Below are 72,089 nucleotides of genomic sequence, written 5' to 3'. Positions count from 1 at the left end.
AAATGTTAAAAACATCTATTCATATGTTAAAAACAGCTGCTGGGTTGTGTATGAGATTTTTCACTCATTTTCTTATTTCTGCATGCCAGCAATCTGTTAATTTTTTTCAAATTAAAAATCTTTTTGGGTGAAATTAAAATTAATTTAATATATAATCTTAGAATTAAGCTTCACTTTAACAAAGCAGTACTTGCTGATAATACTTCCTATCTCTATCTATACTATTATATAAAGAGGCAGAGGGTTTTCGTTTGTTTGGGATAAACAAAAAAACTCCTTAATCACTTTCAACCAAATTTTTACCCACATTTCTCAGCATAACTGAGAAGGTTTTAAGATATGTTTTCAATCTCAAAAAAAAAATGAGTATATATCTGTAGTAGTGGAGATTATCCGGTTGAAGCACAATCTTTAATGAACTGTGAGTTATCACTGTGTGAGGTGAGTTTGAACTGAATGCATCATATCAGTCGACTGAAAGTATTACAAAAATAATGAGTAATATTAAATTTTGAACAATTTCTTTCTGTTTAACAATAATGACCTTCCCTTGGGGTATGCATGTGAGGCTAGAGTGGTGAGGTATACGAACACCTCATGGGAGGCTAGCCCAATCATTACTATGAACTATTAACAAACGGGATGCCCCTGGATCACTTTTTTGGAGGTGCTCTTATATCAGAAAACAATCATCCGATTTTGAAAATTCAAACTGGGAATATATATATAGTTTGTCTGTTTGCTCATGCATCATGTGAGAGGAAGCTGACTGATTACTTTCAAATTTCAGAATACATATGTGTTACCCCAGAGAAGGTTTTAAGCCATTAACCGAGGCCCTAGCTCCCTTGAACATTGAGATATTAAAAATATTCATTATTTCTTCACTCCCAAGACGGGTGAAGTTGTGAATTAAAGAAATTCATTAAGGAAAAGATAGATTTATTCTTCAACTTCATTACTGAATATTTCTGCCGCCATTGCAAAGAAATAAGTTATGAATTTTTCATTGTCAAAGGCGTGTGTACTTTAGTTACTATAGTTCCTATTACCTAGATCGTGGATACCGGTGTTCTTTGGTGGTTGGGTTTCAATTAACCACACATCTCAGGAACGGTCGAACTGAGAATGTACAAGACTACACTTCATTTACACTCATACATATATCCTCATTCATCCTCTGAAGAATTATCTAAACGGTAGTTACCGGAGGCTAAACAGGAAAAAGAAAGAAAGTTCCTATTACCTATATTTCATAATTTAGTTTCTTTTTCAGGGTTCTGTCCAACCTCATCATGTATGTTACAATATCCAATAATTATAAATACTTACATGACCTGGATAAAATTCCTCCTCTTCTTCTGCCTTTATAGTGTGTACATCATTAATTTTAAGATTAATCCGAGGTGGAATGTCATCATTTAATGAGATCTCAGATTTCTATAAAAATAAGTGAAAAAAACCTTACAAAAATGTTGAAATTAATAAATATTCAATAAAATATTTTTTTTATTCTGACAAACTTAAATATACCATTGTAAATTAAAAAAATATTAAAAAAAAGGTCTTTCAACCCATCAAAGACAGAAAAGAAGACACATATTATTTAACCCCTTCATAGTTTTTGATGAAATAACTCATCAAATAACTACCCTGATAAAAATTTCCTTGACGAAATAATTCGTCATCCACTTTTTTGCTGAAAAGTGCCACTGATGAATTATAAATTGACCCATTTAATTGTATTTGTTGATGGGTTACTGTAACATATGTGAGTCTAGTTCCATTTTTACTCTAATTTATTGCTGAAGCGGTAGTATCATATTGTTTCTCTATTCTATATGTCCTAACAATGTATATTCATTATTCGGGTTATTTTTTACAAATAAATTAGTTGACATTCTTTATGTCAAGCAGACTAATCTTTATGTCAAAGATTTCATTAAAAAAAAAAATAACTACCAAACCAGTTTTTGAGGTTTCACCTGTGGAAACAGACTGATAATTATGAGATGCTTTTGTTTGTAGCTGTATATATGCTATCAGGAATTACCTGAAAGCCACAGACTGAAAGTTATTACACAAACAATCTCCTTTTTACAACTCTTGGATTTGGAAAAGTGTTAGCCCAAAGAATCAAACTTTTATTGTATTCCCTCAATTTTATTGTGATGATAATAATACTAATAAATCTCCAAAAAATAAAATCGATTATTGACTATCTTGTTAAAAAATTCAGAGATGTATATACACCAGAAAAAATTTTAGCAGATGATGAAAGTTTACTGGAAAGGTAGGCTAAATTTCATTCACTTTATTAGAATAAAATGAGCACACTTTGATATTAAGACATTTCAGAGCCAGAAACTGGATATATGAAAATAAAATTTGATAGCATATATAGATGCAGGCACACAAGTTGTAAAAACTCCTAATCATGGCTACACCACTAATATTGTCATTACTCTTTTTGAAACTAGTAACCAACTAGTAAACAACAAAGCTACCCCACGAACATCCACTTAAATGAGAATGATATGTATGACATGTAAACAATGTGTAGTCTTGTACACTCAGGCGTAACATTCCTGTGACATGGTTTATTGAACCCCAACAATCAAAGTCTATAGGTATCCATGGTTTAGATTTTAATTGTCTATAAAAGCAACTAAATTTTACTAGGATTTGAACTTTACAACCTTTTGACTTCAAAAATCAGATGTTACAGCAGTGTTACTTAACTGCCTATTTGCAACTCAACAAATATTAGTAACAAAATATATATATATATATATATATATATCAACCTTTGTAAAACTGATTATAAAAGCAAATGTCTATGTAGTGTATATTTTGTACCATATTACTATCTCTTTTTTCTTACACTGTACATTGTATTTTCATTTTTCAAATTTCTTCTTAATTTAACTGAAACACATTTACTTTTTATTTTTTTTGCTTATTGTATTACCCATTAAATATAGAATCACACAACCTTTTTTAAATTACCCCTTTCAATTATCCAGATTTGGCCTTGAAATGTCCATCTGGATAATTGGTGTGCCACTGTATATAAAATCTAACACTTACCACTTCATTTTCAACTTTTAAATTTTCTGGTTTAACTAAGTTGAACTCTTCAATTTTTGGAGATCTTTTTTGATTATTCATAATTTCAAGCAGTTCCTCCTCTTTCACTTGTAGTGAATTTATTTTCTGTAATAAAAAACAATAAATAAATGCTACAAAGTAAATATGTTTATGATTTATTGTACAATTAATAAAAGTAAAATAAATTGTATATTAATTCGCTTATCATACACAAACAGCGCAGCAACAGTTAAATTATTATTATTATTATTATTAGGCGACTTTACTGTGCCAGGTTTTGTATGGAAAACCTATGAAATGTTTCTTTTGCTAAATGTTGTCATACAAACCTAAATATTAAAAATGCTGTTACTCACCATATAAATGGGTGTTGAAAACAACACTACCTTACAAGATGATGTTGTTTTTTACAAATTGTAAGCTTCTGCAATCAAATAATTTGTTAAACTGTTCGAGTAATTCTCATGATTTAGTTTTTCTAATCTTACTGACAGTAGCGTTAATATTGCTTACGGTGAAATTTTTTATCATGATAAATATAATTTATCACGATCATCAGAGATAATGTTACCTAAAATTTTGAAATCTAATTTTATTTCTCATAAATACTTAACAGATTATAAAAATATTCATCTTATAATAGTCAGAATTTACTAAATAAGAAAATATGATTACATTTTCTCATAAAAATTGATTGTAAACAATATTAATTTTTTTTATCGCAATATAAGCATGAAGCTAGTGCATGGAACATGGAAATGTCATTTTATAGTGTATGAAAAATGTCACACCTAAACAGGATTTGATATTGATCATGAATATAAATTTATTAATAAGAAGAGAGTTCCATAAGCTACAAAAACAATATAAATCTACTTTAATTAAAAATGAAATTCATAGTGTGTGATAAGGAGGGAAAAATAATGTTGACAACTAAATTCAGATTAGACTGTGTAGAATTAATATGGAAAGGAAAGAAAGCAGTGGTTCTAAATGCTGTCATATATATATATATATATATATATATATATATATATGTATACTTTTTATTCCCTTAATGTGTATGTTGCAATTTTTTCAAGTAGTTAACAATAAAATTACCCTACCATGGGCCAATTAGATGAGAATGATATGTAAACAATGTGTAATCTTGTACACTCAAATCTCTGCTACAGAGGAATTTTTTTTTATCAGTGTTTATTTTACTGGGGGTTTTTAACTGAATTTTTGCAATTCATTCAGGAAACACACACACGTGCACACACACATTAAGGAATTTATTAATCTCAATTATAAAAGTAAATTTCTACACATAGAAACTTTTTTTTTGTTTTTGCACCATATTTCTTTTTTGTTACATTGTACAAATTTACATATATTCCAAATATCTTTCTGGGTCAATCCATTTAATGTGACCCAAGAATTGACACCAATTCCACCAAAAAAAATTGAAAATCACTTGTTTTCCACATGTCTCAGGACCTTAAAATTAAAAGTTTTTTTTTTTATTTAAGCAGTTTATTTGTAGCAGCCATTTTTGTTATGGTACACACCTATTTTTGTGATTGCAAGGGTTTATGAAAACAATCGTAACTAAAAAACTGTAAGTCCGGAAAGAATGAACCAAAAAGCAATATATTCATATTTTTTCAAGGTGAAAGAATGGTCTAGCGGTTTATTTACCTATCTCTCTTCTTTCTACGAGAAAATTGGCGATAAATTTGATCTTGAAAAACAGGGAAATTTTATTTTGGTAATTTTTTTTATGAGGCGAGGATGCCAAACACAGTTTGAATTATTTTTTTACATGTAGGTATGGTTAGTAGTTTTACCATAAATAATATGAATAGTGATATAATATTTAACCCTAAATATTTATGAATTTTTGGAAACTAATCTTTTTACATGATTTAAGTTTTGGCTTCAAATAATTTACACCACTTGTAGTGTTTTTGTAAATGTTTATGGAAAATAAAATAGTTTCTTGTGTACTGTACTAATAAAAAAATTATAACCTCTCAAAAATCATGAAAAACTTGTTACAAGCAATACAATTTTGACTTAATAAAAGGGATTTCTTGTCTTCTTGGCGATTTAATATCTTTATGCTTAATACTATAGTTGAAATAGACTTGTTTGAACCATTCAATTGCAGTGCACATCTTATAACAGGCGCTTGAATTCATTTCCAGTCATCAGGAAAATTCATGCTGCAACATGCTCATTTATGCATGTTGCATCATTTAGCTTTGCAGTTACAGACTGGTGTGTCTGACATTAGTCAGTGACCTGTTCACATCTTTACCAAGTGTCACATATTTTATCCTATTTTTGAAAGCGTTTATTAAATAAATAAGTTTTCATCATTATATTACCAAATTTTAAAATTATTTAAATTTTTACATTATTTTTCAAGTAAAACAATGGAAGAACAATGTCCCATAGGAATTTATGTGAATGAAGAGTGTCAAAACATTGTACTGGTACAGTGCTAAAAGAACTCATTAAAATTTGTGAATTTACTGATGAAGACAAATCAACTTATTTTTTTACATGTTAATTCAGATGTCACTAGTGTTTGTAAATATCATGAAAATGTTTTTGTCAACATTCAGTCACCTGCATTGACAGTTCTGTTGCAACCCTTTGAGAACTCATAAAAAATACCAGTTAAGAAAACCTTGACAAATAACATTAGAGCAAGCTCTAAAAGAACACATTTTTCCAAATTTAAATTTAGTACCTGGTAAGTATTTTTCTGTTAACTGTTTCAAAAGTATTTTTTCTCAGCAGAACAAAGATCTACACGAATGTAAAAACCAAGAGCAATATATTGCCCCACATCACAAAATTGAACGATTGGATGTTGGTTGTAGCATTTTGGGTGTATCACTTCCATAAAAATTAATTAAAAATTAAGGTATTAGAAGCTACCATAAATATGTTCTTGTGTCAGAAGGCATTGTAAGATGTTACTTTACTTCAGACTCCAAGGACTAAGAACATCATCTGCTGTCAAGTATTGCACCACTTTCACTTAGGGAAAAAGACTCTATTACTTGTGTGTATGACTATCAATGGTGGATAGAAGTGGTAGATATTAGCCTTGAAAATGATGATCTGCAGGTTCATTTTTCCAAGAGACATATTAGAAGACATATCACAGCTGTTGCTTAACCACACTAAACAATAAAGTTTCATTGCTACAAAAACAGGCTATTTCATTGAAGAATAATTAAAATTTTGCTACAATTTATTTTTTTTATTAACTAAGCCCTTCAATCAATCTTTAATATCTTAATGCATTTTATAATGATTTTCGTTGTGACATTGTGTAGTTAATATCAAATTACTTATAAAAAAACCTGCTGCGTGTGAATTTTATAATAAATTGTTGTCTTGGATACATCCATTTCGTACAAACAGAATTCCTTATGTTAAAATTGATAATTTTATCTCTAAGCCTATTTGTGTTAGATATGGATTAAGACAAGGCATGCATTTGGGTTCCCAAATTTTCATTGCATTTATAAGTTACTGTTTATTCATAATCTATTCGCATTTTTTTAATTTTTTGCAGATGATATATGAAATTGTTTAAGCCGATTACAAATCTACTTGATATTCAATTACTTCCAATCAAATTGAACTGTGAGGAAAAATAGTGTTTGTGCTAACTTTAAAAAAATTAATTTCATATTCAATTTGGAAGGTTTGAAAATGTTGATATAATTATGCAGCTGAATAATATAAAATAATACTGCAATACAAAAGGTATCTTCTATTAAACACTTAGCTGTATGTTTTGATAGCAAGTTATCCTTCAATGAATAAACTGGTAATACTGTAAGTCACTAAAAACGATAAATTTTATTAACATTCTCTACAAATTTTAGGTCATGCATTTATGAAGTACTAAATTAAAATTAATAAACTCTGTTGTATGGTGACCTTTTGCTGACTTGCAATTAAAATTACCTGAAATACCACATAGAATTTTTTTTACATGTGCTGCATATAAAATCAGTGATTCTATGCACATTACCAATCATAATTTTATTCATATTTTTAATTTGTTAAAAATACCAAGAATTAAGTAATTTCTGATCAGGACAGATTAAATATTTGCTACTAAAATTTTTAGTAATTATTTTGACTAACCTAATTTATTGCAGTTTTTAAACTTTCATACTAACTACATTGATTGGTATAATTTTCAAAATGTTCATGGTTCAATCAACTCACATAGATTATCTATTACTATGCCACCTATACTATGTAAAGTACACTTAATACCTTAACCTTATCAAGAGCTATTCTAACTTATGAATTATAATTTTTTTATGAAATTAGGTTGGTTTTTTTAATATTATTTTGTATTCACGGGTTTCCTGCATGTCTATATCAATTAAATAAATAAATACAATTTAAAATTTAACATATTTACCAAAATTTAACGTACTTACCAAATAGCAATTGTACAGTCTTTGATTTAGGGTAAAAAAAGAAAATTAGGCCACAACAGCAAAGGCAATTGCAAAATTCCAGCAAGTACTTTGAAAGATTATTAAACTACAACGAAGCAAAGGTAACAATTCAATTCCAAAATCTAGCAACTTGAATTGAAAAATCCAAACTAAATAATTAAATCAAAACAGACAAAATGAGCTAGAAATTTTATAACAAGGTAGCAAGGAATAATTTTACTGCAGCAAATTACAGAAACAATCATGAAAACAACCAAGAAAAATCTGAGAACTTGCTAGAAGAGATATGGAAATCTGAAAAATCCCTCAAGATTGAAAAAATGCATTAATACATCGACTATACAAATAAGCAGATGAAACACAACTAAATAAAGACAAAAGTATTTCCTTCTTACCTCCGACAAACAAAAATATTTACCTTTCAAAATATTGCTGAATTAATCAAATACTTAACAACTAGGAGAATACAGAGAAGGATTCAGAAAAGTAAGATCATGTACAGAACAAATCTCAAACCTTAAAACAATAATAAGGAGAAAAATGACAAGGCATAAAAACTAAGCAAATGTCTTCGTAGATTTCAAAAAGGCATACAACTCAATCAATAGCACTTCCTTATTTAATATGCTAGAAGAATTTGGTATGGATCCCAACACAATTAACATTACTAAATAGATTCCTCCAAACACCTCTCATAAACACTTTTCTTATAATTACCTATCGATAGTTCTTTATATTTTATAGTAGCTTGAATGAGGTTATATTTGATATTGATTCATTTATGTTGGCAATAATAAATAATTACTCTGAAGATAAATTTTTAAATAAATTAAATTAAAACAAAAATTATTTATCTGCATCCTGTTCAGAGATCACCTTGCTATTTCTTATTTAAGAACTAGAAATAAAGATCTCCCAGTTATAAGATTTGAACACTCACTATAACACTTGGCTGCTGTGACTAAAAATATACAAATAAGTTACTTATTTAATAAATATATTTAATTACAGTTTACTACAAAACATCACGAGTTGGAAGCTGCCATTATGGATTTAATGGAGGAACCCCCCACTAAAAAGATATTAATAAATCCCATTATAAGCTGAACCACCAGCCCACACTCTTGTTATCTAAAAACTTTTTCTAATTTGTACGCCCCATTTTAGAATACTTATTTGTTTCAACATGCCCACTATAATAAAGGTTACCAAAAAAAGGGAAAAATACCAACTTAGCATTAATGATAAAGCAGAATTCAAAAAACAATGCAAGCTGGTTTAAATATATAAATGTCAATAAGCACAGGTTCACTGAAGTTCTTTTTATTATATGTCCGTAAAATAGGTTCATAATATTGGTTTGTAAATCTTTGTTTACACACATCTTTGTTCTACATCATGCCATACATTTCAAATTATATGTCTGTGTGTGTATATATATATATTTTATAGTAAATTTTAAATTTAATAATACATTATAATTACTTTAACTAAAGTGAGGTGACCAACCCCTCAAGTCTCCTAGCATCAATAAGGATATGATAGCACTCACATTTAGTGATCATGGATTTATTCAATCAATGTATAATCACTTCTAACTACAAGTTACCTAATAAAAATTAAAAGTTAATAAACAATAGGAAGAATTAATGTTCAAGTACTATTAATAATTATGTACTAAAAATCTATTCTTTCTTTAGACAGAAATTTCTTAACGGTAGCTAGTTGCATCATTGCCTTAGAAGTAAGGTTGGGAGTAAAACAAATCTGGCAACTCATCCTGCCAAGTTCGAGGAAGTTGGCACAATAGATAAACGTAACTGTAATGGTTATTTACCTATTCTACTGAGAAGGCTAGTGGCGTCTCGGATAAAACTGGTTTGTAACAAGAACAGCATTAAAGATTGGGGCATTAAAATATGATATATGTGTAATCATTTCTGAAGGACTGTGAAATTGAAGTTCAGTTTGTGTTTTCATGGGGTAAATGAAATTTAGTCTCACACTTTAAATGTGATTATACAAGTTGCTGAACTTTCTTTTTGAGGAAAACGATTTTACAACGAACTAAAATGAATTTACATGACTGGTTAAAGCTCACGCTACCAATTATCAATATAAAAAAACTCAAACTTAAATTCTATTGATTTATATTAGAATAGCATAACATTACTTACTCAGTCAGATAAACAAAGTAACCACCATCAAGTACACAATAATAAAATTAGAGCATCTACAACATATCTTCCTAACAAAGCTTTCCCACAATTTTATCAGTGATGCCAACACATGCAAATGTATATTTTAATACCTACGATATCTCGATATAATCTTAGAAAAAAAATATATATACATACGTATAATATTGCACATTATACTTATTAAATAATTTCTCATTCACGGAAAAGTTAAGTGGTTTAATGTAAAAATAAAAAATGTAAAGAAATTTTCATAAAATTCTTAGAACCGATTGTAATTTATTAAAAAAAAATATATATTAAGCCGGCATTTAATAATAATAATAAAGTTTTCATATACTTGTTTGGAGTTGTTAATTGATCCCAGACTTCTTGAAAACCTAAACATATTTGTACGCACAACGATGACAAAATACAGAATGCATCACCCAAAATCCGAAGTGAAATGTCTGTATATCTCTTAAAGAAGATGATAGAGGCCGCCTCGACCTAAAATCACTTTGTAACAGACACATTGCTTCAATGAAGTGACATTTTCTCTCCAGATCTGAAACATCATCATTGTACAAAGCTGTAGTTGCATCTGACAAGGGTTACTCCCCTCTAAATCTGAATGGTGACAATTTCTACTCCAGTATCATTACAACTAGGGATAGGATCCACGCATGGAAATCTAAAGCACTCCACGGTAGATTTGTCCTTTCCCTCGAAAATGCTGATAAGGACGCATTTACGCGTTGTCTGAGGGACGGATTTCTATTTAGAGAAACTGAAGGTTTTGTACATTCAATCCAGGATAAGGTCGTTGCGACGAACAATTACAAGAAGTTCATAGAAAATCAGGACATCAGTGATGAGTGCCGGATGTGTCACCAATTATCGGAGACAATTGATCATTTGATAACTGAGTGCGCCAGTCTGGCTGACAAGGAAATCTGCATCACCACGATCTTACATTAAACAATGTTCATCAGGCGTTGGCGTTAAAATTAGACTCGTAGATGACAGGTAGCAGTGTCCTTTTTATGAATATAAGGCCTTTGCTGGAAAATGAGCACTATAGACTGTGTTAGATCTCTCGGTAAATACTGATAAAATTATTGCTTCGAAGAGGCCAGACATGGATCTCAAAAACATTAAAGAAAAGACTGCTCTTCTCATTGATGTCACTCATTTATCTGATCACAATATTAATAAGGCTGAGCAGATAAAATAACGAAGTACAACCCTCTGGCAATAGGGTATAAGGAAATTTACAGACTGAACTCAGTAAAGTCATTCCCTGGATCCTAAACTTAAAATTTCAAAAGATCGGTAATTCTAGAGAAGTGTAGGATTGTACAGACTGTGTTAAATGTACCACATCACTAAATGAGGTATGCCTCAATGGCCTCTCGTACTGGAGTTCCGGATGTGAAATATCTCTCAGATGAAAAGATAATAATAATGTTTTCGTTATTTATAAAAGTAATCCAAAAATGTAGTAGTTGAACATGTTATTAATTATTTGTATTATAGCTTTTTTTCCATGACTGTCGAAGATGATATTAATTTAAAATCTCATAGTTCCGTAACAAAACCGAACCAAACTTATTATCTTTTTTTTCTATAAAAAACGTACTTCCGACATATTATAAGAATTTAGTTGTCGTTTTTTTGTGTAGGCTCTTATCATCTAAACTCCCTCCCCCACAAATAACTCTTGAAGACCGGACCTGTCAGAAAGTGGTCGGCAAGGAACACAGTGGAACCCACGGGTACCGATAGAACTCATACATCCCCGTCAGGCCTCTCCCTACTCTTTTTCATTTTATCCTCCGGAACCATCGTAAGGTATTACTTCAGAGTATGTATATGAATGTAGTCTTGTACAGTCTCAGGTAGACCGTTTCTGATATGTGTGGTTAATTGAAACCCAACTACCAAACAACAATGGTATCCATGATCTATTGTTCAAATTCATATAAAAGTAACTGCCTTTCCTAGGATTTGAACTTGGATTCATCCACTTGACACACACTAAGATCACGTGCTCAACATCATCAAGGGTGTCACAATAGAAACACAAATCTTACTTGCTGCCCTTGTGAGCAGATACAACCTGAAGCAGAGATGACCGAACAGGAACTGAGTAAGGAAATAGTTTACCTTGCAGCTGTTTCACACTGGTGTCAGATGACATTATTAAGCGGTTTATTTTTTAAATCGGTATAAACATATTTTAGAATATGTTCAAAATAAATATCAACTGATATAAACTTTTTTAATTCAAGTAGATATCTATAATTTGTTTGTTCATGATAATGTATAAATGAGGTGAATGAATGTTTGTAAATGTCTTGAAGGAGAGAAGCTCAACAGCAAATGTTAACAAATATTTATTTCATTCTTCTCTTACAAGGATTTATTCTTAAAAATATTGAATTTTGAAAAAGGTCGGTAGAATGTAAGTGGCAAAAATGGTTTAAAAGGTTAATTGTCGGAACATTTGGACGATTGTTGGGTTTTGATTAAAAAATTGAGATTTCTTCTGTTACTCTAAGTATGAGGAGAGTTACGTACATTGTTATTTGTAATGGACCAAGCTAAATCTCTGAGCTGGGAAAATTTTAAACGTAAATAATTACATTGGATTTTATTAATATTCCCAGTAATCGGCTGCCATTTAAGTCCTGATTGGATTAGGGATGGATTTGTAAATAATAATCTTTGAACTAGGGACTTTGAAGAACCCTTTTACATAGATTTTGTTTATCTTTTCTGGTTTCTTTTAGTCATTCATTACACCATCATTCTGTACCTTTATCTTTGAATCTGTCTTCTCCAAGGTATTTCATGGGTTTTAACTTGATGCCCGCTGAGCATGTAGTTATTACAATTACATGGTCATCCAGAAAGAAACCAAACATTTGATATTCCATATCATCATATTTGCCTATTCATTATTTAACCAGTGGTGGTGTGTCATTACAAACAAATAAAATATTATTTTTAAAGAATCCTACTTGGTTTTTTAGAAATAAAACTTTGTTTGTCATGTCACTCTGTTTTGATTCCGTCAGCAAATATGTCTATAATGAAATTGTACATTTTTTCTTGTATAAAAAAAAACTACTAACATTTACATATCAGCTACACTAATATTTATAAAAATTAACACTAACTATAACAATATATATATGTGTTTACTTTAAATAATGGGTAACGGGTTTTTTTATGTACATTATTCATGTTGTTAATAAATATTTAACCGTAAATTAAGTTTTACCGTAACCGCTGATGAGTTTATTTGATAAAAACAAAGTATTCCAAGAGTTAATTAATGTCCGACTGTTTGAGGTTACAATAATATAATTATAAAATATTAAAAAAAATTCTTGGGAAGTTTAATGATTTCATTTTTTCATCTTTGGATTAATTTTTAATAAAATATTTAAAATAGAATCCTTTAATAAAGTCATTGTTTTAAAATTAAGAAAAATAATATTCTCTGTTTCATGTGTTCACTGAACGTTTTTTCTCTTACTCTGATTCTTTTCTTTTAGTTATCAATTTGAGAAAGAACAGTAAGAAAAATCTCTTCTTTTCATATGGAAGATTCTGAATTCAAATCCCAGTTATTTTTCATATGACGGGCTAAGAAATGCTACTATGCCAGAGGAGGTAACTTAAATAGTGCAGGAGGTGCGAAGCTACATAGTGAGTGCCTCAGAGCACAAGGCGACTGCAGAGGTTGTTAAGGGGTGGTGTCCACCCAGGCATCTTTCATGCTAGAGGGATACGTAATGAAGCCAGGCGTCTGTGTAGGGCAGATATTAATCGGGCTAAGAGAGCTATGTGGGCTGACCAGCACTGTGAGGTTGATGTTGACATGTGGGGGAGCAGCTACAAGATAGTAATGAAGAAGTTTGGTCGTTCCCTCCTCGTTCTGCCATGAGTCTGGTGGATTGTTTGGAAAAACTATTCCCAAAGGCTGTTGAGTGCCTTGGCAGGAAATCGCTCTGGAAGGTTCAGTGCCTCTCTTTAACCGGCATGAAGTAACAGCTGCCGCCATGCGGGTTAGGCACAGGAAGAGTCCTGGACTAGAAGGCATCACCATTTAGTCCATCTAGAAGTACCGAGTGATGCAGTGCAGGACCTGGTCAATGTAGTCCCGCAAAAGCTACAAGATGCTGCTAACTACTGCTTACACATGACTTTGTGCCAGATGCTTGGAAAGTTGCTTGGTTGGTGCTATTGGAAAAGGGTAGGAATCAGGAAGTTAATGTCACTGGCTACCGTCCTTTGTGCCTACCGAGTATACTTGATAAGCTATTCGAGCGCCTTCTTGTGGGTAGATTGACGACCGAGTTGCATGCTAGGGTAGGTAGTATGGTTTTCGCAAAGGTATGTTCACAGTGCATTCTCTCAACCGAGTAACGAAGCTGGTCGATGAGGCTGCTGCTGGATCCTGGCGTATCAGGATGATTCCGGTTGTTGAAAACGCTTGCCTGCCCTGGCGAGTGACTCATGATGAAGTGGGGAGACCTGGTTAAAGTGCGTACTCCAGCGGATCATAAATCTGTACCTGTCCTGTAGGTATGTAGCCGCCAACTCTGAAGTAATGCAAATTACCCATGAGTTGCAGGGTGATGTGTCGCACAGGGCTCGGTTCTCGGTCTTCTGCTATGGAACGTCGCATATGATGTTGTGTTGAGAATCGGGTATCCGGAAGGGGTCACGGTTGTAGGTTTTGCAGATGACCTGGCCGTGGCAGAATATTATTTACATTTATAGAAATGTACAGCATAGTACTGTATTTCCAAAAAAAGTGTTTCTATTATTTTTACACCAAAGTTATTTTACTAGTTTTTTTTTTTTTACATATGAAAAATGTAAAAATTAGAAATGAAATAAAATTAATTATTAAACCAAATTAAATGTACTTGATTAATTTTATTTTAACTTAATGGCTAACAGAAGTGTTAGTTCTCTGTTTACTATATTTATTTCAATGTTGTGCAGTGTAATTTGTCAGTCATTTGTGACATTTATTTATTTTTTTAAGCGGTTTGCAGTACAGCTCAAGCTCTTTACCACACCCTGACCCCCATAGGGGAAGACCCCCTCCGCCTTGTGATAATCCCAGTCCCTCCCCACATATCCCCCTCCGTTCCTAGTCCTTATGGGTTTTACCATTTCACCAGAGGTCATCTTTTAGACCCTCTTAAACAGCTAACACTTCACAGTCATCAGTCTGGCCTCTGTCAGGAAGCCAACAACGCAAATGCCTCTGCAGACACTTCCATCATTGTATTTACACAACTTACCATTGCTTTCTTCAAACCATGATCCACCTACCATAACTTAGAACTCTCAAACAAATAAATCGATTTGCAGAAGTGTGATCCCCATGCCTTCCTCTAACACTGAAGGTTTCACACAAAAATTCTTCCCTTATCTAACTTCAATTAGAATGTGCACTCAGATCATTACTTGGTTGAGTCTTTAGACACCATAAGTACTACTCTCACACCAATTACGTTTTGTGTTATAAAACAAAATGTTGATCGCAAAAATAATTCTGTCTTGCAATTCAATTTACTCAAAGTCTTCTTGTTTACTCAAAAAACAAGAAACAGATTCACAAATTTAATAAGCTTCTAATGAAAACTTACCCTATTTTTCTCTGCTCTGGTCTGCTTTCAGAAGCAGGGTAATGCCTACACCCTCCCATATTGCAGCTTCATCACACATTTATCCAAAGATCCATTCTCATCCTAACAGCAAATATCTAAGCTTACTGGGACGTCATGCCAAAACACCTACCTTGGTAGGTAGTAAGCACCCAGGCAGGCCCCTAGCTACACAGGTTGCTATTCTATAATAGCATCAGACACCCTCAGCCATCCTCCGCAGGGCTAAGAATCTAAGGAAGCCAGCAACTATGTTCCACTACCTTTTGGTCTTCCAATTTAGTTGCAGATCAAAAACAAAATTGATTCTCGCAAGCTTTTTACTGCTTTAGTATGTTCAGCTTTGTACCAGGAGCAAACTATAAAACACATCATCAATGGTCCTACACTCCAGAAACAAGTTGAAGTAATAACAAAATCTGTTAACCAGTTTTGTGAAGCACCATGTCCAGTAGGAGATTGTGTAATATGCTGATTGGGGGAAATCCACCTAACAACCTGAATACTTTTAAAAAAATCCTAAGCCATCTGAAAAAAAATGTTTTCAAAAAACCTTACATCTGGGTTGAATGAATACTGCACGTGTAAACACCTCACATGTTTAACATATACAGTGGTGTTTCACATGCATGAATAATGTAAAATATTAGACAATTTATAATGTTTAAATAAACATCTGAACCAGGGATTAAATAAACATTTGAATAAAATAAAATCCCTTCCGCATGCTGGAAGGCAGAGGTAGATTTCATCAGTGTTAAAAAAAGATTTCCACCTTAAAGTTAAGAAAAACTTCAAATTTACTCAATATGACGATAGTTGCATGTGAAAAAAGTTTCACATGTTTAGCATATACCATGCCCCATCTTTTTACAACTTCAGGAGCATTTCGGTCATCCCTTGTCGTAAGGGTAGGTCATATCAAAAATTCTTAAAGAACAGAAGTTTTAGGTAATGTTTAGAGCACTAATTTAAACAGATTGCCTACTGTGCCTAGGGACAGTCGATTGCCGACTGTGCCTAGGAAGGGTATAAATTTTTATCTTCAAAACTACATTTTTACACACCCTGGGCCAATGGTTGGCGAAATCAAAAAACTTTACTTATATAAGTTTTAGGCCCTTATCCATAGAGTAGTAACAACTATAAATGAATTCTATATTTTTCTTAATAATTAAGTTATAGTGATATTTTGTTATTTCGAAAATGAACCCCCTTTTCTGATTTTGAACATTAATGAACTTAACTGAGATTTTGTGTCAAGTTATTTTTAAGGAACAATTTGAAAGTGATATATATATATAAAATTTAGAGCTGATGGTGGTTTTGGGGTCTGGGGGGACGTGAAACGCGAAGACGTGTAGAAATTTTCCAGAAATTGAATCATTGTACCCTTTAGAATCACTAACTTTATTATGAAATCTACCTAAATCATGTAAAAAAATTAAGAAGTCAGGTATGAAATTTTTTATATGCTATATTTTCCATTGGGCTAATGACCTTAGCAGTTACTGCCAGTAAAACTAAAAAAAAGTCAGTTATATTTAACAATGATTAATTAATAACTGAACAACGATCAATTTATTTCAAATTTAATTTTATTAGCATTTCATGTAGAAGTATATTACTTTAAGTTTTGCTACATCATAACGCTTACATAAAAAGATTTAAGTTAATATTTATTTTATTTAGCTAATATTTTTTTTTTAATATAAAATAAACAACAACAGCTCAACTTATCAAGAGAGATTAGATAGAAGAAAAATAATTTATTGACTATATTAAGAAAAGTAAGAGATTAAATAAGGTAAACAGGGAAGGAAAAAGGTTCACATCTAAATGTATATAGTGAGCTTCACTATATCACTAGTACAAGAGAAAAAATAACTATATAATAAAACCGTTAAACACAAGGAGAAAAAATTTTACAGTAAAAAACAAAAACAATCCATTAAGTTTTAAAAAACAATAAAGACAACACCGAAGAGCTCTATTATATACAATCTAATACGACTTAAACGATATACACTATTAAACCGAAGAGGAACTTTTAACTAGTAAAGTTGTACGAAAATCTAACAGAGTAAAATTTAATTAAAAAGGGTACACAAAAGAACAAAAAAGAAGACAACACCAAAGAGTTCTTTTATAAAAATCCTAGTAGGATTTAAACAAGAACCTAGGAGGTTCTACACAAGGAGGAACTTTTAAGTAAAAAACTCTTTGGAAAAAACCACAAGCTAAAGAAAGCTCGTTAAGTGTAAAAAAAAGAAGAGGAAAAAATTACTACAAATTAAAAAAAGTTTAAGGTAATTTAAGTAAAAGAAAACAGACAGGAATAGTAGGACCATAATAATTATGGTGGGGTGGGGGGTTGGATATCACCCTGATTATATTCTTTGGAAATTTGTAAAACTGAACTTTTATGTAAAATATAATTTAAGACAATATAACTGATATATATTTTTTAATTACTATGTATAACATTTTTTTTATAACTGTAAATAAATACACTTTTTGGATAAATTTACAAAATTGATGTATTTTTTTATTTTTAATATTACATTAAGTAAAATTATATATTTTGGCAGTAAAAGTGTAGTTTGTAATAACCTAGTATTAAAAGTGTTTTTATAAATCGATTAATGTTGTTTTATGAAAATGGGGAAAATGACAAAATTACATAAGTTAAATTAAAAATGATTTGAGTTATTTAGAAATAACGAAAATATATCTATGTTTTTATTAGGTTTCAGTTAGAAATCATGGTATTACACAAGTCTGTCTTTCATCCAGAAGGTTTTGAGTTCAAATCAAGGTTAGGTTAGCATTTTTCATATGCTATAACATCCATATCTGACTAAAACTAAGTAGTTAGTTGCTAAAATAAATAATTTATACTATTTAAATTAAATTATTTACAAATAAACGTGTAACATTTTAATTGGGCTGTTTTTTTTGTATTTAATTATACTTCATTATTAATTTTAACTTTTTATTACAACAAAACAGAAGAGGAATAAAAATCCTAATAAAATTAAATGGAAAGTTAAAATACTTGACTCTTATCTTTACACAGCTTTTGGCATGTTGTACCTAACTTAAATACAATTCATATGTTGGTCTTCTAAAGAGTTCCATAGCAATTTTTGAGGTACATTGACAAAAGCTTTCTTCAAGTCAGTAAATTATATCGATACATTAAAAGTATGAATAAAAATAGAACAATGAACAAATTTGCGGACTATTTTGAAAAACAGAAAATGAAAACAAAGTTAAGAGAGAGACATGAAAGAGAAAAATATCAAAATTGAAGATGTAGAAAATAAATGATTGTAGACAGATATGGTGCAAGCACTTTGAAAGAATAAATGTATTATTTAATTAATATTTCAATTATTGGACACTGATAGTTTTCAAGAAAACTGTTAATATCTCATTATTCTACTGTAAAATGAACCGATTAGCAACTGAGTGTATTTCTGTGTATTACTCACGTGTACAGATTTGGAATCATAATATGGGAATGATCTATAACAGCAGCCACTTTTGCTGAAAAAAATGTAATTAACAAATCAACAGTTTTGTAAAAAAAACCACAAAACTCTAACTCTCATATTTTATGTTGATGTATTAAACTGTACAGATTTTAAAATCCAAATACTTTATTGGTATTTTATTACAATACAAGAGCTGAAAGTTTTCTCCTTGCCAACTGCTGGGTCAAGTATATTAGTCATTGTATTGTACTAGTTCGTTGTGTTTGTATTTTATATTCAAATACGTCATTTTATTAATAATTTGATGATATCATCTGTTAGATGGTACAACAAACAAGGCTCACCTGTACCACCTCAGGCAGGTAACAATTCAGTTGACAACATTAATTACTTTCTAGTAAACTGTTAATCCAAATATATTTCAATGTACCACTAAATTCTATCTGTCCATATATATAATACGAGAGAGATGTACAACAACTTTGGCTGAAAAAAGGTATGTAACATCCATTTTTGAAAAAAGTCTATTCTCACTTTTTTTGATATCTTTGATTGTACATTATATTAACTGCTAATATTTTACTATTTTATGAATTTGTTTCATTACTGAACATTAATAATTTCCCAGCAATTGTAATTTCATTATTATTCTATTAAAATACAAAACGTTTTATTAGGCACTGAAAAAAGAAAGATGTGTTTCTCTTGTCTCATCTTTTTAAAAATAATTAATAGAATACTGAAAAAAAGAATAGATTTCTGCAGAAAGAAAAACAAAATAAATTAATTAGACTGAACAGATTAAAACGGTTCTCCAAGACGTAGGTATTGTTGAAACTTTTTTAAAACAAGATCTGTTTAGAAAGTTAATTTTCAATCACGGGATGGAAAATATAAAAAGGAGATGGTCTGGAAAGAAATAGACTGGAGAAAATGAATTTAAACAAAAAAAAAAATGCTGCAAAAATTATCTTTAACATTGTCCATATATGACTATGATTATAACAATGACATACCATTACATGTACAAAAATGAGATTTTTATAAATGAAACAACCTCAAAATAATCTACTTTTTGATGTGAGGCCAGCGCATTTAAACCCCCATGGCTGGGACACTAAAAAATTTAAACGTAAAAGTTAAGACTATGCAGATTCACAATGTAGATCAGACAAAGAGGGTAGCTTTAATTTAGTTTTAATTATCTAACTGGTATAGGATAAATGCATCTGGTCATAATATAATACAACCAACTGTTCTTACGAAAAGGAATCATGTACATTTTAAATAAAAAAGCAATCTGTTTTTTGTAGAACTTTATTTGATTAAAAAAATAAATAACTTCGAATGTACATATGAAAATTAATCAAAAACATAATTTTTAAATAATAAGAGTTTATAAATATAGTTTAATCCACTTAAATATTTAAGTGGAAGATTAAGTTTTCATTTCACATACATATTGTAAAATCAGACTATATAATTCTGAAATCTTTTAATTTATGAACAAAATATTATTTCTTAACATCACATAATAATCGCAATTTATATATTATAAACATTTATAAAACTGAAATATAATAAACTAATTTTTTTATTACAATAAAATACTCTATTTCATAAAGAAATTTATTTTATAAAAAATTGAATACATATAAAATTAAATAAAAAATATTATTTTGCGATAGTAAAATTTTAGTCAATAATTTTGAAAAACTGTTGAATTGCTAAAAAATCCAGAAAAAAGCTCAACTGTTTGTAACCAGTAACTAAACTAGAAAACTCAAGTCCCCTGAATAAACAAGAAATAAAGAATAATCTGATCTCTAAAAAATAATAAAGCATCGGGGTGAGGACCCAATAACTTTGTAATTTTTAAAATTATGATTATTAGCTAATTAATCATTGATCTATTACAGAAAATATTTGGAAGACAAAAAAAATCCTGCCAGAATGGCCACTCTGCCCCAATTCATCCTTGACACAAAAGAGGAGACAAAATTTAAAGTGGAATGTCTCTCCTTTCAGTAACATTTAAAATCTTATAAAACTTGTAGAGAATACAAAGAAGAGAAGAGCACATCAATAAACAAATTGGGAAATATATCAGGGTGGGTTAGAAAGGGAAGATGCTGTGTGGAAAAAATAAATAGTAAAGAAGAGATTTTTTTGTCTTTACAAAAGATCGGGCAAGATTCAAATAGAAATGCTAAATGTAATTGCTGAAATATATTTCTTAAAATATATATCAAAAAATTTCTTAAAGAATGTATCGGAATATGCCAGTAGCAACAAAGTATGATCTAATCTTAAAGATTCTTAATTTTTTTAGGTGTTAAAAAAATGTAATTTTTTTTACATTTACTGATAGTATATATTTTGAAAAATAATTTGGTAAATTTACAAGCATAAATTCAAAATAATTGCAAATTTATACACATTTAAGTCATTGTTGTCATCTAGTCATTTTTAACCCGAGAGGTATATTTTTGTTGGCTATGTTGCAATGACAGTTGCTACTTCCCTGATTTCATTGTCCACTCTATTCAAGGGTGTTTCAAGGCCAGCTATAGTGCCATGTACAATGAAAACTTATTAGTTTATTTTTTACGAGAGTTGACAAACAAACCGATGATAGTAGCAATGTTACTTTTTTTTTGGTAATAAAATCGTCATTGTATTTTTTACATTTTTAACAAATTATGAGTTTACTGAGTATAAGTACCTCTTGTGAATGTAGTAAAAGCTTGAATGAAAATGAAATTGAAGATATCTTAATGAACTGATGATCTGTAGGACCGTGAATCTATACTTAGTGAATATGATAGCGATAGTGAATGTGACATAGAAAGTCCTGACAATGTATGTGAAATTAAAAACAAAAACGCGATGAGTGTATCCGATGAATTGATGAAGAGGAAATTAGACGAAAATCTGTCTATGAAAAAAATTGTTATAAATGGAGTACTGAACTAATGTTATTAGGACTCATCTTTCTCAAATAAAAGAAACTACTAAAAACTTGAATCACTATTAATTCAATTTATTATTGGGAATTACTGTTTTAATTAGAACATAAAATTACTAAATTATCACTAAAACTACTGCTCCGCAACTTCCTTTGTTAATCACACTGATAATATTGAATTAAAAGCTTTAATGGACTACTGTATTTATTTGGTATATTTAATTCTAGTAAAGAAGATGTGAGGAATCTGCCGAAAGTGATGGAACTGGAAGTGTTATAATCAGGGAAACCATGTCCCTTCAGCGGTTTGTATTTCTGTTAGTTTTAACGGCACTAAAGTACACTCCAGTACACGAGATGATGACAAAACTGCTCATATTTTCAAATTATTTAAAATGTTCCTCTCAACTGCCAGTTCAATTATTTTCCCTCCAAGTATCTAATTGTAGACAAGATGCTTATCAGTTTTCAGGATCTATGCACCTTTTAAATGTTCATGAAAAATAAGCCCTGAAAATATGGACACATATTTAAGGAAATCATTTGCCTTAACTCAGATGAGACGACGACTTGAAGAATCCAGACTTCCAACATCGCTGACTTTAATATTAGAAATGTATTAAAAATTAAAAAAGGAAAAATCGAACCTGAATTGCTACAGAAAAAACACAGGCGATGTCATATGTGCCCATCAATCAATGACAACAAACATCTCAACGTCTGTAGTGAGTCTGAAACCATGTATGTAAGTACAAATAACATCATAAGAAATAGTTGAAATTAGTTATGAATATTAAGATGTCGCTTTAAACTAGAAAGACAATAAAAATCCTTTTCGCAGAAGTTACAAAACTAATTTTTCGCTTTTGTATGAATATTAAGATGTAATTTTAAACTGCTTTTGCGATTAAATGACTTTTGACAAAAGTTACAAATATAATTCTTCTCTTTTGTATGAATATTAAGATGTTTTTTTAAATTGCTTTTGGAATAAAATGACTTTTGACAAAAGTTACAAATATAACTCTTCTCTTTTGTATGAATATTAAGATGTATTTTTAAACTGGTTTTGTGATTAAATGACTTTTGACATAAGTTACAAATATAATTATTCTCTTTTGTATGAATATTAAGATGTAATTTTAAACTGCTTTTCTGATTAAATGACTTTTGACAAAAGTTACAAATATAGTTCTTCTCTTTTGTATGAATATTAAGATGTAATTTTAAACTGCCTTTCTGATTAAGTGACTTTTGACAAAAGTTACAAATATAATTCTTCTCTTTTGTATGAATATTAAGATGTTTTTTTAAATTGCTTTTGGAATTAAATGACTTTTGACAAAAGTTACAAATATAATTCTTCTCTTTTGTATGAATATTAAGATGTATTTCTAAATTGCTTTTGTGAATAAATGACTTTTGACAAAAGTTACAAATATAATTCTTCTCTTTTGTATGAATATTAAGATGTAATTTTAAACTGCCTTTCTGATTAAATGACTTTTGACAAAAGTTACAAATATAATTCTTCTCTTTTGTATGAATATTAAGATGTTTTTTTAAATTGCTTTTGGAATTAAATGACTTTTGACAAAAGTTACAAATATAATTATTCTCTTTTGAATGAATATTAAGATGAATTTTTAAACTGTCTTTGCGATTAAATGACTTTTGACAAAAGTTACAAATATAATTCTTCTCTTTTGTATGAATATTAAGATGTAATTTATACTGCTTTTCTGATTAAATGACTTTTGACAAAAGTTACAAATATAATTCTTCTCTTTTGTATGAATGTTAAGATGTTGCTTTAAATTAAAATTACAAGTAAAAACATTATGACAGATTTTGCAAACATAATAAGTTTTCTCTTTCGTATGAACGTTTAAATGTGATTTTAATTCAGAACTTTGATTAAAAGTCTTCTGACAAATGGTACAAACATAATTCTTCTCTTCGTTATGCTTAATATGTTGTGTTTTTAAATTATTTTCTGAAATAACAGACTTTTGACAAAAAGACTTTTGACCTCTAACTTTTTTGCTTGAAATTTCATTAAAAGTTGTAACAAAAGAAAGTTTGAGATTTGGACGACTTAAAATAAAAAAATTGAAGGTGTAGGTCTAATAATGAAGCTGATGCTCTTAAACACCTGACAGGAGTTAGATTAATTTTCAGGCATCTGAAGAGCAACAAAAGGTGCATACACTGAAGTAGACAAATTTACATTAAAACATTGCGAGAGTAGATGTTTATTTAAAAAAAAGTTGCCAAGTTATGTTAACTGGTTCTCTTAATTTTAAGCTGTACTTTTAGACTGGACACTCTGTAGATTATAGTAAAACGTCATATTCTTCTGTACCAATATATGGTATTTTTATAATAAAAAACCAACATCAACAACCCAAGTAAAGAATTACAAAGTAAATGAAATAACATTTTATTTTTTATTCCAAAAGCCTTTTTGCGGGATCCTGCGTATCAGTTTTATATAATACAATTAAATAAAATTACATATCAAACATAATAAAAAATTAAAACTACAATCATATATAAAAAACATATGAAGTCAGTTAAATAAAATAACTACTTCTACAATAAATAACAACTTAAGTTTAAAAAAAATAGTAAATAAAATAAATTTATGCAATGTAACCTGGAAAGCCAATTTACATTACTGAGTGGATTTTAATCACGCTATTTATAAAAATTATGATTATTTCTTTTTTTTATATAAAAATGTGCTGCCATCTGTTGCTGCCTTTATAATTGTCATCTTCATATTCTGTCTGAAAGTTGATCAAGTTGGAATCTTTTGTATTTATATGTTTAAAATTTCTGAAAAATGTCCAAACTTTACCTAGTATTATTTAAATTAAATTTCTTGATATTTTCACTACATTGAAATTTTAATATTACATTATTTTAATTTTTTATTATGTTTGATATGTAATTTTATTTAATTATATTATATACAACTGATGATGCAGGATCCTGTAAAGGTGCTTTTGGAATAAAAAATAAGGTAAGTGTCATTTCATTTACTTTATAATTCTGTACTTGGGTTGTTCAAGTTGAATTTTTTATTAAAAAAATACAACATATATATATATATATATATATATGATCAAACTGGAAAACATGATTTATAATGTATAATTTTATAATAAACAAAATAAAAATATATAATTTTTTTAATTCTTCTAAATTCGTGTCCTCTTATAACAATATATTAAAAACATTTAAAAAACTTGTAAATAAATCTGATGAAGTGGTGCGCCTGCAAGAAACACTTATATATATATATCTTTCCACACAGGGCAAGAAACTTAAAAACCAAACTGAGAGAGCTTAACTACAGGTATTTGAGTGTTACCTTTTACACTGCTCCTATTAGCACTATTATTTGAGGTGTATATTACTGCTCTAATCTATTATTGTCTGTTGTAAACTATTCATGCTTCAGTGCATTAATTTTCGAGAACAGTGGTTTTCCTTGTCAACACGATTTGTCTAGTGCAATTCTGACTAGACGATTTGTCTAGTTGCAAGTCCTACACTATCAATAACTGAAGACAAATGTTCATAATAAAAAACTGAAGTCATTGACAACAGTTTGCATCAGGTGACTCTCAATATGATTACTTTAGCATTGATGCATCAGCTGTGCAGGGTGATCACTTCGGATATCTTTTGTCAAAATATGGTAGATATGTTAAGTCTTCCTAATGTAATCACAAAATTAGATTTTATATTATTTTCTTTTCATTTACAGATTTTATGTCACAACCATGTTTAGTCTTACCAGGTCCACTTTAAACTGCCTACCTGATAAATATTGAAACATGAACACTGAATACAATTAACAACAAATCACCCAAAGCTTACTAAAATGTCAACTCCATCAACAGGTTAAAATTCACATATTTCAGTCATCAATGAATTTCAAAAACACACTTTGCTCTCGCACATTGATCATTTATCATTCACAAACATCTCAATAAATCGATATTAATTAAAATGAACCAAATACAATTACAAACATTTTGTTAAAAACGAACACATTGAAATATATACATAGTAATGAAATTAAGAAGAGACAAATCATGTTTGTTACAATAGCCAAAAGCTAATACTTACACGACATGGATAAAATACCATCCCATCTTTTGTCTTCACTGTGTGAAAATCTTTTATTCGAAGTTCATTGCTTTTCATATTAAGATTAACCAGTGGTGAAACATCATTCAATAAGATCTCAGTTCCTTTAAAAAAAAGATAAAGAAATCATATTACAAACTAATTAATTTCCAATAAATGTTTTTTTTAATTTTATTCTGACTGGAACTTAGTAATAATACCACTTATATACAAATCAGATATCCTAAAAATAAATATTTTTGGTAGTAAATACCATTAAAATCTATCTTGCTAAAAATTTTAGAAAAATCCAATTATGACAAAATTAGGCCAAAAAAGAACAAAACTGATTTAATTTTATTTTTATATGAATTTACTATTAATACAATATTACAATTGTTATATATATATATATTATACACTTTATTTTCTCAAAGTGTATGTTGCAAAAAATAACAAAATAGCAAACACATTAATCACAAATTTAAATCTGAGAAAATTAATTTTATAAGTCAATTTAAAACAAATATGGCGGTTGTTCAGGAAGGTTTTGAAGAATTTTTTTTTAACTTTCAACTTAATTCTCTTGCAATTTGTTTCATTTACCCAGATTTTCCAACTTTTTTTATATTATCAGTATGATGTGATTTGTCCAGCTCTGCGAAATAAGCAGTTCTCTCACCTTTGCATCATTAGAAATAAATCTTTGTCCAATGAGCCATTTTTTCAGATTTGGGAGAAGGTAATAATTAATTGAAACCAAGTCAGGTGAATACAGCACATGCTTCCAGATGACTTTGTCAAAGTGTGGATTATCATTGAGTTTTGCAACTACTATCAGAGATATGTGTACCCGCACATTATTGTGGTAAAAGAACAGTATCTTTTTGGCCAATGTGGCAGTACATATCAATCAGTCTAATAAAACATCAGAACTGTAATGATCCTCGTACTTGAAAGTTCATGTATTACTAAAGAATAAACCAAAACATGGTAAAAAAATGCAATGAAGTCAAATTAAAACATCAACATTAAGTGCTTACATAAAGTTTCACTCACATAACTACTCTACAAAATTCACTTTGAAAGGGCGAGTAAAACTAACTTACTGCTTCATTTTTGATTTTATGATCTTCTAATTTAATTAGGTTGGTCCCTTCACTCACAAGAGGATCTGTCACTTCATCAATATTATCACACCCATTATTGATCGGCTCCTCTTTCACTTGCAAAGATTCACTTTCCTGAAACACAAAATCAATAATTTAATGTTATACTTCAATGGCTGATGATCTTTCCATGACACAAAAAAAAGCAATAAATAAATCAATTTATACTTACACAAACAGGTGTAATATCATCTTCAATAGGGTGATGTGGTAAAATCAACAATAAAGTTTCCTTTGTGGTATCATCTTCAGTTTCTAGTTTGATACTGTTAGAGGGGAATGCTTCATACACGTAGATATTCTTTACAGGTACATCCATTATCTTCAAAAATAAAAACAATCTAAGTTAAAATTGAAGTATTTATAATAAAATCAACAAAGTCGCTGAAAACTGTAAAACATTTCATATATTGAAATTTTTATTTATATTTATTTGTGTGTAACTTTTTGTTTACCTGAATATTTAAGAACTGAATTATAGTGTATATATATATAAAATATTGTCAAGTGAATGATTAATGTGAGACCTGACATTAGACACATCACTAATAAAAACGGCACTAGTCATTCTCAAGAATGAAAGAGAAGAAGAGGTTTTGCAATATTTCACACAACAAATATACACCAGTGTTACATAAACATGATATTACCACTGAAATAAAGGTGATAATCAGCCACACACAAGCAGCTCAATTATTTATACCACAGAAATTTATGTACAATGGACATCAAAACTATCAGAGAACATTACCATGACTGTGCCCAGACGTACTTTAGTTGCTTCACATGAAACAAAATCAAACCTAGGGCAGACAGTTTAAAGCAACCAACTAATGGTCTTGTAAACAGAAAATTATAAATTATATATGACTCCATTCACTAAAAACATTAAAACGCTGGAGCTACAATTTTAATAATTTTTTTTTAAACTTTACAGTCCAGTACACTCTTCTTCAATTCAGAGAAGCCCCTTATTGAACAAAATGTTGAAATTCATCAAAGTCACTCCCAAAAATTGTAGGCTCTCTGTAGGAGATGATCCTCTCATACTCTGAGAATGAGTATATTTCCCTGTCGTATATTCCCGATACAGAATAAAAATTGCACCTACAAGATGTGTTGTTATTATGGAAACCATATAAGAAAGGAATCACGATATTATTGTTGTGAATGTGATGTTAGTATTTGTCCTGCCCCTTGTTTTAGAAATTTCCACACTAAGAAGGAAAACATTTTCATATTTCAAAACATTAAAATTCATTTAAAAAAAAAAATTTATTACTAGTATTAAACTGAAATATAGTAATAACTCTGTGAACAGGCAAACATGAATCTAAGTTATTATTCTGTGATCTTGAACTCTGAATGCATAAATTTATAAATATGTATGAACTATTTCTATAATTTAATAGTTTTCACAGTTAGATGAGAAAAGTATACATAGAAGATTCACAACATGTAAACAAATTTCACCATGCCTCAATGAGATAATGTTACGTATCAGACTACACTTTGTTTAGTTTGGTAGAGACTCAGATCATCCATTCCTGAGACATATGGTTAATTAAACCCCAACCACCAGAGTACACAGGTATTCACTGTTAAATTAATAAATCTTATAAAAGCAACTGACTTTTACTAGGATTTGAACCTGAGAACTTTCGACTTTGAAAATCAGCTGTTAAAACAACTTTTTTGTGATGAGTTAAACACTAGATCAGCCTGGTGGGCTAAATATATATATTATTATTATCTTTTATGACCGCATAGGATCATTTTAGTCAGTCTGTTATGCATGTCTCTTTGATGGGACTGTTTGGGCCTTGTGGTCCTCCCATTACTTTTTCATACATTTCAATCTTTGTGCCCTTTCTAGTGTTGAAAATGTTTGTGTTGTGAGGTTTTATCTTATAAGAGTTTTTGTTCATGAGTTTCTCATTTAATTTTATCGTACCTGTGGCGTCTACTGATGTAATGCCAATTTCCTTCAGATCCTATCTTATTTCTCCGAATCATCTGCATCCTGCCTTTGTATTTTCCGAGTCGAGATTGTACTGCATTAGCAGTTTCCGAAGTCTTGAATACTGCATCCTCATGATTATGTCGAAAGAATCCTAATCTCTTATGCATATCAGTAATGGGTTCTAACTCTTTGTACATGATTCTGTTTGGCACACCCCCACCACTGCCCATCTTTATGATACATTTTGTCCATGCAAGTTCTTCCAATTTTGGGATAAACAAAAAAACTCCTTAATCACTTTCAACCAAATTTTTACCCACATTTCTCAGCATAACTGAGAAGGTTTTCAGATATGTTTCCAATCTCAAAAAAAAGAGTATATATCTGTAGTAGTGGAGATTTTCCGGTTGAAGCACAATCTTTAATGAACTGTGAGTCATCACTGTGTGAGGTGAGGTTGAACTGAATGCATCATATCAGTCGACTGAAAATATTACAAAAATAATGAGTAATATTAAATTTTGAACAATTTCTTTCTGTTTAACAATAATGACCTTCCCTTGGGATATGCATGTGAGGCTAGAGTGGTGAGGTATACGAACACCTCATGGGAGGCTAGCCCAATCATTACTATGAACTATTAACAAACGGGATGCCCCTGGACCACTTTTTTGGAGGTGCTCTTATATCAGAAAACAATCATCCGATTTTGAAAATTCAAACTGGGAATATATATATAGTTTGTCTGTTTGCTCATGCATCATGTGAGAGGAAGCTGACTGATTACTTTCAAATTTCAGAATACATATGTGTTACCCCAGAGAAGGTTTTAAGCCATTAACCGAGGCCCTAGCTCCCTTGAACATTGAGATATTAAAAATATTCATTATTTCTTCACTCCCAAGACGGGTGAAGTTGTGAATTAAAGAAATTCATTAAGGAAAAGATAGATTTATTCTTCTACTTCATTACTGAATATTTCTGCCGCCATTGCAAAGAAATATGTTATGAATTTTTCATTGTCAAAGGCGTGTGTACTTTAGTTACTATAGTTCCTATTACCTATATTTCATAATTTAGTTCCTTTTTCAGGGTTCTGTCCAACCTCATCATGTATGTTACAATATCCAATAATTATAAATACTTACATGACCTGGATAAAATTCCTCCTCTTCTTCTGCCTTTATAGTGTGTACATCATTAATTTTAAGATTAAACCGAGGTGGAATGTCATCATTTAATGAGATCTCAAATTTCTATAAAAATAAGATGAAAAAAACCTTACAAAAATGTTGAAATTAATTAATATTCAATAAAATATCTTTTTTTATTCTGACAAATTTAAATATACCATTGTAAATTAAAAAAATAGGTCTTTCAACCCATCAAAGACAGAAAAGAAGACACAAATTATTTAACCCCTTCATAGTTTTTGATGAAATAACTCATCAAATAACTACCCTGATAAAAATTTCCTTGACAAAATAATTCGTTATCCACTTTTTTGCTGAAAAGTGCCACTGATGAATTATAAATTGACCCATTTAATTGTGTTTGTTGATGGGTTACTGTAACATATGCGAGTCTAGTTCCATTTTTACTCTAATTTATTGCTGAAGCGGTAGTATCATATTGTTTCTCTATTCTATATGTCCTAACAATGTATATTCATTATTCGGGTTATTTTTTACAAATAAATTAGTTGACATTCATTATGTCAAGCAGACTAATCTTTATGTCAAAGATTTCATTAAAAAAAAAAATAACTACCAAACCAGTTTTTGAGGTTTCACCTGTGGAAACAGACTGATAATTATGAGATGCTTTTGTTTGTAGCTGTATATATGCTATCAGGAATTACCTGAAAGCCACAGACTGAAAGTTATTACACAAACAATCTCCTTTTTACAACTCTTGGATTTGGAAAAGTGTTAGCCCAAAGAATCAAACTTTTATTGTATTCCCTCAATTTTACTCATGATGATAATACTAATAAATCTCCAAAAAATAAAATCGATTATTGACTATCTTGTTAAAAAATTCAGAGATGTATATACACCAGAAAAAATTTAGCAGATGATGAAAGTTTACTGGAAAGGTAGGCTAAATTTCATTCACTTTATTAGAATAAAAAGAGCACACTTTGATATTAAGACATTTCAGAGCCAGAAACTGGATATATATAAATAAAATTTGATAGCATATGTAGGTGCAGGCACACAAATTGTAAAAACTCCTAATCATGAGTACACCACTAATATTGTCATTACTCTTTTTGAAACTAGTAACCAACTAGTGAACAATAAAGCTACCCCACCATCGTCCATTTAAATGAGGATGGTATTTATGACATATAAACTATGTGTAGTCTTGTACACTCAGGCGTACCATTCCTGTGACATATGGTTTAAATAGGAATTTTTACAATTCCTATAATCAATCTTTATTATACTGGGTTATTTAACTGCCTATTTGCAATTCATTTAGTAAAAACATAATAATTACATATATATATATATGTATATATATATTTTTACAGACATTTGTAAAACTGATTATAAAAGCAAATGTCTATATACTGAATTTTTTGCAACATTTTACTATCTCTTTTTTCTTACACCGTACATTTTATTTTCATTTTCCAAATTTCTTCTTAATTTAACTGAAACACATTACTTTTTATTTTTTTTACTTATTGTATTACCCATTAAATATAGAATTATATGTGCAATATATACCACAACCTTTTTTAAATTACCATTTTCAATTATCCAGATTTGGCCTTGCAATGTCCATCTGGATAATTGGTGTACCACTGTATACAAAATCGACCACTTACCACTTCATTTTCAACTTTTAATGAAAAATTAAATTTTCAGATTTAACTGAGATGGTCTCTTCAACCATAACAAATCTTTTCTGACTGTCACTATTCATAATCTCAAGCCTTCTCTTCCAGGTGTACGAAATTTATTTTCTGTAATAAATAAATGCTACAGAGTAAATATGTTTATGATTTATTGTACAATTTATAAAAGTAAAATAAATTGTATATGTAATTCACTTACCATAAACAAACAGCACAGCCACAGTTAAATTATTATAATTATAATACAGTAATATTGTTGAATGTCATCTACCAAAACTACAAGCAGTTCTCTAGTGAAATTATTATCGCAATTATTAATAACAAAAAATTCCATAAGCTTCAAAAACGTAATCTATTTATTATTAAGAATTATTTAGAAAGAAATTGTATGCAATACTGTTAGTCAAAGATTTTTTTTTAAATTTGCTAATAAAAATGACAACAGCAGATCTTATCCATCTTGTACGCTTTTTGAAGTGAGTATGCTAATAAGGGCGCCAATATTATATAACCTTTTCGCTTAAAAATGTGAAAGTGTCTATATTAACGATTTTTCCTTAACTAAAATTACATTTAACTGTAACGATTCCTGCATTGTTTTAACTGAGAATGATACTGAAAAGGCCATTTGAGTTAATGATAACTCTTTTGTAGGCCCAGAATATAATCATCCTCTTTTAGTGAAGAAACGCTCTGTCTTTTTGTATAGTTTTTAACTTAGCTCTTCAATCGTTCTTTCATATCTTCAATCATTTTGTACTGATTTTTGTTGTGCCATTGGTGTAGTTAATATCAAATTACTTATTAAAAAACCTGCTGCGTATGAACTTTATAATAAATTGTTGTCTTGGATCCATCCATTTCGTACAAACAGAATTCCTTATGTTAAAATTGATAATTTTATCTCTAAGCCTATGTATGTTAGATATGGATTAAGACAAGGCATGCATTTGGGTTCCCAAATTTTCATTGTATTTATAAATTACTGTTTATTCATAGGCTATTCTCATTTTTTTAATTTTTTGCAGATGATATATGAAATTGTTTAAGCCGATTACAAATCTACTTGATATTCAATTACTTACAATCAACTTGAATTGTGAGCAAAAATAGTATTTCTGCTAACTTTAAAAAAATTAATTTCATATTCAATTTGGAAGGTTTGAAAATGTTGATATAATTGTGCAGCTGAATAATATAAAATAATACTGCAATACAAAAGGGATCTTCTATTAAAGACTTAGCTGTATGTTTTGGTAGCAAGTTATCCTTCAATGAATAAACTGGTAATACTGTAAGTCACTAAAAATGATAAATTTTATTAAGAGATTCTCTACAAATTTTAATTAAAATTTTAGGTCATGCATTTATGAAGTACTAAATTAAAATTAATAAACTCTGTTGTATGGTGACCTTTTGCTGACTTGCAATTAAAATTACCTGAAATACCACATAGAATCTTTCTTACATGTGCTGCATATAAAATCAGTGATTCTATGCACATTACCAATCATAACTTTATTCATATTTTTAATTTGCTAAAAATACCAAGAATTGAGTGATTTCAGATCAGGACAGATTAAATATTTGCTACTAAAATTTTTAGTAATTATTTTGACTAACCTAATTTATTGTTTTTTTAACTTTCATATTAACTACATTGATTGGTATAATTTTCAAAATGTTCATTGTTCAATCAACTCACATAGATTATCTATTACTATGCCACCTATAGTATGTAAAGTACAATTAATACCTTAACCTTATCAAGAGCTATTCTAACTTATGAATTATAATTTTTTTATGAAATTAGGTTGGTTTTTTTAATATTATTTTGTATTCACGGGTTTCATGCATGTCTATATCAATTAAATAAATAAATACAATTTAAAATTTAACATATTTACCAAAATTTAACGTACTTACCAAATAGCAATTGTACAGTCTTTGATTTAGGGTAAAAATAGAAAAGTAGGCCACAACAGCAAAGACAATTCCAAAATTCCAGCAAGTACTTTAAAAGATCATTAAACTACCAAGAAGCTAAGGTAACAATTCAATTCAAAATCTAGCAACTTGAACTGAAAAATCCAAACAAAATAATTAAATCAAGATATGCAAAATCAGCCAGAAATTAAATAACAAGGTAGCAAGGGTTAATTTTACTGCAGCAAATTACAGAAACAATCATGAAAACAACAGATGAAACAGAATGAAATAACGACAAAGGCATTTCCTTCTTACCTTTGACAAACAAAATATTATATATATTTATCCCCAACCAAAAACTATACAAAAAGGTAATAATAAATTCCATTACAAGCTGAACCACCAGCCCACACTCTTGTTATCTAAAAACTTTTTCCAATTTGTATGCCCCATTTTAGAAATACACATTTTTTTTCAACATGCCCACAATAATAAAGGTTACCAAAAATAGGGAAAAATACTAACATTATTCAGATTAAGCAGAATTCAAAAAACAATGCAAGCTTTTTTAAACATATAGATGTCAATAAGCACAGGTTCACTGAAGTTCTTTTTATTATATGTCAGTGAAATAGATTGATAATATTGGTTTGTAAATCTTTGTTTACACACATCTTTGTTCTACATTTCAAATTATGTGTGTGTGTATATATAAGGCCAACCTTTGTAGACGCGTTAACCACTAGACCAGACCGGTGGGTTAAAATTAGAACAATTTACATGACTGGTTAAAGTTCACACCAATAATTGATCAATACAAAGTCCTTTGGTACCACCAAAGGATGAAGTTTGAAGCATAGGGAGATGATATGTACGATTGCTATCAATCTATGAACTTTGAAAGGATTATGCTTTAAAATACTGCAGAATTTTTCATACTGGTACAGTAGTACTGGACAAAATCTGTGTCTTTCTATAGCAATAAGAGAAATCTTTATAATCTTATATACTGTCATATGAGAGTATGTTAACTGTCATATGACAGTATATGAGATTATTAAGTATACATAGGCTTATCATATTTTTTTTGGGTCCAACCCAGGACATATTTTTGAAATTACTTAAAAGTTTTAACAGTTTACTGAAACATTAAACTATTTTTATTCAGTTGTATTTTTCATTAGACATGACTTTTTTCAAAAATGGTTTGTTTGTTTGTTTTAATTACATCATAAAATTCATAACAAGAAAATTCTAAATTAATTTTAACATTTAGCAGATGTTTAACAGTAGATACTGAAAGTCTACCCCTTTCTGCAGACCAAACATTCCCCGTAATTGAAAAACTCTCTCAACTGGAGCAGATGTCCCAGGCAAAGACATCACAAACTCACCATTTTAGAAATGTTGTAACATGAAATATCAGTCTTTTGAAACACCTTAAAAATTGCTTTCCACTTCTCTTCAGTAGTATCTGGTACTTTTTCAGAACTTGAACCACAACCTACCCTTTGGTCTTGAATTACCTGGTTCAACAATGTAAGTTCATCAAATAGATCATCAATAGTTACAAAATTTTTTATAATTCCATTAACAACCTGTGCACTCTTCTAAATCAGACTAAGCAATTTCAGTTCGTAAATTTATCCACTGAAAACTTATTAACTTTATCAAAACTGGCTTTCCACAACTCTAGGCATTGGATATCAGAATTATAAAAATTGTCTAAGGTTGGGAAGAATTTTTGTTCGTGAACATCATTTTCTTTTAGAGTTCATAGCAATTCTTTGGCAGAAGATAGTATAAATCTGTGGGTTTTTCTTTCCTGAAGTTGACAAATCAATTCAGAATATGTGTGAAATGCTTCTGTTGCTGTGATAGAATTAGCTTTTAATTTCAGAAATACATTATTAAATGATTGTAGAGTACCATATAAAAATTTCAAAAGCAGTTCACTTTCTAGATTTCCAAAAATCAAATAATAATTTTGGCATTTGTGACAAGATAAGTATGATTTTAGGCCATCAAAAATGGAAAGAATTCTTTCTATTGCAGGTAACAAACTAAGGAACCTTGCACTGCTATGAGATAGTACTTTTTGTAATCCGTTTCCAAAAAATTACAGAATTCTTGTTTTATGTGAAAATATATGTGTAAATATAAGTTATAGTGCATATATGTGAAAATATTTATAAATTTTTATAACAATAACTCTACGTCCAGGAGTGTTTGTATTGAATTGTGTACAATGTGGGCTGAATAACCAATTCCTAAAATAGGTCTATCTAAATCAACTTTTCTGAACACATTTTCTTCACATTCCTTCTCCTCACACCACCAAAATTACTATTAGTGTTATCAGCAGTATAACAAATCAACCTTTCTCCAAGTTTGTATTTTTTCAATCACAGCAAAAGATTCAGAGTCAAAATTTGGGCAGTTTCACTTGACACTTCATCAAAATTTAAAAGTTTAACTTGATTCCCTCCTCCAGACTGAAATATCTTACAAAATTGGAACAAATTTTACTTCACTTCTGTTTGTGCTATCCATCATTACTGTTACATAATTAATGAATTTCCAAAGAACTCAACATATTATCAAATAAATGGCGAAACAATAATTGCCTCGGTTTTGGTTCTAGCAGATGAAAATTTTGAGTCGTATAACTTTTTAACCGGTTTAGATGTGCTGTCTGATGTTTTGAAACAGAGTTTCTGTCTAGCAGTGTGGTATGAAAATGTAGCTTCTTTAACAGCACACTAGATCACTGTTATTGTTATTCCCATTTTTGGCTTTAAAAAAATCTCATGTTTGCTGAAGCAGTACCATTAATAGCACTCCTATGATTAGCTGTTTTCACATGGTCTTCAATATCACCCTTTCCTTTATGTGCAACAGAAAATTCTCCAGTACATAGTGTGCAATAAACACGTTCATTGTTACTGTCATTACACAATTTCAAAAATTTGTATTCCTGTTGCAGGTTAACATCATTAAATACACATTTTCTTTTGCCCATTGCTAAACGGTAAGACAAAAAACGAATAGAGATAAAATGATCAAACACATGTAGACAAGTAATTACATACATGATTGCCCCTGTTGTGTTGTCAAATGACTAAGTAAAAAGTTGTGGCGAGACCAGTAGCCACACCTCCGTCAAAACTGATGCCAGCATTTGCTCCAAGGTCGGCTGAGAGATGCATGGCCTGTTTAAAAACACGATGTCGAACATATAGGTCTAAAATGAAAAAAATTCTTCTTAGTCATAAAATTCTCAAACCCTGGGCATTTTTGCAACCCTGATAGCACCAAAAAAAACCAGCACTGTTCGGGCTAATCCCGGATGTAAATCATCATGTATGTACTAACCAGTAGTTAGTTAAAATTAAAACTTGTGAAAAAAGTACATTTTTTTAAAAATAATTTAATTAAGTAAATTATCTGTCTACTTAAATTAACAGCACTTAACCTGTTTCTATACTTGCTTTACTATTTCACTGAATGAACAGCAAGGCAAAAAGAAGAAACAGTTAAATTAAGAATTCTGCAGTCAGTATTTAGCTGTGTACCAAAAAAAATCAAAGTAACTTACAAAATGTCATTAGTAAAAGTGAATACATAGGAAAACTTGGATAGTGGATAAAGGTTTATATCGGTTTGATTGAAAAAGGCCAACTCCATAAATGTTTATAATTCACAAGGTTCTGTTATAAAATCTAATGATTTAGCACAAATAATGAACAATTTACTGGAGTAGGCATATGGTTAACTAGATGGAATGATCTGTATGATATAGTTTTTAGAAAAGTGGAAAAAACAAGACTAACAGTAATTCAGTAAATTAATAAGCAGGAAACATCTGGAAAACTACTGCAAACAGGATAATATGTAAAATATTAACAAAATCGATTTTCTAACAAGTAGTGTCAAATTAGTACATAATTTAAAAATCTGTAGCTTTGATCAGTAAAAAAAGTTAAGCCAAATTTATAGTTACTTAAGTAAAAATATGTTTGTTTAAATAGACACCATCGGTGGCTTGTAAAATTAAAAGTCTAGATATTTTAAAATGTAAAAAAAAATTTACCTGTTTGCTTTATGAGCAATTAAAATTGAAAGATGACGGTCAGTAGTTGAAAATTACTTGCATGATTGGAATCCAAGAAGACAGTTCCATTCAGAGAAGAGAAAAATTGCTTTAATTGTGGAAATTGCATAATGCATCCAAATTTACCTTGGGAGAACATTACTTTTATGTTCTTACAGCTGAATACTTTGTGTATCATACAGCCATTTGATCAAGGTATTATTATTATTGTTATTAAAGCATTCAATGCTTACTGTCGATCTGATTTATGGAAAAACTATTAACATGATCAGTAGTGAAGAAACATTTGCTGATATTGCAAAGAGGATGACAATAAAAACTTGGAGCAAAGTTTCCAGAAGATAAGTTGTAAATTGTTTTAAGAGACTGAAAATCTGCTTCACAAGATAATGGAACAACCAGTCAAATGTAAGACAAACAGTTACTTAGCCTGAAATGTATATCTATTTTTATAAACATGACAAAAATGTTATTAATGATTATAACATTGGAGAAATTGGCAGTGGTTTACCTGTTGCTGAATTCATGAATGATGTAAGCACATGATGATTTTTTGATAATACAAATTACACAAGCAGAAGCAATGCAATGATGCAGAGGAAGAGCTAGACAGAGATTCGATAAGTAAAAAGAAGGTCTGGAAACTCTTAAAGTTTATAAAAAGAGCTTTGGAAGAATTGAAGGAGGAAAAAGAACACAGGCATTTGAATAGCTTAAAAACATTTTGAAATAAAATGTAAGAAAAAATAACAAATTTTGTAGCTTCCAAAAAAAAAAAAAAATGATTCACTTGAATAAAAAGCATTGCTGCTTGTAAGTACTTGGCTTATGTTATGCCATGATGTAAACAATAGCCTGGTTTGTCAATAAAACTATTGCTGACTTGATTTTTTGTTGGTACAGTCACTGCTTATTATGATCAATATGTGAAGTCCTGACATAATCATGATAACTGGAGATTTTAACTAATTCTAATGATTTAAATTTGAGTTAATAAGTGCAAAATTGAGAAAAATATAACACATTTTATTTATATAGATGTTAAAAAATACAAAAAAACTATTTTGAATAATGTAGTGAAATTTTAAAAAAATACAGAATTATTTAGTAAAAACTAACCATAACTAATAATAGCTGACTTGAATGATAATCATAAAACCCTTAATATGAACCTGCAACAATAAACAAGAGTCTTTTCTTCTTTTTCCTGTTTAGCCTTTGGTAATTACCTTTCAGATAATACTTCAGAGGATGAATGAAGATATGTATGAGTGTAAATGAAGTGTAGTCTTATACAGTCTCAGTTTGACCATTCCTGAAATGTGTGGTTAATTGAAATCCAACCACCAAAGAACACCAGTATCCACGATCTAGTATTCAAATCCGTGTCAAAATAACTGCCTTTAATAGGACTTGAATAATGCCACCATTACAACAAATCGATCTGTGTGATTTGGAATAAAATGTATTGAGTGTAAGAATTCAAGACATGTGATTTGGTGCCTTCATTTTCTGTACTGATAACTGGTAAGTTAATTTATGTAGTCATCTGTCAAATTTAAAGGTGTTTTTATATACTCTTATATTTAAAAGCCACTGTTCTCAGAAATTTCTTGGGAAGAAATAAAAAAAGTTACATTAAAAAGTGTTATATTTTATTCCCCAGATGTGTTAAGTTTTATATCTGAGATGTGAAACATCTGTTAAAAGTCTGTTAATTTTAAACACGCGTTTGGAGATGTTGGTGCGATTATGAACAGATTTTTTTTGAGTGACTGAAAAGTTACTGATTTTTAGTGGAAATATGTAATAAACTCAAAATTTAATCATTTTTTACAAACTTGAGAGTTTATGCTGTTTTTAAACGACTCAGAAGGAATGGGGATGAATAGTTTGAAAATTTACGTAGTGTAATCCTTTTTAATGAAAATTACTTAGCCTGAAATGTATATCTATTTTTATAAACATGACAAAAATGTTATTAATGATTATAAAGTTTTAAACAGATTATTTTTGCAATTTTACTATTTTAATGAATATTGTTTTTTTTTGTACCTCATTCAATTATGTCATTGTCATTGTCCATTCAAAATGGATACATATAAATAAAATATAAATATGGATATATATTTATAAGTGACAAATGAAGAGGTATTGCGGCAAATAGATGAAGAAAGAAGCATTTGGAAAAATATAGTTAAAAGAAGAGACAGACTTAATAGGCCACATACTAAGGCATCCTGGAATAGTCGCTTTAATATTGGAAGGACAGGTAGAAGGAAAAAAATTGTGTAGGCAGGCCACGTTTGGAATATGTAAAACAAATTGTTAGGGATGTAGGATGTAGAGGGTATACTGAAATGAAACGACCAGCATTAGATAGGGAATCTTGGAGAGCTGCATCAAACCAGTCAAATGACTGAAGACAAAAAAATATATATATATTGATTTATTATTAATTATTAACCTCTGATTGTAAAAAAGGTTTTACAATAAATAATAATTCAATAATAATAAAAAAATATATGAAAAATATCGGAAGTTATTAATGAAACAGGATTTTATGTACTTTTCATTAAAAAAAAAATATGTAAGTAATTTAATAGGCGTACAAGGAAGTCATGTGATGCCCATATCAGATTTTTTTTTAAATGACGGAAGTTCTTGGCCCTGGCATTTTGGCAAGCCTTAAGACTGATTGCCACAAGTCTTTAACGTTTAATTATGGAAAAGCTTTTTTGTTGCCTGTGAAAGCAGTATCAATAATGAACAAAGAAATTTTACAGTGGCGATCTGGAATTAGCTTTAATGAAGATGCTGATACGTTCCTATCATAAAGCTGATTTACGGATGAAGTTTGAATTCCTACTTTAGGACTGCTGTAATCCATTTGAAAAAGTGTTGTACAAAGCCAGAAAATGATTGTGGCCTATTTATATTGATTCTGCTGACCAATTAAAAGCTCTAACAAATTATGACCTTCAAGCCAGGTCAAAAGTTATGCCCATGATGTTTGCAAGAATTGGCTCAAAAAGAAATTCAGCCAAAGCGTGATCAACCAGAATCAGAATCTAGTGATGTGGAAATGCTAGAAGCTTCTGGAAGAATGGATACCTCACAGTCACCACTTGGAATCTCTCCTTTGAAGCTGAAAAAGTCAGAAAAGGAATTCAAAAGGCTACCTGAAGCAGAATTTAAGAAGAGCGCAAGATGCTTTTGCTATTATTGTAGCAGTTGCTGCTGCTGTTGGTTTGATTGTTAATAATAAGCATTGTCAAGGATGTAACGATCTGGTTATTCTGATTGAAGAGCTCAATGCCAAACTTTTGATCTCAGCTTGCCCACAAGCTGAGATAATGTCAATATTTTGACATTGGCACCTATTAGCTGGAGTATGGGGAAAACAGCTGATAAATTCTAGGTTTCAATGTGAATGGTGAAGCAGGCCAGGAAGCTAAAATCTGAAGTTGGTATTTTGGCGACACCAGAAAAAAAATGGAGGAAAAAAATTGAAGGATCATATTAGACGACAAGTCCTCAAATTTTTTTGAAGATGATGAATTTTCCTGAATCTGTCCAGGAAAGAAAGATTTTGTTTCAGTTAGGAATGGTGAAAAAATCCACAGCAGAAATGTCTTCTTCTGTGCAATTTAAAAGAGATGTTCATCGCTTACTGCATACATTATGGCTATGAAATTGGCTTCTTAAAATTTTGTGAACTTAGGCCAAAGTGATGCATTACAGTTAGTGCTGCTGGCACACATTCAGTTTGTGTTTGTACCATTCATCAAAAGCTCATGATAGCTGCAATATTCAAGGATGACTACAAGGTATTAGTTGAGAAAACTTTGTGCAGCTTAGAATCTAAGGATTGCATGCTATAATATTGTTAACAGTGTCCTGGAAAAACTGGACTGGATGATGAATCCTATTTATTAGATGAACTTAAAGATTATGACTTTGAGGAACTAATAGAACATAAGCAGTGGATTCATACAGTTAAAACACATTGGAGAAGCAACAGTCGACAATGGAAAATTTTATTAAGGAGATTTTCTTAAAGGTTTTTTTTGCTTGATTAGCCACCATTTTCTTTGTAAACATCAAAGTTCATATTTAAAACAACTGAAGAAAAATTTAAATGATAATCATACCATTATCCTGATTGATTTTGCTGAGAACTATTTGTTTGTTGTGCAAGATGCTGTACAGGGATTTCATTGGGAAAACAGCCAAGCTACACTGCATCCATTCATGGTTTATTACATTAAAAATGAGCTTCAAAATCTTCGCATTTGCATGGTCAGTGATTGTCTGTGCCATGATATCATTGCTGTTCATGTATTTTTGATTGAACTGATCAAATACTTGAAGGCAGTGACTTAAATAAAGCATATACGCTACTTTAGTAATGGTTCAGCTGCTCAATAAAAGAATTTTATCAATTTGTGCCACTCTGAAGAAGACTTTGGGATAACAGCTGAGTGGATCATTTTTGGTACTAGCCACGGAAAATCACCTTGTGATGGAATTGGTGGTACTACAAAACAATTAACAGTATGTGCTAGTCTTCAACGACCTATAGAAAACCAGATATTGACACAGAGACTTATTTGAATTTTATAAAGAAAATATACAAGAGAAGAAGTTGAGAGAATCCGATTTGAACAGGAAAGCCGGTTTAGTAGTGGTCACACAATTGCTGGAACAAGAAAGAACCATCAGTTATGCCAGTTAACAAGCTAAAATCCAACTCGGCAGAGCCTCAAGTGATACTTCGGTATTTGAAACTGATAAACCTACTTAAGGCTTATCACTTAACAGCTTGCAAGCAGGCCAATATGTGGCTTGCATGTATGACAGTACTTGGTGGATTGGAAATATATGTGATACATCTTTTGAAGTACATGATGCTCTCATTAGTTTTATGCACCCTCATGGTGCAGTTCATTCTTATCATTGGGCTCCTAAAAAGGACACTTGCTGGATTCCAGAACAGTACATTTTTTCTACTCTTGAAGTACCATCAATGACACCATCAGGGCAACAATATATATATATATATATATATATATATATATATCTCCAGAATACATCTGTCTATGATTGAGAAACAATTTAAGCTGAAGTGGAATTAAAAGTACTGTGCTCAAAAATTTCTGACTACAGATATTTTTATTTTATTTGAAAGCTACTATGTTCTATAATATTGTAATACTTTATTGCACTCTGTTATAACTACTGCGACTATATATTTCATTTTGTTTGTGATTTTAGTATTTTTGTGCATTTGTAATAAGTATTTTTTTTAAATGTGCATGCCGTAGCAGATACAATTAGTTGAAACTGTCTCCTTAGCATTCAATTGGAGGCAAGGTACAGCTAATACAGTTAACAACTTTGTATTAACAGGCAGAAAAACAGATATTAATTAATAAAAAATTACTTTATACCTGACAGTATTCATTTAATCCATAAACATTGTGGGAAACCTGTTCCTTGTGTGATAGATAATTATCTTTCAACTTTTTTTTCTGCCACTTATAAGGTGTGGGTCAAAAAACAAACTACATTGCTTTTTTAGTTTAAAAGTTGCTCTTTCCAACTATTATAAAACAAAATTTAAGAAGGTGTGTATATCTGAGATATAAGTTTTCAAAGGTAGGTAAAAAATCAAGCTAAAACATTTTTGACCAAATTTGATGATGAATATTTCATAAAAGACATAAATCTCCAGTTGTTTTGAAACTTTAGGATGTTACACACAGTTATGCATTTTTTCAGGTTACAAAGTCTTGTTTCGATTAGTACTAGATAAGGAATTATATAAGCTTAAACTTTGACTTACAAAATGTTACAACATTTTAGCTGAGTTTCAGCTGCTACATCTCAAAACCAGGTGCCAAAAGAAACTTGTGAATAACATATTTGAATTCAGCATAAAATGCAAACGTATTAAAACTCAAACCTATAGCTGTATTGTTGCCTTCAAAATTATAAGACAAAGTTAGAATTTTTTGCATGTATGTGCAAACTACCAGTAAGAAGTACCCTTTTTTCAATAAATCACAGAAAATCAGCAATAGCAGATAAAGAGCTATAATTTAGTAAAATTGCATTTAAGACCACAGCAAATGTCTTCGCAAAAATTGATGAAGCTTGGACCTCTGGTCCATTTGTCATGGAATGACCCAGTTTGCAAAATATGTTTTATTAACTAAAATATGAAAGTATCCCATTGTAAACAAAATGACACTTCAATTGTTCTATGAACAATTTTAAAACAGCTGAGTTACATTAGAAATTATTAGTGATTTTTAATGTTTACTGAAAAACAATCTACTCCGAACAAATAATTTTGTACAGCTATAGTCTCCTCAACTCTACTTTTTTTTACATTAAGTACTAGTTTGCATAAATGCTATAATATTATACCTCAAAAATGTTATTTTTTAAAATAATATATATTCAGATATATACATATGTATTCAGATTTGTTGGAAGAAAGTTGAGGACCTCATTTTCTGTGGAATGTTTATTCAACTTGTAAATGAATAAGTTTTATTTTAAAGAAAATCCAGTAGTTGATTAAAAGTTATTCACATCAGTTCATGTAGTATTCATTTACATATAGATTTTTTTATTGCTTTTGTTGAAATTAATCAAAACAATTGCACACCTCTGATTTTCTGTACAGCTTTTTTTTAGATTATAATATTATTCATACCTCCTTTAGTGTATTTAATACTTTATTAATCATATTTCTTTTAATTATATTAGGGATTGCAAATAAAATTTTGTTTAATATGTGAATATATTTCTTTTTTATGGTTTAGAGAGTTCATTTTTGTTCTGTTTCGTTTATGTTAACATAAAACTTGTAATATTTTTACATTAATCAGTAATATATTAGTGTTTTTATAACTATTTATGTTAATTTAATATTACATTAAACCAGTTTCTTCTATATTTAGTTTCATAAAATAAATCTGATGCATGTATGAAATCAAAAAAGTACAATCATTTTCTGTGTAACATTGGTTAATAACCATGTAGAATACATTCTTCTCGGTCAGTGTAGTTTTTGAACAAGTAGATTGCAATTAGGAAAAAATAAACAAAAAAGTTAAATTTTTATTTAATTATCTGTGGCCATGAAGACAGTAAAGTACTGTTATAATTAAGCTGCTGAACACAAGGGAAATTAATTAACGCTGGCTTAGGCAGCAAACAATCTGCAGCATAAATGGAAAAAAGAAGGTAGCTTATTGGTGGTAACCTTATAGTTCAGCAGAAATGAATTTCAAAATCAATGTTATAAAAGTTTTGTTTTATTTTTATATCATGTTTTCTTTATCATTAGATAAATTGAGTTTTTTTGTATATAACGTAGTATAAATATAATTAAATAATAATCATTATTTGATGTACATCTTCTTTTTTTTTACAGACAGGGAGTTGGGCAAGCAACTGGAAAACTGGCTGAATGCTGCGGAACTGACACATGGCCCAGCTCGTGCAATTATTGCCCCGTGAGTTGTGTAGCTGTAGTTATCTGGACTGTTTAACTGGCTAGTAAGAAGGATTAGGTTTCTTGGTGTAAAAAAAATGAATTTACTAAACATTGCGAAAAAAGAGGGACAAACAGTGCTTTACCGTGGTTAAAATTCATGTAAAAAAGGTATTTATAGGTGAATGGTATGCTGTAGTTCTTTATTTTTCATCATCTTAGTCCTTGCCATGATTTTAATATTTCTTTTATAGTTAAAGATTGACAATATTTGAAGGTGTGCAATTTCTCATGTGTTGTTTTATACAGCCATGCTTTTTTTTATTCCTATTATATTAATAATAAAAAAATTATGTTAAATTGTAAAACCAATAAAATTTCATGTTTATAAATCTTGGAATGCTTGTTCTTTACTTCATTGAATAAAGTAAAGGAAGTATTATAATTGCGAAAAATTTCAGTTTTCAGATTTCAACGGATATATCCATTTTGAATATCCCTGAATCCATTTTGACTAGTTTCGGCATGACAAACAAAATTTGGATTTTGGAATTTTTCTTAACTGCAGTAGTAAGCCCTCATTGAGAGCATTTTAATGATATATCATCATAAGTGTACTTATTTTCATTGGTTCCAGAGTTATAGTCAAATAAAATTTTAATTGATGAAATATTTGGATCTTACAAGGGGAAGCACATCGGTTCAAATCTGACTTTATTTCCTTCTTTTTTTTATATAACTTTTATTTTTTTAATTTAAATTTATTGATTTATTAATAATTATTAACCTCTGATTGTAAAAAAAAAAAACTTTTACAGTAAATAATAATTCACTAATAAGTCATTAGTAAAATAAAATTTTAATGTACTTTTCATTTTAAAAAAATGTGTTTATGTAATTTAATAGGCGTACAAACAAGTTATGTGGTGTACATCAGATTTTTTTACTTATTGAAGTTATTTTTAGTTCTTATTTCATAGAATAATTTGAAACACTGAATGATTTCTAAGAAAGCTGAAAAAGATCCAACACAGATTTTATATCTAAATATTTTTTCTGATGCTCTGAATATTTCTTCGGATTTTATATTGTAATAGTTTTTCTGATGCTCTGAATATTTCTTCTTCCATCTTGTTTATAGGTTTAGTTTTGATATTTTATATTTAATTTAGATTTCTTGTTATTTTTGTAGAATTGGTTTTCTTTATGGTTGGAATTTAGGGAATTGAATGAAATTTTTCATTCTCATTTCTTCTCATATATACAGATTTTTATATATTAATTTCTGATTGTTACACCCAAGCTACTTTTTTATGTTCATTTGAAGTACAAGTCCCGCTTTTAGGATAGTAAAACTAATAAGTAAATCAAATTTTTATTCCATTTATTTGATAATGAGATTTTAGCAAAGTAAAATTTCTTATTAGATGAAAACCATTAAAAAATTAAATTTTTGTTTTGTATTTCTACTAATTGTTATCTAAAATACATTAGTATAAACTGAATATAAATTTATTTTTCTGATTTAATTCTTATGCAATTTCCAGTAGTTTTATTTGGAAGAGCAAGTAATGATTTTAAAAATTAGCTTCAATATTAATTTTCATTAATATTAAATAATTTAAAAAAATATAAAGAAATGTTAAAAAAAGAATTCTAATTGAGATATACTTCTTATAGTAGCACTAAGTAAATGAATTTAACTAATCCTTTGTTTTAAAGTGCTGTTTATATAGTGTTGCAGTAATTAACAATGTATGAAAAGGCTTGTCTGCAAAGGAGTTTTTTTTTTTTGTATAACAGAGTTCTCTGTTGTACTATTATTTGTTATATTGTAAATATGGTTTTTGTTATAATTAAAGATTTTATTAGTTAGATGATTATTAAAACAGCAAATAGTCTTACAATTTCATTTAGAAGAATCTCATTTTAATATATGTATGGTCTAGGTTACATATCATTTTCCAGTTGTTATGTTATAACAATAATTTCTGTTTAGTATTTAATTCTTTTTACCATTCATGGAGTATATGATTCAGTAACGGATATTTTTAATGCTACTATTTATAATACCATCTGATACATATTCCTGGGGTTGCAAAGATAATGAATTCTTTTTACAGAATTAGTCATTTTCTTTATGATTTTTGACCGTATGACATTTCATAGTGACAGATTCAGGGTGATATTATGGCAATCCTAAAACTGTATAACATTTAAATTGAAAAATTTAATGTATTTTTATTTGTTTCTGTTTTTGGTTCTTATGCTATATTTTGTCCCGGTCCTATATTTCTGGTCTCAATCATTTTGCATTTCTACTTTTATTTAACTGGAATTTGGAGCCAGCATATCAAGCAAGTTATGCTAAAAAGCATTGTCGAACAACACATCATTAAAGTTAGATACTAATGCAAAAATGTACATAATTAATAACAAAGGCTCAAAGAAAAATTTTACATATAATCAAGAAACTGAATGTTCACAAAATATAACCTATTTATAATGACTTGAAATGACTACAAAATTACTTTAAATAATGAAAAGGATGTCTGTGATTAAGGTTATTAAAAATTTCAATTAATGCATCTGGGCAATTTAGTTAAGTCATTATTTGATTATATTATGCTTGTATGAATTCATGGAATAATTTTTTTTTAAGATTACAGATGTGAGGGTTGTCCAGTAATTAAAATAGACATATATCTTTAGAAAAATTATTTATTCAATGAAAGTAACGCATGTTTTCAACATCATCAGCTAAATTTGGACACTTGTCCCATCTTTTTTTATTCTAATTTTAAAGTATTGAACATCCTTGTGTCTTGAGTCATTCGTGTTTTGCTGTCTTTGTAGTTGATTGTTGCCAAACTTATTACTTCATGAAAATGCTTTGAGAGAACCATACAAAAAAAATATCTGATAGTCCCAAGATAGGAATGTAAGGTAGATGTGTCCTCTATCTCTCGACTCAATCTTTGAGTAGCTTCCCATATCTTTTGAACAGTAAGTGAGTGAGTCTTATAATTCGGAAGAATTTTATCTTTTTAGAGAGATGTAGGACTTTCCTCCTTACTGCAGGTTTTACTTTATTTTCTAGCATTTCAATAGTTCTCACTGTTGATGTATGTTATTACAAATAATCACAATAAATTGGGCCTTTATAGTCCCAAAGCACCATTAGCATCATTTACTGGCTGATGGATGCATAGGTTTGAAATATTTTTCTTGGCAAGCAAATTTTGATGTTTTCATTACATATTCTGACATTTGGATTCTGGCTCAAAATTATGAATCCAAGTTTCATCACGAGTTACATGATTTAAAAAAAGTATTTCCTTTTGCTAAAAATCATTTAAGATTCTTACAAGTATGAATTTGGGTGTCTGTAATTTTAATTTGTTTTGGAACCCATCTTGAACATATTTTGCAGTAATTTAGCTTATCATGGATAATGGAAAGATCAGTGCTGTGATACTTGCACTATAAATATCAGCAATTTTCCAAATTATTATGCGTCTGTCCTCATGAATAAATCATTAATGAAATTTTGCAAAGCGTCCGTCAAACCTTCCACAGGTCTTCTGCTGTGATGAAAATTGTAATGGCAGTTTAAAGTGTTTAATCCACTTATAAAAATCTGGATGGTTAATACACTTTTTACTATACTGGTTTAACATCTGTGAGTAAATTTCAGCTGATTTTACAACTTCAAAAAATAAAAATCTTAATGCGGCATGCTGTTCTTCCTCATTACAAATTTCAAGCAGACCCTACATTTTGAAATAAGCTAAACTATTTTTAATAATGAGAATTCTTTTTAACAGCTGATATTTTAAATCAGTCTCATAGTTGCCAACTTTAACATCAGACAGTTTCAATTTATTTTATTAAATTTTTTTTTTCTGTTTTTGCCTTTTGTCTCTTTAATTATAGAACAAACTTTGTACTGTTGATAAAATATAATTTTTTATGCGTAAAAGTCATTTCATTCCCTTAACAAAACTCCTTTGTATGAAAATTAAAGTTAAACCTCAAAAACCAGTAATGGGCTGTTTGTAATCGTTGATCAAATTGAATCACTTAAGACTTAACATTGGTTATTAATATAATTTAAAATTTTCCTTCTAGGCTAGGCCTTTTTTTGTGAGGTAAACATCAAAATTTACCATTGTTTTATGAGATATTTACCTTCTTAGGGAGTAATACCTTTTTTAGAGAGAATAATTTCATATTAAATCATCACTTATAAATTAATAATGACAACTAATGGTATCCCTTCTTTCAGGGGATATTAAATGATGAAATTTCTTTTGTAAGCCGTAAAGTATTTGAGGTGCTTATTTAATTTACTATGTAAGTCTTTGTAGGTTTTATATATAGAGAAACAAGTAATAAGAGATTAATATTTTTGTAACTTTACAAATATATTGTTTGTCATACAGTTTGAATGTAGCTTAAAAAAATTAATCTCATGAATAAAATTAGAGAATTCTTAATTTTTCATCAAATAGAATATCTAGTTCTCTATGTTGGTAGTAATAATGGTCATTAATGCCCTCTGCAGGGCAAAGAGTCCTAAACATATCCATCTCTCCGTGTAATTTTTTTGTATTATTGCCTTTTTATCATTGCTTTTCAATTGTTTTTATGTTCTTAATTTCTGCTACTCTACTTTCTTCTTCATATCTGTTCTGTTCCACTTCAAAAAGCATGCTTTTTCCATTCTTTTGGCAGACTTGTAATTTTTAAAATTTACTTTTAATTGTTGACCAGAGGTATGAACCGTATGTTAGAATCTGTACAATACAACAATAATAGTTCATAGTCATAATAAGTATATTCTTAAAATATTCCAACTACACAACCTTAATGGTCAGTAATAATTCTTGGAAATGAAAACTTATCAATTAATAAATATAGGATTACATGCTTTTAATGTTGATAGTTTTATCTGCAAACTGTTAAATGTGTTATATTGCCTATTTTTGTTAACCGTAGTACTTTTCATTGCTTCTGATTACGCATCATTTAATCATTCCTATTTCTGTAACAGTAGATCATCCCTAAGTTTTAAAAAAGAAAAATAAGTGGGTGATTTAAAGTGATTATTTAACTTAGAATGTATAGTTTTAGGTTCAAAAAAATCTTAGGACTACTATTTTGGTAATAAAATAAGATGTAATAGGTTAGGGCAGTAACAAATAAAACCTCCTTAGGTTGAACTACATGTTAACAGAATTTTTTCCTTAAACTGACATCATTTTAAGCAAAATTTATATAATTATTAAAAACTGGTTTTCTAGTAAGTCTGTGTTTAAAGTTAAGAGATTTCTTGGTTATAAAAAGTTTAATGACTAGTAATTTAGCTTTGGCTTAATATTATTTTGAGTTTTGTATTTATTATGGTGTATAAGTTACATTATTATAAAGCTTATTCAAGTTTTCTGTTACAGGCATGCAGGTTACCAGTATTGTGGCGCTTGTAGTGCCTTTGCTTATCGCCAAATTAGCCCAGTTGTTGTGTAAGTGGTTGTTTCTATAGTTTAATTTATTTTCCTATTATATAAATCCTGCTTAAAAAAATTTGTGTCACTGTATTTTGTTTTAATAATTTCTACCATAAAATTCTCTCTTATGTGGGAAATATGTTTTCAGGAATTTAAAAAACATGATGTATGTTTAATTCTTAAATCGAATAAATATTTTTTTTAAATTTTATTTCAGGCAAAGAGTTTTTATATTGGGTCACACCATGTTCGCTTTGCAGGTTGTGCGCTTTCATCGGCTACCAAGTATCGTACACCCCTCTACGACTTGCGGATAGATACACAAGGTTTGAGATCTTTTTAATTAATCTGCGGTTTGTTTAATTTTTGTAATTCATATAATTTGAGCTGGTGTTATTATTTTTATTATTATAAGCAATTGACAAAGATCTGCTCTTAATATATGTACCGTCTAATTTTGAATTGTGTATTTTATTGAAGCTCTTTAATCTGTCAGAAATAACAAAAAAATTGTAATTAATACATTAATGTTATATAGTAAATAGCAATAAAAAGAAAAAGTTATGTATACATTTTTTTTACTTTGTTATTGGACTATTCATTGAAATATAGAATCGCTAATTTTTTCCTTTAACATTATTCTCAGTAATATTTATATTTATTTTTATACAAAAATAAATTGAATTATTAGAACTGTAGAAGAACTAAGTCCTGTGGGTGTCGATCATACCCTGTTAGATTCTCCATGTTGAAAATTCCAGGACCTGAAGCGCCAGTTCATTCTGGTATCTGATAGGACACTGCATATGGATTGACCAGGGAACTCTTTATTAGCTGTTCAATGGCTGGATCATAAGTCTAACGATTGAAATACTTATCAGGTAAAGTCGTTAGTCCATAGAATAGGTTGAATTATTTAGAGGTAGTTAGATTGAGAAAATGTTTTAGAAAAAGGGTAATGATTAACTTTAAACCAAACGTTCAGGTAAGCAGTTTTCTCCTGGTGTAACAGATCGATTGCAGTTGAGCAACTTAGTTGTTCAGATACAAATAGGATGGAGCTGTGCAGTTTATTCTTTTGAAACATAATTTCTGAAAGGAGTAGATACATATTTCAATGAACTACAGTAAAAACAAACAAAATGTTTATTGCTTTCAGAAAGATGGTGTTGATTGACAGAGAATCTTTGTTTTTAATGATAAATTCAGTTTTATTTCATTAGTTTATATTCAGAGTAGAATTATCTTAAATAGAAAGAAAATTAACCGTGTAGAATAATTTTTTTTGTTGTAGGTATTTTTTTAACAGTGAATAATGATTAATCAGTACTCCTTTTAATGATTACAGTGTATGCTGATTTAGATGCTACAGGTCAATTTGAACGTATGAGTCTTGATGTTGATGAAGATGAACATAGTATTGAAATGCATCTTCCATATATAGCTAAAGTAATGGAAAAGTAAGTATGTAAAGGTTTTTATTGTATACCAAACCATAGAAATATTAAATTAGACCATAATTTTTTCTATAGTATTATTTGTAAAACAGACTGGGTATAATGTTTTAGGTGATTTTCAAATAATATTTAATTGAGGATTACAAAATAAAAAAGATATTTTTCAGGATATAATAATATGATTTTATTAAATAGAAGTAAGTCTTTATTAGCGATCACTGTTGCATATGTAAAAAAAATTATCACTGCTTTTTAAAATTACTTTTTGTAATTGATAAAATGATTTTTTTTTTTAATGATATTTTTATGGCTGTACAGGTGTATTACGTAGCCAGCATCAATGTTTGTTTGTTTTTTAGTTATCTATGTTAAGGGAATTTAAATAAGAAGTACAAATCTGTGGTCTGCATTTTACATATTAAGACCTTTTACTAATAAGATTCTCATGGTAATATTATTGATGATATATGTGAAGTAATGTTTATTAAAACATTAAAAGTTTTTTACATTTGTTTCTTATCTGCTGTAACTTACTTATCACTGTACTCTAATAATTAATGTCGTGAAGGTACTTCAAAATGGAATCGCTGCTAGATTTCCCACAGGAGATTGTCAGTTGGAGGCCTGGATGAAGCAGTTACATTTTAATGCTAATCTGGCTTCTGATATGTTCTGGTTGCTATTCTGCTGGAATGTAATTAATGCTGTCCTTGCAGTCCATGGATGTAACAAGCTACAGTACATTGATTACATATGTAAGGAATACTGCTATATATGGACCCTAGTCGATAAAGCCACAAGTCAGATTTCTTGTATGTATGAATCTATAAAAAAAGTTGTGCTTGTTTAAATAAAATGTATATAATAATGTATAATGTCAATCCAATGAACTTAAAAATATAAATAGTTAGAAACATATACAATTCTGCCGAATAAGGTTAATAATTGTGTATGTTTATGAAGTAAATATTTCTAAGTTTATGTATTTAAAAAGTAAATTTGTTTATTCTAATTTTAAAATTAACTTTTATTAATAACTTGAATTTTTTTCATTTTTCAGTTATAAAGATGCATTTACTATTGTGCCAGTACTTGTAGGATCATTAAGTCCTGATCGTGAAGCTGTCTATGGTCGTATTTTTGAAAGATATTTAGCAGATTCTCAAAATCTTTTTGTGATTTCATCTGATTTTTGTCACTGGGGCCACAGGTTTCGTTATACGTATTATGATCGGTCATGGGGTGATATTTACCAGTCCATTACTAAATTAGATAGATTAGTAAGTTAATACTGTTACTAAGTAGTACAGTTAATTTTTCAGCTTTATATGTAAAGCTTTAATTTATTTTTAATTATATTCTTATTTATATATATATATAGAGAGAGAGATTGTTTATACATATTAGCATGTATTTATTTTATATTAATAGCATGTTTGGTGATGAGCAAGCCTTGTAATAACTATTTACTCTCAGAAGCTCCCAATTTTTGGGGTATGGAGTGACAATGTAAACTGGCTCAGCCAGTATATATTATATATATATATATATATATATATATATATATATATATATATATATACACACATTACACATAAAATACTTGCTTCATGTTAATAATATAAAGAATTCCTTACAGGTTACATTTTTTCTCATATTTAAATATACTGGCAGTGATTTTCATGCAGTGTGTGTTAGGCACCAATAATTTTTCTGATTTGAAAAGGCTGATCGGGCTGAGGATGACATAAACTTTCTCTGATGAGGTTTTTCATTGTTTCATTACCTAACCAGCTCCTTTGGTACATGGTAGAAATGTTCCAGGAACTCCCTACTATCAACAAGTCTGTAGGAGCCAATTGAAATGTGTATGGTAGAGGGTTAGAGGGAAGGTGGTGTCTGGGAGTAAATAGGCTATTAGTGAAGTTGACTACTGGGTGTAGATATTGAACTGCTGCGTCCCTTCTTTGTTCATATCATCATTTTAATATCATGATAACTGGTAATACTTATTCAAGGTTGATTACAAATAAAAATTGTTTAGGCATAAAAAGCCTTCTTCAGACTTTTGATGATAGAAATAATGAATTTACCTGTGGTAATATTAAAGATATTTTCTTTGTTGTCACATTATCGAGGCATATTGAATAAAGGCAATCTCTTCAGAAAGTTGTATCATTTATTATAAATAAGTATGTTAGAGGTGTTCATCAAACTTCAAAAACTTATTACCTGATGGTCGCTGATGGACAGAGTTTCAGTATTTCATCCAAGGGGCTGTGGGTTTGAATCCTGGTCAGATTGCATTTTTCATACCCACGAACCTCCATTCTATATTCCCACATATATAAGCTTCAAAGCTTTTTTATTGAATAAATTAATTCATCATGAATAAAAAAAGAAAAACAAATTGAACAAAGGAATTTTGATTGTGATTTATAGTAAAAAAAAAAAAAATCAGTTATAACATAACATTGGATTATATCCCATAATTGCTGAGCCCCAAAAATCTGAATTCCAAATGGAGCAAAATTAGTTTTTCATCATCATTGAATTTATCAGAGACAAAAATTTGTAGAGTTAAAATTACAGTATTTGACTAGCATGAAATGAAAAACTACAGTATTTGACTAGCTTGAAATGAATCTTGATGTACTGGGATGGAAATGCTAATTGTTTCCTTTCCTGTATCTTTCCTGCTTTAATAAGTGAAGGTCAATGCATTCTGAATTCTGAATTGCTAGCGTTTCTTGCTCATAAAGATAACATGTTAGAAGCTCCAAAAGTGCCTAAAATGTAGTGAATCAATTGTATAGACAAATTGTACAAATACCAGATGTATTTGAGTTAGGTATCATAGGATATCGCTTTATGATCGGTCACAGAATTTATATATTTGGTCTGCTTCACCAGTACAGTATATTTACTGCTGACTTATACTACCATACCCATTGTCCTTCATCACTTTACAGTAGATTCCACAATATTCTGTTACAGCAATTTAGTAAATACTATACGACCCTTCGTCTCTGGGTCAGCAGTCTGAGGAGGATAATTTGGCAGCCACGTGGTGCATGTTCCATACTGAACTGTTCCGTATGACACATTGACAGTGAAAGCAGTGTTGTGGGTTGTTCTCCAACGAGCCTTGTGTACAAGTTGTTGAATGGTTTCATCAATTTCTGGTGTTGAGCTCATAGGTCTTGTTAATTTTTCATTGTCTTGAATGTTCTTTTGCTTTTGAAGTGTGCGTGCAACTCAGAACACCTTGCATGATTTGTGGCTGCTGCGTCATTTGCAATGTCTCGGTGGCAGATTTGACAAGTTTCACACAAAATTCCATCACTTTTTTGCTCAATCTTGCTGTTCATGTTGGAATTGCAAAAGTGTATTGCATATAGTTACTTATGAAGGTGCAATAAGGATGAAAAGGAATAATAAAATATTTCTTTTATAAAGGATAAGTCAGTGATGCAGGAGAATTTAAAACTTCTGTAGTTAAGTAAGTTTTTATTTTAACGTGAATATTTCTTACAATCTAGCAGGCATTGTCCCTATTTTTGAAGATATGATTTGAAAAAATTTTCTTAAAACAGTGCTATGACTTGTGGCATCATCTTTCTGGAACCAGGTAATTTGTGGAAACTGAACTAATTCTTACCTCAAAAATGTTGTGACCATGCTTGTGTAATGTGTTGCAGTGTTTCTCTAATAGTTTATTTTTCAAGGAAAAAGAAATGGTCCAATAATGCCAGAAAACAAAAGTGCACATCACTGTGACCTTTGTACTACTCAACAGTTTCTTATGTATCTGAAGTGGGTTTTCAGTGCTCCAATATCAACAATTCTGCTTATTTACAAAGCCATTCAAGTGAAAATGAGCTTCATATGACAGAACGGTGGATTAAGATTTCTTCATCATCTAAATGCTGCAGCATTTCTTGACAAAACATTTACGAGCAACCAAATCAAGGATTAAAAGATGCTTCTTTTAATCTCTGAGTAATGAATTTCATAGGAATGAAAAATTAAGTCCTTATGTAAGATTCGATGATTCACTGATATAATGCATGCTTAATCAGAACATTTTGCATACATATCACAACATTCAAACTCTTATCAATGTTTTGTGACATTCCAACTTTTTTTGCTACTCTTTATGTTTTAAATTTGATGTGGACTAGTTTCCTCAAACTTTTTAACTCATAAGTTAATTACTTGAACAGACAATATCCACCCATTATGCAGATTATTGATCCTATTTTGAGGTCATTATTTTTATAAAGTGATTTAGCACAGAAAGCATGATGTGCACCTGAACACTGCTTACTGGATGACATTTATTGGCTGATAATATATCATCAAATTTTCACTACTCTCTCCTTAATATCAAATGAATAACTAAGCTTTTAAATTTTTTCACCAAATTGCTCTTTTTTCCTTGAAAAAATGAATTATAATTTAAATAACTTTTGATCCAAAATTAATACCAACAGTATATATATATATAAAACCAACAATAGCCATGTTATTACTTTCCCACCTTTATAGTTATATAATGTACTACAAAAAGGAAAGTATTCTAATTGGGTCAATTTTCTGCATGTCAGGTTAATTTGCAGACAATTCTCATGATCCCTTCTAATCAAAAAACACAATTTTAACAGAAAAATTACATTTCTGAATTCCAGAAATGTATATTTATTGACCTGGTTTTGGTTGATATCTCGAGACTGGATGAAACGATTTAAATGAAATTTGGGATGGTTTATGTATATATATTTTCTTGGGGGGGGGGGTTGATGCCATTTAATTATCACAGGGAAACAGGAAGGATTTTTTTTTTTGTATTAGATACAGAAGGTGATTGAAAGTGCTCAGACAAGTTTATCTGAAGAAACACATGCACAATATATAAACTTAATATAGTTTACCATTGCATTTAATCAGACATTTTTCAAACAAATTTTAAAGTTGTAACTTTCTTCGAGACTCAGCCTGATAACAACTGGTAATTTCAGACTCCCACACAGGAAATAGATTGCCATGTATCAGAAATAAGTTTTCAGAGCACTAATATCAATTATTCTGTACATTTGTATAGCCATTCAAGTGAAAATAAGCTTCATCCAACAGAAACATATGGATTAAGTTTTCATCACCATTTAAATTCTGCAACATTTCTTGATAAAAATTCATATGAGCAATCAAATCAGCATCTTCTAATTCCTGAAAAATGAATTTTATTGGCAACTGCTAAATTATACTTTGTTCGAAACTCAATAAGTTGGTCCCCTCTTTCATTCCTTTTGCCCAGCCCGTATTCACCCACAATATTTTCTTCCTTATCTTTTCCAATGCTTGCATTCCAATCTCCAATTATTATTAAATTTTCTTTCATTCCCTTTTATGTATTTAACTGGTCTATCAATTTCTTCATATACACACTCTACCTCATCATTATGGGCACTTGTAGGCATATAGATGTTAACAATCATTGTCGGCTTAGGTTTTGATTTTATCCTTATTACAATGAGTCTTAACGCTAAGCTTTTTGAAATACTACACTCTTTTCTCTATCTTCTTGTTCATTACAAAACCTACTCTTGCCTGCCCATTATTTGATACTGAGTTAATTATTCTAAAATCAACTGACCAAAAGTCATTTTCTTATTCCCACCAAACCTCACTAATTTACATTTAACCTATCCATTTCCCTCTTTAAATATTCTAACCTACCAATCTTTCTAACATTTTTTTTTAGATTTCTAACATTCCATGCTCCAACTCGTAGAATGTTATTTTTTAATTTTCCGGTGATCCCTTCCTTAGTAGTCCTCACCCGGAGATCCAAACAGGGGACTAGTTTACCTCTGGAATATTTTACCAAGGAAGGCTCCTCTATTTTTGGTACATGAAGATGCAGAAAGCTAGATTTTCTTGGAAAAAAAACAGCCGTAGTTTTTTATTGCTTTGAGCTGCGCAGTACTCGAAAGATTGAGTGATATTGATATGGCCGTTTAAGTCCTCCTAACCTATGTCCTTAATAACTACTGAAAGAACTACTGCCCTCTTTCAGGAATCATTCCTTAGTCTGGCTCTCAACAGATACCTCTCCGATATGGTTGCACCTTAAGTCCAGCTGCTCTGTATCACTGAGCACTCAAGCCCCCTCTCCATCAGCAAGGTCTCATGATTCATAGAGGGAGAAATGATAATTAGACATAAAAAATAGAGTTTATTTTAAATTTACTGAAATGTAATATTATAACATAAAAATTATTCATTCATAAATACAGTTGTAGTGTATAATTATTTAAGAATCAGGTAATGCACCACTTGTGTCCTGATGTGTATAAATGTACAAATTTTTTTTCTCTAGAGCAAACGTCAAAAATTAAAAAAATTTTTAAGTTTCAATACAGTCATCTTACAATTTTGTACATTTAGATAGACTATCAATGTTTTAATACTCTCAGTATAATATGATTTACTCTTGAAAAATCATTATTTCAAATTATCAGGCAAAGAATTTTTTTCTTTATACTTATGAAGAGCCAAGAAAATTAACCATTATTTTTAGTGATAGCATTCTTTTAAAATTAAAAATATTTTACAGCAAACTACAGTTCAGTTTTTTTTATTATTATAAATTACAATCTACCACAAATTTAAAATTGTTTTTAATTTAACTATTTTTCTAAAAATGACAGAGGAACTGTCATTAAAAATAAATCCTCAAATTCCTAATACAAATCTAATAGTATGAGTTGTAGCTGGTGCCTGATGATTCCAGTTGAAATCACAAAAATGTTTTTGTTTGTAATAAGTATATATCGTTAAACTTATTCAAGTAATGGCCAAAATAAATTATTGTAACAAGAAAAAATTGTTTCATGCTATATATGATATTTCAATACTGGCAAAACATACCTACAACAGACAGAAATGCTAACCTTTAGACACAGATGTTCTAGGCTAGAAAAATTTTAAAGCTAGTGAATGTTATTTCACTAGTGGAGGGAATGACAGAGTATCCAACAAATTATCATTACTAACAGAGATATTAATTCAAAAAGCAATAATTCCAATTTGAATCATTGGGCTGAATAAGTATGTTCAATTTTAAGTAACTTTTTATTTTAAATAATTATGTATTCATTTTTAATTTGAAAATCGTTGGGATGGTAAACACACAATGGGCCAAACAGTGTATTAATTTCATCTAGAAATGAAATTAAAATTAGTTTAAAATAAACTGGTATTATTTAATATTGAGTAATTTATATGCAAATTATGAAAGTTAATTTATTAAAAAGTATTTGTTGTATAAATGAATGCTATATCATTTAGTAACTTAGTAAAATTTGTAAATTATTTAAAATATTGTGCATATTCTTATAATATAATTTATTAATGTTGCCTGCACATAGAAAACATTTTTGTATTTTAGAAATTCCTGATAAATATGCCATTTCAATTTTTTTTTACCTTTCTTATCTGTTCAGATTTGACAAATAATTTTAAAAATCGATTATATAAAACTTACAAGATGTCTTTAACCTTGAATTAGGTTATAGGTTATAGTTTATTTTAAAATTTTCTACTGGATTTTATTGCTATTGTAGAAAAGTTACAATCCTTCTTAACAGATTCATGAAATAAACTGCACTTTTAATCTTACTGTGATTATTTACGAATTGGCCATGTGTTAAGAATTTAGTTGATAGAATTGTAGATAAAGTGTAGTGTGTTTCTCACAAACGTTGGTAATATATTGTAACAATTGTACCACTGCTTAGTGTTGTTAACATTTGATTCATGAATTTCCTGCCATAAGTAGTGGTTTTTATATGAAAAAAGGTTTTTTTTAACATTTTAGGAGGTCCTGAGATCTTTATAAGAAATAAAATAACACAATATACTGAATAAAACATGAGGGGCTCTTTCTTCAGTAGTCACTTTTAAGTTTTTTCCCAATTTACTCTTGGGATGAAGATAATGAATTTGTTTATATCAGTTGTCAGGTAATGGGCATACTAATTACAGTTTGGTGCTCTTTATGATCAACTTATAATAAATACTTGCCAATTGTAAAATCTAAAGCTCTTAATTTGGCTTTTGATGACAAAATAGTAACATAAGTTTATTTAACATGGCATTGGTTTTCAGAATGCTACTACCTGAGATGTTCATTCAACTAGTTACAAAGGCCATTTGGAAAGTTCTCGACCCGACAAAGAAAACACAAGATTTTTCAGAATTTTTTAAAATTTCAATATAGTCATCTTGCAATTCTATACATTTAGATTGACTATCTATGTTTTAATACTCTCAATATAATATGATTTCTTCAACACTGCAAACTAAGACAAAAATAACTGAGAAGAGAAAATAATCACTGGGAAAGCACTTGCAGCAACAACCCAACACCTGTGTGTGCATTATTACAGTGAAAGAGCATTTTCTTTTTGCCCAGATCTGGACTTAGCCTGAATAGGACAATTTAATTGGTTTAGAATTGAAGTGAAATACTCCCTGGTGATGGACCTGCCTTTTCCAGCACCATGAGATCCAAAAAGAAAACATGTAGTCATGATTTTTCCTGCAGATGGAACAGTTTTGCTTTCTTTGGTGCACTAACACCTGCTCCCATCCAGTGTTTGGTCTCTGGCATTTGATGGCGAGTCCATCTTTCATCTACTGTTATAAAAAAATTTTTGATTTCATTGGTTATAGCAGTTTTTGGGCACCCCAAGCATTCATTATGTTGAACGGATTTATGACCATGTTTAAATTCAGCAGCCCACTTTTTACTGTAAAAAAGCAGAATTTCAGACTTGTACATTTAGTTACTTGTTTGTGGCAATTGAGTAATTCAAAGTATTGAATTTTCTGAAAAATGGATAAATTGAAGTTTGAGTTGTTATAAAGTACTTTCTTTTGAAAAGTTGAATCCCAACAGACATACAAAAATTGTGATAGTACTTTAAAGGATTCTTCTGCTTTTTTTACAGTAAAAAGTGGGCTTTAAAGTACTATCACAATTTTTCTATGTCTGTTGGGATTCAACTTTTCAAAAGAAAGTACTTTATAACAGCTCAAACTTCAATTTATCCATTTTTCAGAAAATTCAATACTTTGAATTACTCAATTGCCACAAACAAGTAACTAAATGAACAAGTCTGAAACTTCACAAGAAGCCTTAATCATTCAATACTGATATATGATACATATTGTATACAATGTATGTTTTTTAAGTAAGTACCATTTCGATATAAAACTGCTGCAGCACAGCTGTTGCTGTTTCAAGCATGTGCCTTGAGTAACTACATCTGTTGGCTTGCTATACATGCCATTATGTGATTGTTAGTATTTATTTACTGTTTACTGTTTGTTTAAAATGTGTATACTATACACAATGCCACTGATTGTAAAATGCTTGTTGATTTTTTGCCTTCGGGTAAAATGATAAATAATGATAATACATATTGTGAGACCTGGATAAACCGAAATATATGGGAATCGTGGTGCTTCATGACAATACTCAGCCACATGTGGCTTATGTCATCCAAGATCTCACTGCATCATTTGACTGGCAACAAACTAATCACCCATATATAGTCCTGACCTGGTGCCCAGTGACTATCACTAGTTCCTGCATTTAAAGCAGCACCTCAGCAGTCAATGACACGACGATGATGAGTGTCAAAACAGCCGTTCAGCAGTAGTTATCTTCTCAGGTGGCAGATTACTATAAAGCTGGAAAGCAGAAATTGATCACTCAACACAAGTGCCTTAATGTAGGCAGAAATTATGTAGAATTGTAGATACTTCAGGTGAATATGAATATTTTCAAAAAAAATTTGCTTGTTATTTTTTTTATCAAAACGGTACTTACTGAAAATACATGCCTCATGTGTATAAAGGTGATATTTAAGTATGGAAACAGCTTTATACTGCATGTCTGAGAGGTATTTGAAGGCAGAAAGAAATTGAAATTGGGTTCTACCTAGTTAAAAAAAAGCATTATGGTGGGTTTTTAATTTTTATCAGCCTAATTGAATCGAATTTAATTTTTTTTTTAAATAGGACATAAGACAAAACTGGTAAAACCCATTTTTCTTTTAATGCCTTTATTATTGAGTTATAAGCATTCAAAGTTGCATTGATGGAATCATGTAATCAAAAAAACCAAGTAAAATGCGTTGCATGAACAATTTTATTGCATTTTACATTCATAATGCATACATTAACGAACTTTAAACATTGCTGCAACATTGATAATAATAAACAATAACTAATAATTAAAAACAGTTAAATATTTAAAGTAAATAATATCAGTTGATATAACCATTTTATATATATATATATATAAAACAATATATGTTGTACATAAATAAATAATAATGTATGTATATAAAATTCAAATTATTTGCCAATATAGTAGACTTGATGGAAGATATTCTTATCTTATTGAATCATTCTTGTTTATGCATTTTCACAGGTACTTCCACTGTTAGCAGTTCCTTCAATCAGAGGTACTTCCACTGTTAGCAGTTCCTTCAATATAATAAAGATATTAATTTTAAAAAATCCTGTGTAAAGTAAAATAAGAACTTATCTACAACTTTTGGTCTAATGAGTCATGACAGGATTAACGTAACACACCTGTGATGTTTGGTTGATCACACATAATTATTATCAGAAATCAATAAAATAAAATCCATACCATAAGTAAAGAATTTTCCTCCTATTCTTAATATTTTGGAATATCTTTATTATCTTTTTAATAATAAAAATGTACAAAAATGAATTTCAAAAATATAAATGGAGAGAAATAATAAAAAAAATGAATTTTAAATTGTTTCACTTCCTGAAATCCCACTAGCACTTATTTTATAAGGGCATGAAGTTTGTGGTAATTCGGGTGAAAAAATGACATGTAAAGCTCTGTTGTCAGTTTCACCTTGAATTACTAAATTGGACCATGCAAGTCCTAATGCTGGTACTAATATTGATCTACAATTGTTGTCTTGTTGGATGAGAGAACTAACCTGTGAAATAAACAATTTTTATTATCAATTTATTTTACAAAAGAGATCCACTGAAGAGCATGATGAAATGAAATAAGACTAAAATTATAAAATATTCTATAACTTGCTTCCAAAATACTGGAAATTATCTTTTAAAGCCTTTTCAAATCTAATTAGAAACATCTTCACTGAAATTACTACTGGTATAGTAAATAGTATCTAGTTTAAAGGGATTAGAAAGCACACCTGTAACTGAATAATGTATTTGATCTATCTTAAGTTCACTGAAGTTTATTTCAGATCTTGTGGCTTTGTAAATTTCATATTGCTATAGTATAAGGGCCATTCAATAATTAGAAATAAATGGCAACAGCAGAAAAACTGTAACAGAATTAACTGCAATTTGATATAAACAGATATTTTCTATGTCAGTGGGGCCAACTTTGATGTAAAAGTAAAAGCTGATGTAGAAAATACTGGCTGTTAGAAAAGGATATTTATTATTATAACCTCTTTTGCTTTCTTGAAAATGTCTGCTTCATTTGAAGCTGAAACAAACAGAAATTCACTTATGGATAATAAAAAGAGTATTAACTGTTAAACATTTTTAATAAGAGGATTGAACAGTTTAAATCTTGTAGACAGATATAACCGATTTCATAATAGTGGAAGTTTTACTGATGTTTTACAAAAATTCTAATAATGATCTTATTCGCAAGGACAAACTCATAAAAATTTGGGAAATTGCTGAAATTTTTAATGTAATTATCACCACTATCCACTTCATTATCCATAATAAGCTGAATTTACCCCAAACTATGTTCAAGGTGGATTTTAGGACAGTTGACTCAAAATCATAGCGATATCTGAATTCACATTGTCTTAAATGTCTTTAGAGCAAGGTAATTCTTTCTTAAATCCCACAATAATTATCTTGAAACTTAGATTCATCATTTTGCATCAGAGTTTGTCTGCCAGGAAAAAATTCAAAACCAACATATCACCCAGTTAAATTATGCTAATGGTGCTCCAGGTCCAATTTATTGTGATTATTTGGCAGAAAAGTGAGTACTACTGTGACACTATAAAGTAAAGTGAATCTGCAACATGGAGAAAATGTCTTAGTTCTCTCTCAAAAGGCATAATTACGCCCATTCCCAAACCACTGAACAGACATGGGAAGCTTCAAAAGTTGGATGGGGAGGTGTTGCCACATCTTTACAGTTCCATGATATAAGAACAGTTTATACACCAAGGTGAACAATTCTTTACAACTGGAATAAGAAAGTTCACATAAAGATGGGACAAGTGTCTAAGTGTAGTCAGATATGCTGAAAAGAAATATTAGTTTCATTGTCATTGACAAATAATAGCTTTTCTAGTCATTTGTCTCTTTAATTATTGAATGATCCATATATATTGAGATCTATCTTAGTTTCTATGTGTTATTTGTAAAATTTGCATGTTGTTTATTGCCTGTACATGTGATTACACAGACTATTGTGTACAGGCATCTAGAGTAAAAACTTGTATAAAATTACCTTTGCGATCCAGGTGATTTTCATAAAATAAAACTACATGCCTGGTCGAAGGAAAATACATTATTTATGATGATTGAATTCCTACAGCGTCAAATTCCTTTTTAATAAAAATGCATTTATTTATTTCTTCAGAAGCTTACTGAACTTTATAATCAATCTTGACTCTTTCTTTTTGGGGATATAAATCAAACTCGTTGGGTTAAAGGGAGTAAAATACGATTTGATTGCAATATTATCAAAATTTTTCATTGTTCAATATTGCTAATCAATTTCTTAAATTCAGTGGTAAGTAGCCCTGTAAAGGTGTAGAATTATTTGACAGCTTTACTGCACTTGCAGGTGGTTGTACTACTTTTAAGCTCATTTAGATTTTTCTTCAGTCATTATTTTTTACTTATTTAACCAAGTAGTGATAAACATATATTTTTCCTGTGTAAATAATTAAGATGTTGGTGATGTATAATTATAATTTTATTATGTAATCTATTTTCAATTTTAAATCTGATACAACAGAGTATTTTTCAAGTCTTTATTTTATTTGTTAACTAGTCTTATAATTCAGGTTTAAATATGACCTAATATACACAAGAAACCAAGCGGTTTTCTTACTTAATAAAACTGAAAATATTACGATTATTATACTTTAGCATAAAAGTATAGCCATTTAGCATAAAAGTCACCTGATCTGACTAATATTCACAATAGCAACAATCAACATTATTGGCTTTTACAACTGCTTGTATATTCATCACTGTTATAACTTACAGTGATGAATATTTCCTTCACTTTATTTGTAAAAAAAAGTGAAGGAAAAGGAAATTTTAGTAATTTATGTCCTCAGTAAACATTGTACTTTTAATCATGCCTCATTCTACATGTGTGAAATCTCCTGCTGTCTTCTTAATCTATGCTATTGGTCATGAAAAATCCACACTAAAAACTAAATGTGAAAAGCTGTTTAAGCAATTTAATTTATACCTTTAATCAAATTAAAAGATGAGTTACTATTATTAAGTTAAGTAGCAGAAAATCTGTTTCCTTTTAGTATTTTAGAAAAAGTAAAAGGAATCTTTTCATAAATATCCAGCTAAAACTTTAGAGGAAATTAAATTTCTATCAATATCATTCATTTAACTGCAAATGCCAACTGTCAGGAAGCTAAGATCTATAGAACCATGGATTTCTTGAAATTCTAGGACTGGTCAGGTAGCAAAGTATTTATCTTGGAGATGATTAAAATTATGAATTATACATCATAATCTATCCAGGTTTAGCCTACAGATCGGACATGTTACTGAAGTATTCCCATTAACTAAATCATTTCTTTTTATTCTCAAATGATTTAGATTTCTACATTCTTATTCCAAATCGGTCAAAAAAATTGATAAACTGACAAGCTTGAGAACTATTAGTAAAAAATCTAATATTTATCTGACGACAAGTTAAACACATTGCAGCCCAATTGTACAGTTTATTCTTAATGATTTAAGGAGCAGAATATGCAATGTGGTTTCATGAAAATTTATTAGAAGTAAAAGAGGAATGAGTAAATTGTTTGATATTTATATCAGAATAATTAAAATAACGTTTGAAAAAAGTATGTAGAAATGCATATAAATTCACGTGAAGCACTGACATATTAGATATTGAGCTCAGTTATGGTGACTGAGAAGAATGCTAATAGTGAATTATAAACAGATTAAGAAATTACAATATTCTAAGGAAATTATTTTATAATGTTACTACAGAAATTTGATATGTTTTGATTATCTGGTCATTAAAAGCTGTTAGTAGCTTTAAATATACATATTTTTAGCAATCTTACCTGGTTAACACATAATACAGATACATGGAATTGATTTGCCAATGAATGGAGCTGCAGACCGACAGTACGAAGATCTTTTGCCCTTGTAGCCATATAATGTTGATCATATAATCAGCACGAAATACAGCTGTAATTGAATCAATTACTACAAGACCAATAGATTGCCGAGTAAGTAAATGTGGCAACTGAGTCATTACACACTGTTTTAAACCATCCTGGTAACAATATTGAAAAAATTGATCTAATAACATTTATTATAAAATGAAAATTCTAGTCTAATTATAGATTTATACTATATATATATATATATATATATATATATATATATATTTATAAAATTGTAATACAGCTAAATTGTGTTTTAAATAATTTATAATACTTTAAGCAGATATATATATTTTATGGGTAACATACTCTCTGAGAATACATTTCTCAGAAGATTAAGAGATATAAAAGTTAAATACATAAAAATTTTATGTAATGTTTGGACAACATCTTACAATGAAAACAAGGAGTTCTACTCCTCTTTTGACTACTATATTTTTATATTACTTAAACATTCCACAAGCAATTAAATAAAACTTTCAGTTTTTTTTTTACTTCTAACAAGAGTTCAGTAACTTTGACTGCAACTATTGGGATGTAAAGTTAAATCTTTTGTGATACTGTGATTTACTGTTAGGGAATACAGTTTAGGAAACATTTTAGTGTAAGAACTTATTACAGAATATAAAAATAATGTTATCTATGTATTACTAATGGATTTGAAACATAAATATACTAACAACGTCTGCAATGTGTTCTATGAAAACATTATCACCCAATTTTTTTTTATCTTCATGTGTACTTAATGGAAATGTAGTAAACAACTGTTGTAGTCTTGGAGAAGGAAAAGGAAATTTGTCTTCGGTACATATATAAACAGCACCTATAATAATCAAAACAATTAAATTTTTTTTGACACCATCATAAACAACAGCCAAATAAAAATATGTTCTATTAATGAGAACTGGTCAGTTATATATATATAGTATTTAAAAACTACATATAAAGCATGACTGATCTTACCTTCAATCTAATAAGGCCTTTTCAAATCCTTTAGATTCATCATCAGTTATTAAAAATAGCAACATTAGTATTGAAATACTTTGTCAACCATGTCAAGATTGATTAAAATTATTAGTCTGATGTTAAAATTCTAATTTTTATATTTATAAATATATTTCTTCAAATGTTCCAATTTGTTTTTAACATTACGAATTTCTAATATTTTAAGATTATTTACTAACTCTAATTTTATGTCAATTTGAAATCAAGTGATCTGCCATATTTGAAAAATTTTGTTTTTATTTTTAAATGGTCTTACATGTTCTGAAAATCTTGCTTTAAATGATCTATCAGTTTTACCTATATAAATTTTGAGCAGATAATTTGTTAAATTGGTAGGCCTGTATAATAGAATTTTAACTTCTGACTAATAATTTTAATTAATCATGACATATTGACAAAGTATCTCAATGCTAACACATTCTAACACATCTGGGGAATAAAATATAACACTTTTTAATGTAACTTTTTTTTATTTCTTCCCAAGAAATTTCTGAGAACAGTGGCTTTTAAATATAAGAGTATATAAAAACACCTTTAAATTTGACAGATGACTACATAAATTAACTTACCAGTTATCAGTACAGAAAATGAAGGCACCAAATCACATGTCTTGAATTCTTACACTCAATACATTTTATTCCAAATCACACAGATCGATTTGTTGTAATGGTGGCATTATTCAAGTCCTATTAAAGGCAGTTATTTTGACACGGATTTGAATACTAGATCGTGGATACTGGTGTTCTTTGGTGGTTGGATTTCAATTAACCACACATTTCAGGAATGGTCAAACTGAGACTGTATAAGACTACACTTCATTTACACTCATACATATCTTCATTCATCCTCTGAAGTATTATCTGAAAGGTAATTACCAAAGGCTAAACAGGAAAAAGAAGAAAAGACTCTTGTTTATTGTTGCAGGTTCATATTAAGGGTTTTATGATTATCATTCAAGTCAGCTATTATTAGTTATGGTTAGTTTTTACTAAATAATTCTGTATTTTTTTAAAATTTCACTACATTATTCAAAATAGTTTTTTTGTATTTTTTAACATCTATATAAATAAAATGTGTTATATTTTTCTCAATTTTGCACTTATTAACTCAAATTTAAATCATTAGAATTAGTTAAAATCTCCAGTTATCATGATTATGTCAGGACTTCACATATTGATCATAATAAGCAGTGACTGTACCAACAAAAAATCAAGTCAGCAATAGTTTTATTGACAAACCAGGCAATTGTTTACATCATGGCATAACATAAGCCAAGTACTTACAAGCAGCAATGCTTTTTATTCAAGTGAATCATTTTTATTTTTTTTGGAAGCTACAAAATTTGTTATTTTTTCTTACATTTTATTTCAAAATGTTTCTAAGTTATTCAAATGCCTGTGTTCTTTTTCCTCCTTCAATTCTTCCAAAGCTCTTTTTATAAACTTTAAGAGTTTCCAGACCTTCTTTTTACTTATCGAATCTCTGTCTAGCTCTTCCTCTGCATCATTGCATTGCATCTGCTTGTGTAATTTGTATTATCAAAAAATCATCATGTGCTTACATCATTCATGAATTCAGCAACAGGTAAACCACTGCCAATTTCTCCAATGTTATAATCATTAATAACATTTTTGTCATGTTTATAAAAATAGATATAAATTTCAGGCTAAGTAACTGTTTGTCTTACATTTGACTGGTTGTTCCATTATCTTGTGAAGCAGATTTTCAGTCTCTTAAAACAATTTACAACTTATCTTCTGGAAACTTTGCTCCAAGTTTTTATTGTCATCCTCTTTGCAATATCAGCAAATGTTTCTTCACTACTGTTCATGTTAATAGTTTTTTCATAAATCAGATCGACAGTAAGCATTGAATGCTTTAATAACAATAATAATAATACCTTGATCAAGTGGCTGTATGATACACAAAGTATTCAGCTGTAAGAACATTTAAGAGTTTCCAGACCTTCTTTTTACTTATCGAATCTCTGTCTAGCTCTTCCTCTGCATCATTGCATTGCTTCTGCTTGTGTAATTTGTATTATCAAAAAATCATCATGTGCTTACATCATTCATGAATTCAGCAACAGGTAAACCACTGCCAATTTCTCCAATGTTATAATCATTAATAACATTTTTGTCATGTTTATAAAAATAGATATACATTTCAGGCTAAGTAACTGTTTGTCTTACATTTGACTGGTTGTTCCATTATCTTGTGAAGCAGATTTTCAGTCTCTTAAAACAATTTACAACTTATCTTCTGGAAACTTTGCTCCAAGTTTTTATTGTCATCCTCTTTGCAATATCAGCAAATGTTTCTTCACTACTGTTCATGTTAATAGTTTTTTCATAAATCAGATCGACAGTAAGCATTGAATGCTTTAATAACAATAATAATAATACCTTGATCAAGTGGCTGTATGATACACAAAGTATTCAGCTGTAAGAACATAAAAGTAATGTTCTCCCAAGGTAAATTTGGATGCATTATGCAATTTCCACAATTAAAGCAATTTTTCTCTTCTCTGAATGGAACTGTCTTCTTGGATTCCAATCATGCAAGTAATTTTCAACTACTGACCGTCATCTTTCAATTTTAATTGCTCATAAAGCAAACAGGTAAAATTTTTTTTTACATTTTAAAATATCTAGACTTTTAATTTTACAAGCCACCGATGGTGTCTATTTAAACAAACATATTTTTACTTAAGTAACTATAAATTTGGATTAACTTTTTTTACTGATCAAAGCTACAGATTTTTAAATTATGTACTAATTTGACACTACTTGTTAGAAAATCGATTTTGTTAATATTTTACATATTATCCTGTTTGCAGTAGTTTTCCAGATGTTTCCTGCTTATTAATTTACTGAATTACTGTTAGTCTTGTTTTTTCCACTTTTCTAAAAACTATATCATACAGATCATTCCATCTAGTTAACCATATGCCTACTCCAGTAAATTGTTCATTATTTGTGCTAAATCATTAGATTTTATAACAGAACCTTGTGAATTATAAACATTTATGGAGTTGGCCTTTTTCAATCAAACCGATATAAACCTTTATCCACTATCCAAGTTTTCCTATGTATTTACTTTTACTAATGACATTTTGTAAGTTACTTTGATTTTTTTTGGTACACAGCTAAATACTGACTGCAGAATTCTTAATTTAACTGTTTCTTCTTTTTGCGTTGCTGTTCATTGAGTGAAATAGTAAAGCAAGTATAGAAACAGGTTAAGTGCTGTTAATTTAAGTAGACAGATAATTTACTTAATTAAATTATTTTTAAAAAAATGTACTTTTTTCACAAGTTTTAATTTTAACTAACTACTGGTTAGTACATACATGATGATTTACATCCGGGATTAGCCCGAACAGTGCTGGTTTTTTTTGGTGCTATCAGGGTTGCAAAAATGCCCAGGGTTTGAGAATTTTATGACTAAGAAGAATTTTTTTCATTTTAGACCTATATGTTCGACATCGTGTTTTTAAACAGGCCATGCATCTCTCAGCCGACCTTGGAGCAAATGCTGGCATCAGTTTTGACGGAGGTGTGGCTACTGGTCTCGCCACAACTTTTTACTTAGTCATTTGACAACACAACAGGGGCAATCATGTATGTAATTACTTGTCTACATGTGTTTGATCATTTTATCTCTATTCGTTTTTTGTCTTACCGTTTAGCAATGGGCAAAAGAAAATGTGTATTTAATGATGTTAACCTGCAACAGGAATACAAATTTTTGAAATTGTGTAATGACAGTAACAATGAACGTGTTTATTGCACACTATGTACTGGAGAATTTTCTGTTGCACATAAAGGAAAGGGTGATATTGAAGACCATGTGAAAACAGCTAATCATAGGAGTGCTATTAATGGTACTGCTTCAGCAAACATGAGATTTTTTTAAAGCCAAAAATGGGAATAACAATAACAGTGATCTAGTGTGCTGTTAAAGAAGCTACA

The 72,089-nt window shown here is 29.5% G+C and overlaps 2 protein-coding genes and 1 pseudogene across 2 annotated transcripts; 1 reads left to right on the top strand and 2 right to left on the bottom strand.

The window, feature by feature from the left end:
- Positions 1-26,103: 26,103 nt before the first annotated feature.
- Positions 26,104-29,444, bottom strand: LOC142317432 (uncharacterized). Its single transcript, XM_075353999.1, has 4 exons — positions 29,307-29,444; positions 27,424-27,573; positions 27,192-27,326; positions 26,104-26,207 (listed from the first exon to the last, which is right to left on the bottom strand). The coding sequence occupies exons 1-4, from the start codon at positions 29,442-29,444 to the stop codon at positions 26,190-26,192; spliced, it is 441 nt and encodes a 146-aa protein (XP_075210114.1). The 3' UTR covers positions 26,104-26,189.
- A 16,107-nt stretch (positions 29,445-45,551) lies between these two features.
- LOC142317431 (protein MEMO1-like) lies at positions 45,552-57,843 on the top strand (annotated as a pseudogene).
- A 5,490-nt stretch (positions 57,844-63,333) lies between these two features.
- LOC142317430 (DNA repair protein XRCC3-like) lies at positions 63,334-70,605 on the bottom strand. The gene is made up of 4 exons (XM_075353998.1): positions 70,521-70,605; positions 67,791-67,933; positions 67,006-67,220; positions 63,334-63,660 (listed from the first exon to the last, which is right to left on the bottom strand). The coding sequence occupies exons 1-4, from the start codon at positions 70,603-70,605 to the stop codon at positions 63,615-63,617; spliced, it is 489 nt and encodes a 162-aa protein (XP_075210113.1). The 3' UTR covers positions 63,334-63,614.
- Positions 70,606-72,089: the final 1,484 nt, after the last annotated feature.

This window comes from Lycorma delicatula, chromosome 1, assembly GCF_047948215.1.
Source record: "Lycorma delicatula isolate Av1 chromosome 1, ASM4794821v1, whole genome shotgun sequence".
Lineage (NCBI taxonomy): Eukaryota > Metazoa > Arthropoda > Insecta > Hemiptera > Fulgoridae > Lycorma > Lycorma delicatula.
This window is presented reverse-complemented; position numbering and strand designations above follow the sequence as displayed.

Excerpts from the sequence above, each read along its gene's own strand:
- LOC142317432 (XM_075353999.1), bottom strand. The coding sequence starts at position 29,444 with ATGGGCAGTGGTGGGGGTGTGCCAAACAGAATCATGTACAAAGAGTTA. Across the intron at positions 27,574-29,306 it reads CTTCGGAAACTGCTAATGCA|ATAATGGATGTACCTGTAAA; the intron begins GTACAATCTCGA and ends TTATTTTTGAAG. Across the intron at positions 27,327-27,423 it reads ATGATATTACACCTGTTTGT|GAAAGTGAATCTTTGCAAGT; the intron begins GTAAGTATAAAT and ends TTTGTGTTTCAG.
- LOC142317430 (XM_075353998.1), bottom strand. The coding sequence starts at position 70,605 with ATGCATCCAAATTTACCTTGGGAGAACATTACTTTTATGTTCTTACAG. Across the intron at positions 67,221-67,790 it reads TAGAACACATTGCAGACGTT|GATGGTTTAAAACAGTGTGT; the intron begins GTTAGTATATTT and ends TATTGTTACCAG. Across the intron at positions 63,661-67,005 it reads CTGTATTATGTGTTAACCAG|GTTAGTTCTCTCATCCAACA; the intron begins GTAAGATTGCTA and ends TTTATTTCACAG.